Here is a 72,089-nt window from a genome sequence, read left to right as displayed (position 1 = left end):
TTATATTGAAATGAGTTTTATTTAGGGCACAAAACCCATGTTCTTTGATTTGTTAGTTAGGACTACTTTTGGGTCAGGGTGATACGTACATTTTGGGAACATGGTAGTGCAATTGAGTGGGAGCACTAAACATAGATATGGAATCTATAGCTTCTATCTAGCAAATAGTAAGTGAAATGATGATTTTCTTCGAGCTTGGCTTAACAGAGATAAATGGTTGAGTACTCATTTCAGTTCGCTGAAATATCATTTATATGGGGCTAAGTGTTTTAGTGATAAAATACATTGAAGGGTGTAACGGTAATTTAATCACTATACAATGTAAATCATCTATAGAGGATCATTAATCAAATTGGGATTATAACAATGAACAATTAATAGCGTATCTATACGGTGGAACATATAGAGCGTTCTATATAACTGAGAGTGCAATTCTAAGTTCTATGCGTGGATGCAACAAGGAATTAATAAGTGAGTGAATTTACTTGGTAAGTTCTTGGTCTGCTTATTGGAAGCTCGGATATATAGGCCCATGGTCCCCATACTACTTGTAAGACTTAGTTAATTGATTTTGATTAATCAATTATAATTCTATAATTAGACTATGTCTAGTTTGTGAATTTTCACTAAGCAAGGGCAAAATTGTAAAGAAAGAGTTTCTAGGGTACATTTGTTAATTAAGAGACTTTGGTTGGTCTAATTAATAAATATATTAAATGTCAATATTATTTAATAATCAATTTTTAGTTATTAAATGGTTGAAATTGGCATTTAAATGGTTAAATTGAAAAATTGGCATTTTTGAAAAATGAGATGTAGAAATAATAAAACAACAAAATTGCAAAAGTAGGGCCCAATATCCAAAGCCCAGGCTGGCCACTTATGTAGGTTTTTATCATTTTTTTTTCATTATTTTAAAGCCAAATAATTCTAACCTAACCCTAGCTGTCATCCTATAAATAGGTAGTGATGGCTTCAGGAAAAAGACGATGCATCTTATTCCTTCAGAAAAAAACTGAATGCCTTCTCCCTAACCTAGCCGCCACCATCTCTCCTCTTTCATCACTTTTGAAAACCGAACCCTTGAGTGATATAGTGAGTACACACACACATCAAGTGGTACCTCAATCATAGTGTGGAAGATCGTGAAGAATCCAGATTCAACAGAAGGACATTCGGGCTCAGATCTTGGTGATACTCTGCGACAGAAAGGATACAAGGATTAGAGATCTGAGTGGAAGGAGACATTATATTCCGCTGCAACCACTGTAAGGTTTCTCATACTTTATATGTGTTTATTTAATATCGTTTTAGAAGTTCATATTTAGGATGTTAAACTACATACTTGTCAGTAAATCTAAGATCCTAGTAAAATATTTCCAACAGAGTATACTATAAACTACACTTGATCTGGATATCAAGGTGCTAAGATTATTTGAAATGCACTTTTTGTTTTATATTAGTGCAAGTGGGAGGTTGTTGGGTTTTGTGCCCTAAATAAAACCCATTTCAATATAATCACATTTATTAATTAATAAAGATCAAAAATTATTTTATGTTGCATGGTTCACATGATTTATTTCATGATTATGTTTAATGTATAAATTCTATTAAGTCCAGAACATATGTATTTGTTCATGATTATAGTGTCGTCAACACAGTTGAATATAATCATGATTATATGTTCAAAAGTTTAATTCCCATGATTTGTCAGTTCACTGGATTTATACTGGCATGATAATTTGCGATAGGTATACTTACACCTTGCATAAGGGTTATGTCCTTTCCAGAGCATTGGAAAAGTTTACTAGTATCAGATGTATGGAGTATACATTAGAAGGGACCGATATTGATCTTAGATAAGATATCATAAACTTACCGTTATATCTTTCTAAGTCAATATACATGGTTGATCTTAGGTCTATGGATCTTAATCTAGACATAATTAGGTTCGATCTCAAGAGTATTATTTGTGTTCTTTGATTTGCAAGTTAAGCCTACCTTTTGGTCTGGGTGATACGTACATTTTGGGAACATGATAGTATAATTGAGTGGGAGCGCTAATCAAAGATATGGAATCTATAGCTTCTATCTGGACATAGAAGTGAAATAATGATTTCCTTCGAGCTTGGCAGAATAAAGATAAATGATTGAGATCTCATTTCAGTAATTATATTAGTTAACTGAAATATCATTTATATGTAGCTAAGTGTTTTAAGGATAAAATACATTGAAGGGTAGAACGGTAAATTTGTCCCTATTCAGTGTAGATCATGTATAGAGGATCCTTGACTATTAGGATTGTAACAATAGATAATCATAATGTATCTATATCATTGTACATGTAGAGCGTTCTATATAACTGAGAGTGTATTCAATTCCATGTTATATAGTGGTTAAATGAGAAATTAATGAGTTAGGGAATTTACTTGGTGAATTCTAGATCTACTTATTGAAAGCTCGGTTATAAAGGCCCATGGCCCCTCACTAGTTGAGATACTACTACTTGCAGACTCAGTTAATTGATTTTAGTTAATCAATTATAATTCTAAAATTAGACTATGTCTTATTTATGAATTTTCACTAAGCAACGGCTTAATTGTGAAGAAAAGAGGTTTTCGGGTCAATTTGTTAATTAAGAGACTTTGTATGGTCTAGCTAATAAATTACATAAATGGAAATTTTATTTAGTAATTAATTATAATTATTAAATAAATAGTTTTGGTATTATTGAAAAGAAGAATAAGTGGTTGAAATAAAGTGGCGAAATTGTAACTAGAAAGTGGTCCACTTATGTGTACGGCACTTAAGTTTATTTTGCCCAATATTTTATTCTTTTTTTAATCCATATAATTCAACTGTAAGCCCTAGCTGAAACACTATAAAAGGAACATGATACTCTCACTCATCTAATTAATGTCAACTTGACCATTCAACCAAACCTAGATGAGAGAGTTCCTTCCTTAGTGTTTTCAAACCTCCTTCATTGTTCTTCACCATTCGAACCTTGAGTGATGAGTGCTATGCCCACACATAGCAAGTCAAGTAATCAGTCATAGTGAGTAAGACGGTGGTAACCAAACCTGAAGGAGAGAAAGAGATTCAGGCTCAAATATTTATAATGCTCTGCTACAGATTGGAATCAAGGGCTAGAGATCTTGAACGGAAGGAGTCATTATATTTTGCTGCAATCAATGTAAGGTTTTCTTAAACCCTTATGTGTTTGTTTCATTGTTTTAGAGAATTCATATTTAGGATGTTAATGAAACATACTTGTTAGTAAATCTAAATCTTGGTAAAATATTCCCAACGAAAAGATATCTGGAAAAAAGTGTGAATTGCTAGTTGAAAGAATGACTTCTAGAATTAAAAGCTTGAGTTCCAGGAATCTCTCATTTGTTGGGATTATTACATTAATATTGGAGTCAAATGATGATCTTGCCAAAGAAAGTGTTGAGGTCCATTGAAGCTATCTGCAGGGCCTTTCTTTGGCAAGGACAGGCCTTATTTCATGGGACTAGATCAGTAGCTTGGAGCAATATTTGTCAACCTAAAGCTTCAGGTGGTTTGGGAATAAAAAATCTGGAGCAATGGAACAAAGCAGCCATTTGCAAATATGTCTGGGCTATATCAAATAGGCAAGAGAGTTTATGGCTTAGATGGGTACATACTGTATACATCAAGAAGCAAGAGTGGTGGAGCTACTCTGCTTCAGTACACTCTAGCTGGTACTGGAAGAAGATGGTAGCCCTCAAAGACCAGATTAGAAATTTAACAGATTATGTAGCATTTCAGAGGCAAAAATATTCTGTTGTAGCAGGTTACAAGCTTTTCCTGCCCCTCCAAGTAAATTGAATTGGTGTAATGAAGTTTGGGCTCGACTAAACACACCTAAACACAGTGTAATCATGTGGCTGGCTTGTTGAAAATTATTTTACGAGGATCTTAGATGTACTCACAAGTATGTTGATTAACACCCTAAATATGAACTTTCTAAAACGATGAAACAAACACATATAAAGTTTAGTAAACCTTACATTGGGTGCATCGGAATATAATGACTCCTTCCGTTCAGATATCTAGCCCTTGATTCCTTTCTATAGCAAAGCATTATCAATATCTGAACCTGGATCTCTTTCTCTGATTCTTTAGTGCTGAAACTCCTTCTTGCTGAAAGTCTTTCTTCACGATCTTCCTCACTATGATTGAGGTATTACTTGATGTGTGTGGGCACTACTCTAACACTAATTATTTCGAAATCTCAAGGAGGAAGAGAGAGAGGGAGTGGTCGGCCAAAGATAGGGAGAGAGAGAGGCTCAGTTTTTTCTGAATGAAAAGTCAGAAGAAAAGTGTAATTTTCCTAAAGCCTTCACTATCTATTTATAGCATTCCACTAGGGTTAGGTTTGAATTATTTGGCATTAAAATAATGAAAATATCAGAGGAAAAACCTTACAAAAGTGGCCGGCCCTATACATGTGGATTTGGGCCTCACTTTTGCAATTTTGTAGTTTTATCTTTTCTGCATCTGATTTTCTCAAAAACGCCAATTTTCTAATTCAACCATTTAAATGCCAATTCTAACTATTTAATAAATATAAATAATTATTAAATAATATTGTCATTTATCATATTTATTAATTGAACCATACAAAGTATCATAATTAACAAATATGCCCCTAAAACTCTTTCTTTACAATTTCTCCCTTACTTAGTGAAAAATTCACAAATAGACATAGTCTAAATTGAGAATTATAATTGATTAATCAAAACCAATTACATGAGTCTTACAAGTAATATTATCTCAACTAGTGCGGGGACCATGGGTCTATATAACCGAGCTTCCCATAAGTAGATCAAGAATTTATAACTCAAATTCACTAACTTATTAATTCTTCGTTGAATCCACGCATAGAAGTTAGAATTGCACTCTCAGTATATAGAATGTTCTATATGTTCCACCCTATAGACACATCATTAGTTATCCATTGTTATTATCCTAATTTGATCAATGATCCTCTATATGAATGATCTACACTGTAAAGGGATTAGATTACCGTTACACTCTACAATGTATTTAATCCATAAAACACTTAACCTCGTATAAATGATATTTCAGCTTATGTGAAATGAGATCTCCACCATTTATTTTCGTTTGGTCAAACTCGAAGGAGATCATCCTTTACTTACTATTCGCCAGATAGAAGCTATAGATTCCATGTTTATGTTAGCGCTCCCACTCAATTGCACTACCGTGTTCCCAAAATGTACGTATCACCCTGACCTAAAAGTAGGCTTAACTAACAAATCAAAGAACACGAATAGCCTCCTGAGATTGAGCCTAATCATAACAGGATTAAGATAATTTGATCTAGGATCAACTAGGCGATATTGACTTGAATAGATATTACGGTAAGTTTAATAAATCTAAGTCAAAGTTCAATATCGGTCCCTTCCGATGCATACTCCATGCATCTGACCTGAGCTTTACTTTAACCAATGCGCTGGAAAGAACATAGCATTTCTCCAAATGCAAGTAAACTCTTGTTGTAGATTATCATATCAGTAAAACCCTGTGTCTGATAAATTTAGGAAACTTTATTCACATAGTCATGTTTACTTTCCAATGTGTTGACAACACAATAAACAGGATCAAGTATGTGAAAAGGGTTTAAGATGAATTCATACTTGATATGATCCTGTTTATTGTGCCGTCAATACATTGGAAAGTAAACATGACTATGTGAATAAAGTTTCCTAGATTTATCAGACATAGGGTTTTACTGATATGATAATCTACAACAGAGTTTACTTGCATTTGGAGAAGTGTTATGTGTTGGAAGTTATTTTACCAGGAACTTAGATCTACTCACAAGTATGTTGATTTAACAACCTAAATATGAACTTCTAAAACGATATGAAATTAAACACATAAGAGTATCAGAAATCTTACAGTGATTGTAGCGGAATATATATGTCTCCTCCCACTCAGATCTCTAACCCTTAATTCCAATCTGTAGCAGAGTATAATCAAGATCTGAGCCCGAAAGTCCTTCTTTGTTGTTTTCGAAATCTACACAGCCTTCGTCACTATGATTGAGGTATTACTTGATGTGTGTGGGCACTACTCTAGCACTCATACATTTCGAAACAGTGAAGGTATAGAGAGAGAGAGGGTGGCGGCTCAGAGAGAATTTTCTGAGAGAAAATTCTTTCAGAATAATGCTGTGAAAAGCTTGTACAGTTGTGTTAAACTCTGAAGCCTTTGCCTTCTATTTATAGAAGACCACCAAGGGCTATGATTGACATTTTTAACTGAGAAAATCAAAGGGAAAAGGAAGGTAAAGGGGCCGGCCTAGGAAATGTGGAAACAAGGCTTGCCTCTTTTCCAACTTTCCTTTTCCTACACTTGATAGTTTCCCTTTTTATGAAAAATTGCCAATTCCATTGTTCAACCATATTAATGATAAATCTAATTATTTAATAATTAAAAATAATTATCAAATAATATATTATCATTTATTTTATTAATAATGAAACTAATTAAAGTTTCCTAATTAATAAATATGCCCTTCAAAATCTCTATTAACTGTTTTTCCCTTAATAAGTGCTAAATTCTCAAACTGACAAGTCTATCTTGAGAATTTTTAATTGATTAATTAAAATCAATTAAATGAGTCCTACAAGTAATATCATCTCAACTAGTGAGGGGACCATGGGTCTATATATCCGAGCTTCCAATAAGCAGATCTAGAATTTACCACTTAAATTCACTGACTTATTAATTCTTCGTTGAATCCACACATAGAACTCAGAATCGCACTCTCAGTATATAGAATGCTCTATATGTTCCACCATATAGACACATTATTAGTTATCCATTGTTATAATCCTAATGTGATCAATGATCCTCTATATGGATGATCTACACTGTAAAGGGACTTAAATTACCGCAACACCCTACAGTGTATTTTATCCTTAAAACACTTAACCCTGTATAAATGATATTTCAACTAAGTGAAATGAGTACTCAATCATTTATCTCGTTTGGTTAAGCTCGAAGGAAATCACCCTTTGCTTACTATTCGCCAGATAGAAGCTATAGATTCCATATTTATGTTAGCGCTCCCACTCAATCGCACTACCGTGTTCCCAAAATGTATGTATTGCCCAGACTAAAGTTTTAGGCTTAACTAACAAATCAAAGAACACGAATAACACTCTTGAAATTAAGCCTAACCATATCAGGATTTAGATCATGTGATCTAGGATCAACTTCTGATATTGAATTGAATAGATGTTTACGGTAAGTTTCAAAATCTAATTCAAAGTTCAATATCGGTCCATTCCAATGCATACTCCATGCATCCAACCTGAGCTTTACTTTAACCTATGTTCTGGAAAGAACATAACATTTCTCCAAATGTAAGTAAACTCTGTTGTACATTGTCATATCAGTGAAACCCGGTTGTTCGATAAATCTAGGAATACTTTATTCACATAGTCATGTTTATTTTCCACTGTGTTGACAACACAATAAACATGTTCAAGTATGTGAAAGGGGTTTGGATGAATTTATAAATCAAATAGACAAGCAATTGATTAAGTGAACCAAAACATACACAAGTGAATGAAAAATTACTTCTGTTACTTTATTGATATAGAATAATCTGGATTACATTGAAACAGAGTTTTATTTAGGGCATAAAACCCAACACTATGTTCTTTCCAGAGCATTGGTTAAAGTAAAGCTCAGGTTGGATGCATGGAGTATGCATCGGAAGGGACCGATATTGAACTTTGGCTTAGATTTATTAAACTTACCGTAATATCTATTCAAGTCAATATTGCCTAGTTGATCCTAGATCAAATGATCTTAATCCTGATATGATTAGGCTCAATCTCGAGAGGCTATTCGTGTTCTTTGATTTGTTAGTTAAGCCTACTTTTGGGTCAGGGTGATACGTACATTTTGGGAACACGGTAGTGCAATTGAGTGGGAGCGCTATCATAAACATGGAATCTATAGCTTTTATCTGGCGAATAGTAAGCAAAGGATGATCTCCTTCGAGCTTGACCAAACGAACATAAATGGTGGAGTACTCATTTCACATAAGCTGAAATATCATTTATACAGGGTCAAGTGTTTTAAGGAATAAATACATTGTAGGGTGTAACGGTAATTTAATCCCTTTACAGTGTAGATCATTCATATAGAGGATCATTGATCACATTAGGATTATAACAATGGATAACTAATGATGTGTCTATATGGTGGAACATATAGAGCATTCTATATAACTGAGAGTGCAATTCTAAGTTCTATGCGTGGATTCAACGAAGAATTAATAAGTTAGTGAATTTTAGTAATAAATTCTTGATCTACTTACTGGAAGCTCGGTTATATAGACCCATGGTCCCCGCACTAGTTGAGATAATATTGCTTGTAAGACTCATGTAATTGGTTTTGATTAATCAATTATAATTCTCAAATTAGACTATGTCTATTTGTGAATTTTTCACTAAGTAAGGGCGAAATTGTAAAGAAAGAGTTTTAGGGGCATATTTGTTAATTATGATACTTTGTATGGTTCAATTAATAAATATCATAAATGATAATATTATTTAATAATTATTTATAGTTTTTAAATAGTTAGAATTGGCATTTAAATGGTTGAATTTGAAAATTGGCGTTTTTGCAAAAATCAGATACAGAATTGAGAAAACTGCAAAATCCAAGTAAGGGCCATTACTGTACATGGCCGGCCACTTGGTTTGAATTTTTAAACTGATATTTTCATTATTTTAATGCCAAATAATTCAAACCTAACCCTAGTGGAATGCTACAAATAGATAGTGAAGGCTTCACGAAAATTACACTTAAATTTTCTACTTTTTCATTCAGAAAAAACTGAGTCTTCTCTCTCCCTATCTTTGATCGAACCCACTCTCTCTATCTTCCTCTTGAATTTCGAAATCCTTAGTGTATGAGTAGTGCCCACACACAGCAAGTGATACCTCAATCATAGCGAGGATGATCGTGAAGAAGGAGTTTCAGCATGAAAGATTCAGAGAAAGAGATCTAGGTTCAGATATTGATAATGCTCTGCTACAAAAAGGAATCAAGGGCTAGATATCTGAACGGAAGGAGTCATTATATTCCGCTGCACCCAATGTAAGGTTTCCTAAACTTTATATGTGTTTATTTCATCGTTTTAGAAAGTTCATATTTAGGGTGTTAATCAACATACTTGTGAGTAGATCTAAGATCCTGGTAAAATAATTTCCAACAACTGGCCTCAGAGCCATGGTAATTGATTTACTTGCAAGAAATTTGGACTTTAAAACGATTGTTTGATGTTTTGGATGGTATCATGTTGTACTGAGTGTTATTTGATGATTGATTGATGTTTGCGAATTTTCGTGAAAAATAATTGAATATCTATTTCTGAAATTATTATTATTGGATAGTATGGAAAAAAATTAAGCAATTTATGTTTTTACAGAAGTCAATTTCGATTTAATTTGAATTAGTTATGATTTTTTGAAGTTTCGAAAAATATCGGGATGGTGTCACTGTCCCACGCGCGCGAAAACTGTCCGTACAACTCGCATTTTTTTCGTTTTTCTTCGATTTTTCATGCTTTTTCATGGATTTAACTTCCGATTTTTTGTGTACTTCTGTATTTATACTATTACTATTCTTAATTCAATGCTAATTATCATTATGAATTAATTTAATATTTTTTAAATTTAATTCAAGATATTAGTGTAATTTGAATTTAAAAATAGCTAGTATCTATCTTATTTGCTTAATAATCTATCTTATTTGCTTAATAATCTATCTTATTTTTAAATTTGATTATATCTTATCTTATTTTTAAATTTAAGGTCAGATTTTAAATATTTTAAATTAATTTTTTTTTTAAATAATTTGACCTTATTTAAATTTAAAATAAGATAACTATAATCATGTAATTTTAAATAGATGTAAGATATTTTGCTAACTTTTAAATTTTGTTATTTTATTTATTTAAATTACATTTAAAATTTGAAAAAGATATTCATTTATCTTTTTTAATTTTTTATTTAATTTTTATTTATAAAATAACATTTAAATTTTAAAAGTAGTTAGCAAATTTTGAAATAACATTTAGGTTGGTTGAAACCTAATTTTTCAAAATTGTAGATTTAATTTTAAATTTAATATTTTTTTTTAAATTTTCGAATTTTTCAAATTTTTTTTAAATTTTCAAAAATAAATATTTAATTTTTTTAACTAATTTATTATTTCGAAATTAATTATTTAATTTAAAATTAAATAAATCCTACATCCAACTATCAAGCTAACCTTGTTGCAGGAGTATGTGTTTTAGCTTGTGTGTAAGTTTTCAAAACCTATTATTCCTTGATTGCAAATAGTCATGGTTAACTTGTTGACAGATCCAATGATCTGATTTTAACTCATGGCTCCCTTGGTCAAGTTAATAATTTGTAACAGGTATATTTACAATCTTCTTTCATCTGTGTATGACCTAGCAACATGATAGGACCCATCCAAAGTGTGCCTGTGTGAGCCTATGTGTTTAATTTTATTATAGATGCATATAGGTTGCTGTTGCTAAATAAAATGTCATAGTTCTTGATAGATTTTATTTAGGCCCATTTAGTTTTTGGGCTTAGTCAATTAATAACAGTTGTTCATTTTAAGGTTAAATTCCTCTCTTTTGGGCCTTGTGTGACAGTTGGGAGCCATAGTAGTGGGTACGACATACTGAACCCAGCACCCCCTCACATGAACCACCCCAATTCTGAAGACCCATTGGCCTGATTTGAATAACTGTACTAGGTTAATTAAACTAGTTTAACCTAATAAAATTGATTAGCAACATAATTAATTTCATTTATTTTGAAATTAATTTAAGAAAAATATAGTTTAAAGAATTTTTATTCTAAGCTAAACTATATGTATTTTCTTGTATTTAATTAAATATAGAATTATAACCATCTAGATTCTTTATGAAACTTAATTTAAATTTTTCATTAAATATTCTTATTGAAGTTGATATTTAGTTATCTACAACTAACCAACTTAAATCTGAATATCTTTTGGATTTAAAATTTCAAAATTAAGTTGAGGAATTTTAGGCATTGGTTATTAAGATTCTTTAGATATTTTTTTAAGTTAATATCTTTTCGAATATTAACTTAAAATGGAATATTTTTTAAATTAAGTGGTTACAACTTAATTTTTGATATTTAATTAAATTTAAATTTGAAAATATTTAAGTTCTAGATTTTTTTCTAATACAACTTAAATTAGATATTTTTTCAAATTTTGTGGAAAAGATACTTAGTCAAACAAGATATTTTCTAGATAGTTATTTCTAGACTACTTATTATTTCTAATATTAAATAGGAAAATATTATACATTGTGAAATAAATTATTTAAGTAATTAATTTTGGTACAATTTATTCTAAGTATATTTTTTCCTAGTATTAAACAAGAGACTAATAATTAAGCCTTCTCTACACTTAATTATTTATTTCTTGAATTTAATACATTTAATTAATTCGAAAATTAAATATCTAAGTTAATTTTCATTGTGATACTTAAATATTTCTTTTTCATGACACTTAATTAAATAGAAAATTATTTTTAGTTGAAATTTATTTTTTTTTCAACTAAATTTAAATAATTTTCAAAATATATTTTTTCTTTATTTTAATCATATTTCGAAATTGCATTTCTTAAATGCTGGAATTTCGAATTTTATTTAAAAAATAGATTAAAGTTGTAAATTATTTATTTTAATTTTGGACCAAGTTAAATCAATGATTTTTTCATTTAATGATTAATTACAATAAATGAAGTAAAATATATTTTTCTTTATTTTATTAATCAATTTTTGAAATTGCATTTCATAATGCAAGATGATTTTGAATTTATCTTGAAAAATAGATTAAGTTGTAAATTAATTATTTATTTTAATTAATTCTTGGATCAACTTAAATCAATGATTTTTTCATTTATTGATTAATTTAAAATAAATTGAATTAAAGTGTATTATTGGAAATTGAATTAAATAGTCAAAGGAAAATCTAAATAGATATTATCTATGTTTGCTTGAAGTATTTTTTCTAGTGTATTTAATTAAATAGAAAATTAATATTTAAGTTGATTTTCATCATCATACTTCAATATTTGAAATTTTTCTTATATATATTTAATTAAATAGGAAAATTATATTTTTTGTTGTAAATTAATTTTATTAATTAATTTTGGGCCAACATTAAATTAAGATATTTTTACCAAAATTAATTTTTTATTTTAACATGCATTTTTGAAAATTGTATCCTTGAATACTTTAATTTTTTGAAATGCAATATATATTTATAGAAAATTAAATTTGAGTTGTAAATTAATTTAAATTAATTTTGTAACAACTTAAATTGAATATTTTTCTAAATATTTATTGGAAATTATTACTAAGATTGAAATAATTCATGTTATTTTCTTATCCATCTAAGTAAAATTTATAAATATTAAATTAAAATTCATATTTAGAATTTTTCATTCTAAATTGGAAATTTTAATTAAATAAATATATATTTAAAATAAATAGATTAAATAAAGAGAATCAAAGAAAATACAACTCTCTTTAAATAATGAGCTTTTAATCAAGAGACATTCGATCTCCATTGTGGGTTTTACACCGCGTTTGTTTTAGTGAGTAATCCTCCCTAATGGAGGAACGTTCATTAGCAATTTCGCACCGTTTAATCTTGAATGATAAGTAGTTTGTAAGTGTTTTGTATGGTATGCATCACCCTAATGGTGGCGACTATACTTGACTTGCAAATTGCGAAACAATGGTGGAAGCTCATAAGATAGAATTGCCTTGACTCTCGCCTAAACGGGACAACGCTGAATTCCAATCTTGATCGAATAAAAGGTTGCTAGAATGTTTAACATTTTAGATGAGCTGACAACTCTATTCAATGGATGGTAGCTTTGACTCTCGCCTAAACGGGACACTGATATCAGTTTGTTGAAAACCTTGGAAATTATTTAGGATTGTATGTTTTAGTATTTTCACTTGTCATTCCTACTTGCTATATGTTTAATAATTTCTGAATTGTGTATGAATTTATATTGAACCATGTTATTTTCTGTTATTAAGTTGTAGTTTAATTTCGAATCTTCATTGTTGGTCTAACTTGGCTTGTTTATCTAATGAGATAAATCCCTAGTGGATTTTCACAATTAGACATACATAATAGTGTTAGATCTCGAAAGATAAATATTGTATATGCGACATCTAGTTGTTCATCAATTGATGACACCTTAGACTAGTATTTTTACGATATGAAACAAGAAGATTATATAAATAAGATTACTTTGACTTTCGCTAATCGAAGCATCATTGGATTCTTATTTAAACAACGAAATTATCCTAATTCCTCTTAGCTTATTAATTTCGAATTTGCTCAATAACATATCATTGGATGAATGGTCTATAAATCATTTCATGCCATTCTATATTTTCTCTTAAGAAATTAAATGACGCATATGATTATAATCATGAAATTCTATTCCCAATTGATATAAATCCTCAATCTTAGAAATCTCCTACTTGTATGGGCTAATCAGACTTAGAATTAAATAGTAGTGGAGGTCCAAGATAGAATTACTCATTATATTTGGTATAAATTTTAAGTCTTTGACTTTAATTTTAGATTCCAAATAGAAATTTTCTTATATTTCTATTTTCAGGAAGCAATACAGTTACACTTTCCAAGTGTCCAATATCCATCTTCTATTAATGGATTCAAACTGTATGGAATATGAGTTAGGTATTTTGTGACCAGGATCCACTTGCACTATTCTAAGAATTCTTTTATAAACCTAAGTCATCAAAAGACACTACCATATTTTTTTTAATCTATGGCATTTGTATCTTGTTCATAGTGGATTTGACAAGATCAATCTCTGCAAAGAGTTAATATGCCTATATCCACTGAAAGTAGTTCATCTCATTCGTAGATGGATGTACATTCAGGGGTGGATATGAGTTTTTCGTTGTATTCTTAAAACGATAACTCTAGATTATACCTTTTTGCAAGAAATTTGAAATGGTTAAAAATTTCATTAATTTCTACCAATGGTTAAAACCATTAAGGTAAGTGGTTAAAGATCTTGCGAACTGATAGGGGTGGAGAAATAGTTAGTAGATATGCAGTTCAAAGATCATTAAATTGATTTTTGAATTATATCCAAACTTACTTGCCCAGAAATTTTGAGTTGCATGTTGATGATTAGTTACTAGTCGTTGCCTAATTCCTTCTATCGTAATACAATTTCAGAATGATGTAATTGTTGTATACTTAATGTAAATCATTACTAGATTCATGGATGACCTAATCAAAATCTTAATAAAAGCTAGAAGTGTTAACCATGGTTTGTTAGCTGTTCTAAGTGATTAGGGGTGGACCATCCCATTGTCAATAGATAAGAAAGTGTTTGTTCAAACAAATACTACTTTTCTAAGAAAATGACTAAGTCTGAAAATCAAGTAGCAAATAAAGGAGATATTTAATTCTTGATTCCAAAAGTGTTCTATCATCTTACATATGATGATCCCACTGCCTCTGTTGTCTTGTCACAACCGAAGAGGTTAATACCATTTAGTTTTCTTCGACATACTTCACGGTACCTTATCGTAGTGGGAGAGTTTCTAGGAACTCGCCTTCTTATGACTTGGAAGACACTAGTGTTTAAAATCCATTGTGAGTTTAAACAAGTAATGGATTGTCAAGATAAGAAACTAAGAAGAAAAGCCAATAGAACTATGGTTTAATCCATTAACATGGAATAACCTAAATTTTTCTATTACAAGGACATAAAAGGAAATTTTCGTTTAATAAGTCTATTCAATGGACTTAACAAAACTTCATGTTCCTAGTATTATAGGTTTGAGTTTATCTAAACCTATGGCTTGTGGTATACCTGGTAATTACTTACTCTAATGCAAGCAACATACTTTAGTAAGATGCTAAAGCATCTTCTTTCTAATGGAAATCTATAGAAGCTTCACAACTTCTTAGACATAGATTTTATTTATCTAAGGAAAAGTCTCAACTATTCCAGAAAAGATAAAGCCATGAAAGAATTTCTTATATCAACAGTGAGAGGTCTTAGATATGCTTTTGTATGCCTTAGACCAGACACCTGCTATTGAGTGGGAGTAATGGGTAGGTATCAGATTAATCCAGGAGAAGAACATTGGAAGACAATCAAGTAAATCTTAAGATAAAGAAGAGGAAATATATGTTAGTCTATAAGGGTGTGTTTAAAACTCTTAGACTACATCATATCAGATTTCGAAATTTGCCTTTTTGCTAGTAAATCTTTCTGATAAGATGGTGATTACTCTGGGGGTGGAATAGTGATTTTGGAGAAGTGTAAAAACCTATCTGAAGTCTCTAGGTCTACCAGAAAGGGACTGAATGTTAAGGTTGCAGGAAAGGTACTTATTCAGTCTAAGGAAAGTTCTATACATTTTTGGCATCATTCCAAATTGCCTTAAACTACTAGTGTTAATTTCCTGATTAACCAAAAGTAGTTGCCAAAGATATAGAATCCAGTATCCCAAGAGAGTAGACATATAAAGAGGAATTTCACATTATCAATGATTTTGTGATTAAGGAAGAGTAATAGTTGAGGAAAGGTTGTGGTTAATTCAACCTTTCAGATCCTATTACGAGGAGTTTACTACTACTACACTTGATTTGTATATCAAGGTGTTGAGATTATTTGAAACGCACTTTTTGTTTTATATTAGTGCAAGTGGGAGTTTGTTGGGTTTTATGCCCGAAATAAAACTCATTTCAATATAATCAGATTTACTTATTAATATAGATCAGAAATAACATATAATGTTGCATGGTTCACATGATTTATTTCATGATTATATGTACATAATGTATAAATTCATCTGAAACCCTTTTCACATACTTGATCCTATTTATTGTGCCGTCAACACATTGGAAAGTAAACATGACTATGTGAATAAAGTTTCCTAGATTTATCAGACATAGGGTTTTACTGATATGATAATCTACAACAAAGTTTACTTGCATTTGGAGAAGTGCTATGTTCTTTCCAGAGCATTGGTTAAAGTAAAGCTCTGGTTGGATGCATGGAGTATGCATCAGAAGGGACCGATATTGAACTTTGACTTAGATTTATTAAACTTACCGTAATATCTATTCAAGTCAATATCGTCTAGTTGATCCTAGATCAAATGATCTTAATCTTGATATGATTATGCCCAATCTCGAGAGGCTATTCGTGTTCTTTGATTTGTTAGTTAAGCCTACTTTTAGGTCAGGGTGATACGTACATTTTGGGAACACGGTAGTGCAATTGAGTGGGAGCGCTATCATAAACATGGAATCTATAGCTTCTATCTGGCGAATTGTAAGCAAAGGATGATCTCCTTCGAGCTTGACCAAACGAACATAAATGGTGGAGTACTCATTTCACATAAGCTGAAATATCATTTATACGGGGTCAAGTGTTTTAAGGAATAAATACATTGTAGGGTGTAACGGTAATTTAATCCCTTTACAGTGTAGATCATTCATATAGAGGATCATTGATCACATTAGGATTATAACAATGGATAACTAATGATGTGTCTATATGGTGGAACATATAGAGCATTCTATATAATTGAGAGTGCAATTCTAAGTTCTATAAGTGGATTCAACGAAGAATTAATAAGTTAGTGAATTTTAGTAATAAATTCTTAATCTACTTATTGGAAGCTTGGTCATATAGACCCATGGTCCCTGCACTAGTTGAGATAATATTGCTTGTAAGACTCATTTAATTGGTTTTGATTAATCAATTTTAATTCTCAATTTAGACTATGTCTATTTGTGAATTTTTCACTATCTAAGGGCGAAATTCTAAAGAAAGAGTTTTAGGGGCATATTTGTTAATTATGATACTTTGTATGGTTCAATTAATAAATATGATAAATGACAATATTATTTAATAATTATTTATAGTTATTAAATAGTTAGAATTGGCATTTAAATGGTTGAATTTGAAAATTGGCGTTTTTGAGAAAATCAGATGCAGAATTGAGAAAACTGCAAAATCCAAGTAAGGCCCATTACTGTACATGGCTGGCCACTTGGTTTGAATTTTTAAACTTATATTTTCATTATTTTAATGCCAAATAATTCAAACCTAACCCTAGTGGAATGCTATAAATAGATAGTGAAGGCTTCAGGAAAATTACACTTAAATTTTCTACTTTTTCATTCAGAAAAAACTGAGCCTTCTCTCTCCCTATCTTTGGCCGAACCCACTCTCTCTCTCTCTTCCTCTTGAATTTCAAAATCCTTAGTGTATGAGTAGTGCCCACACACAGCAAGTGATACGTCAATCATAGTGAGGAAGATCGTGAAGAAGGAGTTTCAGCATCAAAGATTCAGAGAAAGAAATCCAGGTTCAGATATTGATAATGCTCTGCTACAGAAAGGAATCAAGGGCTAGATATCTGAACGGAAGGAGTCATTATATTCCGCTGCACCCAATGTAAGGTTTCCTAAACTTTATATGTGTTTATTTCATCGTTTTAGAAAGTTCATGTTTAGGGTGCTAATCAACATACTTGTGAGTAGATCTATGATCCTGGTAAAATAATTTCCAACAGTATGTTCTTCACTGCAGCTGCTTGAAACTTGGGAAAATCTGCTTCCAGAAGAGTTAAAGCTGAAAGTTGGTAATGGCGAGTTAGTGTCGGTCAAAGCTAGAGGAAAAGCCCGCATCAAGTTTCAACAAAGATTTTAATTTTATAAAATGTTTTATTTATTCCAAACTTTAGTAGAAACTTGATTAGTGTCTCATGTTTGCAAACACAATCTTATATATTGAATTTTTCGAGTTCTTATTGTACAATTTCTCGTAATGGATTTCAAATATGTGTTGCTTCCATGGAACAAGGGCTTTATGTTTTAAGACCAAATACACAAATCTCACTAAACAGTGAACTTTTCAATGTAGCTAAACCTAGAAACCTGAAAAGAAAAGAGATTGATAATGATGATCAAACTTATCTATGGCATTTACGTTTAGGTCATATAGGCTTTGATAGACTCAATAGGCTAACCGAAGACGGTCCATTGAAAAATGTCGTCTTAGGTGAATTGCCAGTATGCGAGTCCTGCGTGAAAGGAAAAATGACTAAACGTTCTTTCTCTGCAAAGGGAGAGCGTGCCAAAGAACCCCTAGGGTTAGTGCATTCCGATGTCTGCGGACCTCTGAATGTAAAAGCCCGAGGTGGTTATAAGTATTTTGTCACTTTCATTGACGATTACTCTAGATATAGTTTTCTTTACCTGATGCAAAAGAAATCTGAAACGTTTGAAAAGTTTCAAGAATTTCATGCTTTAGCTCAAAACCAATTAGGTAAAACATTAAAGATCTTGCGAACTGATAGGGGTGGAGAATATATGGATATGCAGTTCAAAGATCATTTAATTGAACTTGGAATTGAATCCCAATACACTGCCCCAGGCACTCCACAACAAAATGGAGTTGCAGAAAGAAGAAATCGCACTCTTTTGGAAATGGTTAGGTCTATGCTGAGTTATTCAACTCTGTCTACGTCCTTCTGGGGATATGCTATACAGATGGATAATGACATTTTAAATGTTGTTCCATCTAAAGCAGTCCCTAAGACACCCGTCGAACTTTGGAATGGTCGTACACCTAGTTTACGCCACTACAGAATTTGGGGGTGCCCTGCTCATGTCTTGAGAAAGAAAGAAGGCAAACTTGAATCACGAACTGAAGTGTGCATGTTTGTCGGAAATTCTAAAGAGACTAGGGGTGGACTATTTTATAGTCAAGAGGATCACAAAGTGTTTGTTTCTACAAATGCTACTTTTCTTGAAGAAAACTATATTAAAGACAACAAACCGAAAAGTAAAGTTTTTTTAGAGGAAATGCTTTCAAATATAACTCCTTCCAATGTTCCATCCTCTTCCACTCAAGAAGAGGACAATCCCACTCCCTCAGTCGAACCTACTGAGAAATCTACTACCAAAGTTCCTGTTCAGAAGATCACCGCTCCTCGTCGTAGTGGGAGGGTTTCAACAAAACCAGCTCGTTATGGCTTGGATGGTGAAATCAATATGGTCGTTGGTGATGGTATTGAAGACGACCCATTAACCTATAAACAGGCAATGGCTAGTCCGCAACGGAAACGATGGTCAGCCGGCATGGATTCAGAAATGGATTCCATGAAAAAAAACAAAGTCTGGGGATATGTAGACGCACCTGATGACTATCGTACAATCGGATGTAAGATAATTGCGCAAGTGTACACAATCACAAACAAGTAATACAATGATAAGTAATCAAAGTTCGTCTCCACAGGGACTTTTTACTAAATAATTTTAAATCAACTAAAAGCAATTCCAAGAATTTCAAATAAAAATAAAATAAAATCACACATCAATTCACAAGGAAAATTTATAGTCTTGATTCTAAACTTGAGAACTAATTTTTTAAACTAAATAAAGTAAAAATAAGAAGCTAAAAGTGTTTAAAGTGGTGGTAATTTCAGATTTGGAAAATAGACTTGGGTGATTAATTTCCACTTGTATGTCCCAGTTGATACAGCAATGACCCAGCAATGACTCAGCAATCCTGGCAGAGTTAACAGATTTCAAAAAAAACCAGCAAGCTTTTTCCAAAACTTGCAATAAACCATTCACAATCTCACAATGCATTCCTACATCAGTTTAGATCACAAATAGCCTAATAAAGCATCAAATCTTTAGTTATGCATGGTAGCAAAATATTCCTATTTCACTACTAATTAATACCTAAAAGAAAAGGTAAAAATCATGCATCAATTAGAGGGGTTCAACTAGGTCTTGCTTTTCCAAGTAAGATCTAGCTTGGTAAATGTTAAAAATGGCCAAAAATTAACATTCAATCAACATTTTGTCACAACTAATTGAACTAAGACAAGATTACTTCATCATTGCAAAATCAAAACACTAGTCCATACAAGGGTTCATAATCACCCAAATCTCAAAGAGTTTAGTTCATAGCTGAAATTGAAAACAACAAACCAGAAAATAAATTGTTCATGGAGTTAAAAAGAAAACTAGAGAGAAGGAAATGATACAAAATGAAGAGGAGAGCAAGGGAAATGAGTTTGAAGCTCAAGTCCTCTCTTTGTAGGTTGCCTTCTTCTCCTTCTTCTCAATCTTCTTCTTCTTTCATTGTACTCTTTTTTTCTCTGTACTTAGATATTTTCTGCTGTAATTTTCGTACCCTACATTCAAAGTGCAGCCACCATCATATTCTATGTCCTTCCTCTTTCTTTTTGCCCCCCAATTAGGGTACCAAAGTTTACCCTAATTGGAAATCCAAGTCATCACCCACTTGTCCTTCATTTTCCACATGTTTGTTGAGTCAATAGCCAAATTCCGCCACCTCAGCTCGTTTTTCTTTTAATTAAAGCCAGTTGCACTATCTGCCAAAATAAACTTACTGGGCTGACAAATTGGTACGCGATGATTGCTATAGCAATGCCAGTCAGCAATAATCATTTTTTTTCTCCTTTTTCTCCTTGTCCCAAATATTTCTAAATACCTATTCTTGTATTTTTTCTGCTTAAAACACATAAAAACAATAACATAAGTCTATCTAACACTTACTAACACACACACTTCCATTTATTACAAAGACACAACAAACTAAACACAATTACACAATATAGACATTAATTGCTCCACAATTCACTTTAAAATTCAAGCTTAAAGATATAAAAATAACTCTAAATCTTAGAGTTATCATAGACGCACCTGATGACTATCGTACAATCGGATGTAAGTGGGTTTACAAGAAGAAAAGAGGCGCTGGAGGCGAAGTCGAAACTTTTAAAGCTAGACTTGTAGCCAAGGGTTATACCCAAAGAGAAGGCATGGACTATGAGGAAACTTTTAGTGCTGTTGCCATGCTCAAATCCATTCGAATTCTTCTCTCCAGAACTGCTGCTTTCGATTATGAAATCTGGCAAATGGATGTCAAGACAGCCTTCCTTAATGGGGTACTTGAAGAAACCATCTATACGGAGCAACCAGAAGGCTATGTTCTTCCAGGGCAGGAAAAGAAAGTTTGCAACTTAAATAGGTCTATCTATGGACTTAACCAAGCTTCTCCCTCGTGGAATAAAAGCTTTGATGAAATCATCCAGACCTACGGCTTTCTTCAGAATAAAGGTGAACCTTGTGTTTACCAACTCAAGGAAGACCAAGTAGTAGTATTCCTGATCCTTTATGTTGACGACATTTTGATTATTGGAAACAATATTAAGAAAATGACTCACATCAAGGAATGGCTTAACACTCAATTCGATATGAAAGATTTGGGTGAAGCAGCCTATGTTCTTCGTATTCAAATTATCAGAAACCGGAAGAACATATCTCTTGCTCTCTCAAACAACCTATATTGACAAAGTTTTAGAGAGATTCTCCATGAACAACACCAATGGGGCAAACATGCCTTCTAGATATGGTATTCGTCTATCTAAGGAACAGTCTCCTACTGATCCTCAAGAGATAGAGGACATGGCGAAAATTCCCTATGCTTCTGCAGTTGGAAGTCTAATGTATGCAATGTTATGCACTAGACCTGACATCTGCTATGCAGTGGGAATCGTGAGCAGGTATCAGTCTAATCCAGGACAGGAACATTGGAATGCAGTTAAGTATATTCTGAAATACTTAAAGAGTACAAGGAATCTTGTGTTAGTCTACAAGGGTGGTGCTTTAAATCCCATAGGCTATACTGATTCAGATTTCCAGGCATGTCTTGAAGACAGGAAATCTACATCTGGGATGGTGTTTACTCTTGGGGGTGGAGCAGTGGTTTGGAGAAGTGCAAAACAAACCGCGATATTGGCGGTGACTGCATTTGAAAAGCACCGTCAGAATTTAGGATTAATTGATTTGTACTAATTAGTTTTATATTAGTGCAAGTGGGAGTTTGTTGGGTTTTATGCCCTAAATAAAACTCCATTTCAATGTAATCCATTTTATTCAACATCAATAAAGAAACAGAAGTATTGTTCATTCATTTGTGTATGTTTTGGTTCATCTTATCAATTGCTTGTCTATTTGATTTATAAATTCATCTGAAACCCTTTTCACATACTTGATCCTGTTTATTGTGTTGTCAACACATTGGAAAGTAAACATGACTGTGTGAATAAAGATTCCTAGATTTATTAAACATAGGGTTTTACTCATATGATAATCTACAACAGAGTTTACTTGCATTTGGAGAAATGCTATGTTCTTTCCAGACCATTGGTTAAAGTAAAGCTCAGGTTGGGTGCATGGAGTATGCATCGGAAGGGACCGATATTGAACTTTGACTTAGATTTATTAAACTTACCGTAATATCTATTCAAGTCAATATCGCCTAGTTGATCCTAGATCAAATGATCTTAATCCTGTTATGATTAGGCTCAATCTCAAGAGTGTTATTCGTGTTCTTTGATTTGTTAGTTAAACCTACTTTTGGGTCAGGGTGATACGTACATTTTGGGAACACGGTAGTGCAATTGAGTGAGAGCGCTAACATAAACATGGAATCTATAGCTTCTATCTGGGGAATAGTAAGTAAAGGATGATCATTTATACGGGGTTAAGTGTTTTAAGGATAAAATACATTGTAGGGTGTAACGGTAATCTAATCCCTTTACAGTGTAGATCATTCATATAGAGGATCATTGATCAAATTAGAATTATCACAATGAATAACAAATGATGTGTCTATATGGTGGAACATATAGAGCATTCTATATACTGAGAGTGCAATTCTAAGTTCTATGTGTGGATTCAACGAAGAATTAATAAATTAGTGAATTTAGGTTATAAATTCTTAATCTGCTTATTAGAAGCTCGGTTATATAGACTCATGGTCCCCCACTCATTGAGATAATATTGCTTGTAAGACTCATTTAATTGGTTTTGATTAATCAATTTTAATTCTCAATTTAGACTATGTCTATTTGTGAATTTTTCACTAAGTAAGGGCGAAATTGTAAAGAAAGAGTTTTTAGGGCATATTTGTTAATTATGATACTTTGTATGGTTCAATTAATAAATATGATAAATGACAATATTATTTAATAATTATTTATAGTTATTAAATAGTTAGAATTGGCATTTAAATGGTTGAATTTGAAAATTGGCGTTTTTGAGAAAATGAGATGCAGAAGTGATAAAACTGCAAAATTACAAAAAGTGAGGCCCAAATCCACATTGCCTAGGCCGGCAACTTTTATAGGTTTTTTCATCGGATATTTTAATTATTTTAATCCCAAATAATTCAAACCTTACCCTAGTGGAATGCTATAAATAGATAGTGAAGGCTTCAGGAAATTTACACTTAACTTTCACACTTTTCCTTTAGAGAAAGACCTGAGCCTTCTCTTCTAAACCCTAGCCGCCACTTATATACTCTCTTCTTCCCTCTTGAATTTCGAACCTCTTAGTGATAGAGTAGTGCCCACACACAACAAGTGATACCTCAATCATAATGAGGAAGATCGTCAAGAAAGACATTCAACAAGAAGGAGTTTCAGCAGTAAAGAAGGAGAGAAAGAGATCCAGGTTTAGATCTTGATAATACTCTGTGACAGAAAGGATACAAGGGTTAGAGATCTGAACGGAAGTAGACATTTTATTCCGCTGCACCCAATGTAAGGTTTCTAATACTTTATATGTGTTTATTTCATAATCGTTTTAGAAGTTCATATATAGGGTGTTAATCAACATACTTGTGAGTAGATCTAAGATCCTGGTAAAATAATTTCCAACAGGCTCGACCTGCTCTAGATCCTGCTCGCAGAGAAATTGCCAAAGCTCTAGGTAGCTTGCCAGTTCAAGATCGCAATTAGCGATTGTTGTGTACAACTGCAGGACTACGAGAACACAAGCTTATACCTAAGAAGGCCAGCCTTCAGCGAGAACCAGTGTACAATAAGCCTTTTGAGAAACAAAAGGAATGAATAGACAATCGTCTATCTAAACAAACATCAAGACCAACATCAGGTAATACATTAAGTATATACATGTTTTTTTATAGAATAAAAGTTATACTTATCTTATGGCTTCCTCGCAGAAATGACGTTCCTGAAGCAGGCTCCTATTCACAACTGAAAGCCTAAGGCTAGAACTGCGACAACATCTCCTGTCATCCCGCAGAAGAGGAGGAGTGAGGTTGTCACGACTCCTTTGGTCGACTCCTCTAAGAAACAGTTTAAACTTTCTCAAGAAAAAGGGAAGACGGTCATGATTGACCCCGCTGTTAGGGCTTACAACATCATAACTCTCTAAGACAACTTCGTGAGTGATGAGTTCGTGTTCAAGGTCGAGGGAGTTCCTGCCGAGAAATTGTTGTTGCGCTCCACAGAGCTCTCCTTGCAGTTTATGACCATGTTCTCGAAGGTTTTCTTCGCAGGTACCAAGGAGGTCGATTTCTTGAGGAAGCAAAACACTCTTCTTTAAGAGAATGTGAAGAAATTGAAGTTGGACATGACTTCAAATGAGAAAGATGTCGAGGACCTCAAGAAGGATAAAGAGCAGGCAGAGGAAAAGGCTAAGTAGGTGGAGGACAACGCCAAGCTCTTGGAATCGTGAGTTGAGTAATTGACTCGTGATCTTGAGGAGAATCAGAAGAAAAAGTACGATCAGTCCTTGGACTGAAAGCAGCTAAAATAGCTAAGGCTTTTCGTGCTATGTCGCCTACCCAAACTAAAGGATGTGGGGGAAACCTTTTCCATGAGGAGCCCGAGAATATAGATGTTGAGGAAGTCGCTGATGGTGCTGCAAGCAAGGTCGTAGATGATTCATCACTCCAGCTCCTTAATTTTTTCTAAGTTCTTTTTATTATTGTCGAACTTTAATTTCTTTTTTTTTGTTAGTGGTACACGGGTACTCGCACTTCGTACTTCAAAAAAATTTTATTTATTTTGTTATCGAACACTATATCCTTTCGAGGATATTTACTCTTGCATATTTATTAAGCGGTACATGGGTACTTGCATAATTAAATTGCTCTTTTGATAGTTGTTTCTATTCGCAATATTTTTTATCATCATTACAACTAGGTGTAATAACTTAGAAAAAGCATGCGAAGAAGATAAAAATCTCTAAAAAATTCTAGAAACTTCAAAAAATTTATTATCCTAATCAATAGTACACTATCAGGTCATACCCCCTAGACTTAGTACGTTTATTGAAATAAATTGACTAAGTATAAATACATGCGAGTACTATTGATAGTAATACTTTAAGCTTTCACCATTCCAAGATCTCTTGATCGCTGTGCCTTCGAGATCTAACAATTAGTAAGTCGCACTACCGATTTTTCCAGTGATTAGGTAAGGTCCTTCCCAGTTATCACCAAAAACTCCATGTGCTCAGTTTCGTGTGTTTGGCATGACCTTTCATAGAACCAAATGTCCTACTCGCAGACTTTATTTTTTGATCTTCGAGTTTAAATAACGAGCTATTTGTTACTCATAGGCTGCATTTTTCAAATGAGCCTGATCGCAATTCCCCTTTTAGAAGATCGAGTGGTAATAACTGATTTCTATATTATTATTGATGTTGAAAACATCTCTCGTTAGAGATCCTGCTCCAAGTTCGACTGGCATCATGACTTCACACCCATAAGAAAGGGAGAAGGGGGTTTCACCAGTCATGGATCGAGGAGTTGTATTATACGACCATAGAACTTGGGGAAGTTTCTCTGGCCATGTACCCTTTTATTCTTCGAGCTTCCCTTTGATGGTATGCTTAATGATCTTGTTAACTGCTTCTGTTTGCCCATTAATTTGAGGATTGTGATCGCTGAAAAAGCGTTTCGAATCCCCACTTCATCGCATAGTTGGTGCATCTCCTTACAATCGAATTGTTTACCATTGTCAGAAATTAATTTATAAGGGATGCCAAACCTACAGATGATGGCGCTGTAGACAAACTCGTGCGATTTGGTGGCTATTAAAGTCGCAAGAGGCTTGGCTTCAGCCCATTTCGTGAAGTAATCGACAATGACTGCGGCATATTTTACCCCTCCTTTTCCTTTTGGCAATTTGCCAATTAAATCTATGCCCCAGACCGCAAATGGCCAGGGACTAGTGATAGAATTTAATTGGCTCGGTTGCCTTTTTACATAAGTAGCTATTTGCTAACTTTTGTCGCATCTTTTTTAGCGAAGCTAGCTGCATCTGCTCACAATGTTGGCTAGTAATATCCTTGCCTCATGATTTTTAGAGCAAGGGAATTCCCAACAGGATGGTTATCGTAGATTCCACCGTGTACTTCTTAGGGTATATAATCTCATTCAATCCCGACGATACACTTAAGTAATGGCTGACTAAATATTCTGCGACAGAGCTTGTCATCATAAATGACATATCGAGCAGCTCGATATTGTAGTTTTTTGGCCTCAGTTTTATCCTCAGAAAGTGTTCCTATTTTCATGTAGTCAATTATCGGGGTCATCCAGGTGACCTTTTTGACCGTATCAATCGCCATCATCTCATCTCGATTGATAGTTGGATGAGTCAATATGTCTACAGGAATTACATCGAGTAATTCTGCTTCTCTTGTCAAGGCTACTCGGGCTAGAGCATCTGCATGAGAATTATAAGCACGAGGTATTCTACAAATGACTAGCTTTTTAAACTGTTGTAATAACTGACAGGTATAAGAAAGATATTTGGCCAAGCGACCTCCTCTAGCCAAGTACTCTCCGTTGACTTGCCAATCCACGATCTGCAAGTCACTAAATGCTTGAAGGTACTCGACTTTCATCTCAAGAGCGAGCTTTAATCCTGTGATTAAAGCCTCATATTCAACTTCTTTGTTAGATGTAAGAAATTAAAATCTAAGGGCGCTGTTTACCTTGAATTTGTTGGGACTTATGAGGATTATTCTGTTGGAATATCTTTTACCCGGATCTAGATTTACTAACAAATATGTTTTTAACATCCTAAGTATGAATATCTAAAACGATGAAAATAAACACATAAAAGGTATGAGAAACCTTACATTAGTTGCAGCAGAATTAAATGACTCCTTCCGCTCAGATCTCTAACCCTTGTATCCTTTTTGTAGCAGAGTATCACCAAGATCTGAGCCCGAAACTCCTTCTGTTGTTTGGATTCTTCACACTCTTACACTATGAGGACTAACTTGCTATGGGTGGGCATGCACTCAATCACTAAAGGCTAAATTTTGTTTTATGAAGAACACTAAGGATTTCGAAAATTAGAGAACAAAAGAAGAAGAAGAGTCTTAAAAGTCACTAGTTGTCTCTCAAGAAGAAAACTAGGTCAAGAGTTAATATTTGCATTAGTAGGATAATGAGACCTTTCTTTTCTTTTTATACTAATTCAATTAGGGCTAGGCTTGATTTATTTGGAATAAAAAAATGATAAAAATGGGGAAAAAATAAGGAATAGTGGGCGACCATTAGTGGGCCCAACACTAGTTAGATTTTTGCCATTTTTCTTAACCATTTATCTATTTTTCACAAATACCACTTTTTGCAATTTCATTCCTATAAATGCCAAAACTATTTATTTAATAATTAAAATAATTATCAAATAAAATTGCCATTTATAATATTTATTAATTAGACTCCACAAAGTCTCTTAATCAATAAATAAACACTAAAATTCTATTTCTTCACAATCAAGCCATAACATAGTGAAAAATCATAAACTAGACATAGTCTCAGTTTAGAATTATAAGTGATTAACTTAAATCAATTAACTGAGTCTTACAACCAGTTTGTGTCAACTAGTATGGGGACCATGGGCCTATATAACCGAGCTTGCAATAAGCAAATCTAGAATTTACCAAGTAAATTCTCTAACTTATTAATTCCTCCTTGCACCACTATAGAATTTGGAATTGCACTCTTAATTATATAGAACGCTCTATATGTTCCACGATATAGATACGTTATTAGTTATCCATTGTTATAATCCTAATAATCAATGATGCTTTATAGATGATTTACATTGAGTAGGGACAAAATTACCTTTACACCCTTCAATGTATTTTATCCTTAAAACACTTAGCAACCTATAAATGATATTTCAGTGAACTAATAAAATCACTAAAATGAGTGCTCTATCATTCATCTCTATTTAGCCAAGCTCGAAGGAAATCATCGTTTCACTTCTTCGTCCGGATAAAAGCTATAGATTCCGTATCTATGATTAGCGCTCCCACTTAATTGAACTATCATGTCCTTAATCTATATGTCACGAGAAGATCCATTGGTCGACTTTAATGAATAGATTGAAGAACACAAATAATACAACTGAACTAGAACCTAACCATCTCAGGATTGAGATCATTTGATCTAAGATCAACTAGGTGATATTGAATTGAATAGATATTATGGTAAGTTTATCATATCTAATCCAAGTTCAATATTGGTCCCTTCAGATGCATACTCCATACATCCAATCCAAGCTTACTTTAACCAATGTCCCGGAAAGAACATATCACTTATCCAAAGTGCAAGTAAATTACGTTGTAGATTATCATATCAATTAAACCCTGTCTACTGATAAATCATAGGAATACATTTAATCACACAATCTTCATTCCTTTCCACTGTGTTGACAACACAAGAAATAAGAATATTTGTGTGATAAGGATTTGGATTAATTTATAAATCAAATAAATAAATAAATGATGACATGATTCAAATAACACATTATACAAGTAATGAAATTAAATCTGTTTCTTTATTGATAATTGAATAGAAAAGATTACATTGAAATAGAGTTTTATTTAGGGCACAAAGCCCAACATATTCCACCTCCACGCCCTCATCCTTCATTATTGGATGCCCCATCAACATCCAAAGTCCACCCTTTGCCCATTGGTACGTCAGGATCAACTTGCTCTTCTGTGATTATGGAAACCTCGTCTTTTGGAAACGAGAGTATGAAATCCATAAGGGTCTGTCCCTTATTTTTCGATCTTGGTTTGTACACGATGTCGAACTAGCTCAGTTCTACTGACCATTTGAGTAATCTTCCTAAGGCTTCTGGTTTGGCCAAAACTTGTCGTAAGGGATAGTTTGTTAAAACCTCAATACTATGTGCTTGAAAATAAGGTCGCAACTTTCTTGAAGCGATCACCAGTGCAAATGCTAGCCGTTCCATTTATGGGTAATGGGTCTCAGCGTCTAAGAGACGCTTGGTCACATAGTATATTGGATGTTGCCTACCTTAGTCTTCGCGGATTAGTACTAAACTAATCACATATTCAGACACTGTGAGGTAGATTGATAAAACTTCTACAAGCATCGACTTAGATAGTATTGGGGGTTGCCCCAAGTGCGCTTTTAGGGCCTGAAAAGCTTCTTCACACTTTTTTGTCCATTGAAACTTTTTATTTCCTTTTAGAATTTGAAAAAACTCTTTACATTTATCAGAGGAACGTGATATAAAGCGATTTAATGCAGCGACTATACCTGTAAGGCTTGGACTTCTTCCATTTGGTAGGAGATCGCATCTCCGCCAAGGATTTTATTTTTGCAGGATTAGCTTTAATTCCTCGTTGATTTACCATAAAGCTGAGGAATTTTCCTGAGCCCACTCCAAAAACACATTTGAGGGGGTTGAGTCACATTATGTATTGTTGTAAGATTTTGAACATGGCCTCAAGGTGAGTGACATGGTCCTACGCATGTTGAGAATTTACAAGCATATCATCAACATACATCTCTATCGCCTCGCCAATTAAATCTGCAAACATCATGTTCACAAGCCTCTGATACGTCGCTCCTGCGTTTATCAAACCAAAGGGCATTACCTTATAACAATACAAACCTCGATCTGTAATGAAAGAGGTATGCTCCTAGTCTGGCTCATACATCAGAATCTGGTTGTATCCCAAATATACATCCATGAAGCTACGAAGCTCATGACTTGCAGTAGCATCAACAAGTTTGTCAATGCTAGGTAAAAGAAAATTGTCCTTAGGACATGCTTTGTTTAAATCAATGAAATTGATGCATGTGCGCCATGAGCCATTTGGCTTGGGCACTAGTACGAGATTTGCTAACCAGTTTGGGTAGAATGACTCCCTTATGAAGCAACATGTCAAAAGGTGATCCACTTCCTCTTTAAGCGCTTGGTACCTCACGAGGTCCATTTTGCGGTGCTTTTGTAAGAAACCTTGCACTTTGGGGTCAATGTTCAATCAATGACACATGACCTGCGGTGATATTCCGATCATGTCTGAGTGTTTCCATGCAAATACATCTAAATTTGGTTTGAGAAAAGTGACAAGCTTTTCTTGTTGTTGAAAGGTTAGTTTAGAACCAATTTTCAAAACTTCATTATGATCAGAAGGATCGATTGGTACCTCAATTGTATCCTCTGCGGCTTGTGCGATATTGGTAAAGGAAATAAGAACTAATTTCTGACATTTTTATAATTATTTATAAGTTTAATTATTTGTGGGCCCCATTGTTTGAAATGGGCACTAGAGTTATAATTTCTCAATTCTGAAGATTTTATTAAACTTTATGGGTATTTTATGAATTATATATGAAATATGCTATTTTTGTAATTTTTGCTCGGTGACAAGAGAAAATGCGTTGGATGACTAGTTTGATCACATGGGTAAGTTTGAACCTGATTTCTTAGTGGGAAAAATTTTAGAGAAAATAAAATATCGTGTTTGAGCGGGGTTATGGAATTCGACAATTTTACCCCTAGTTTTGGTGAAATGCCTAAGTTATAACTTGGAGGGCATTTTAGTCTTTTGGTTTAAAGAAGAGTAGGTGGCTGCCTAATTAGATGACACCTAGCAATTCTATGGCAGCAAGGGATTATTTAGAATTCCCTTCCAAATGAAGGAAATCAAAAGAAATAAAGAAAAATCAAAATTGAGGAAAACCATCTTTCTTTCTCTCTCTCCCTTGTTCAGCCATAGCAAAAACTAGAGGAGATCACCTTTATTCAGTTGGTTTTCTGGATTTTTAGCTAGGGATTCAAGTGAGACTCAAGTTGAGGTAAACCCTAGACAATTGGTTCTTTGTTTTAAAGCTTTGATTTGGTTTTAGTTTGTGATTTTGAGATATAGGGGCTGTTAGGGTTAGAAATGTTTGAGCTTTGATATTTGAATTAGGTTTTGTGCAAGTTTGAGCTTTGAGTTCAATGCTTTGATCAATAATGGCATATTTGTTTACACTGAGTTTTTCTGTGAAATACTGGTTAGAAAATGTTGTCTATGCATTGTTTAGGTTCTCTGGAAGGTTTGGTTGCATTTGGTGGAGGATTGAGCAAGAAATGGAAAGTTTGGGGTGAACCGGTGCAAACTAACTAGCTAGTTTTAACAGTACCTGCAAAACCTAGCCAGTTTTGGCAGGATCCCCAAGTGCTTAATTTTCTCGATTCGTGTCCATTTTAGTGTTGTAGTTGGGCGTTTCCCCATTTCTAAAGTTAGAGTAACCCCTAGAGAGTATAACAGAACCTAGGGTTGTGGGTTTGGGTTTCCCAGATTAGGGTTTTGATCATGTGATTTACTCGGTTTTATTATGTGATTAGGACATCCATCTAGCGCGAGACTTTCCATTCAGGTCGGCCAACACACCTGAATCTTGAAAGAAGGTAAGAACTGTATATAATGTGTGATATCAATATCTGAGTGTATGTATATGCTATGTGTATATGCATGCTTAAATGTCAGTTGCACTACCAACACTTGTACAGTTAAGGTATAAAGTGCATTGGTATAGTGAATATTATTTATGAGTAATGTATAATGATACCAACACAAGTACGGGAAAGTACTGAGTGTGTGTGGTATATCACTCAGTGGTACTCAGGGTACGAAAAAAAACCCTACCAACACTCGTACAGTGAGGTACGTAGTGTATGTGGTATAGTGACTGTACCCTAGTATGGAACGTTCTTACTCATCTGTTAAGCCTTGTAGATAGGTGTATGGGCGCCTAGATACAAGTCGGTATTATGTGATATGTTATATGTTTTTCTTACTGAGTCTCTCGACTCACAATTTTGCTTCCATGTGTAGGTAAAGGAAAGGTGAAAGCTGAACAGGAGTGAGCTTGAGCTGGGATGAGAATGTACATGTCGAGGCAGCGCGACCTGGAGTGTTCAGTCTTGGGACATCTGGGGTTATATTTTGTAGTCGCTGTGCGACCTGGATATTATTTATTTTGGAATATTATGTTTAAAAGTTTTAAAACGGGATCCCAGAACTTGTAAATAGTTTGTAAATTATAAAGTTTAATATTTATTATAAAAGTTATACTTTGACACGTTTTTTGAGAAAAATCTTTGATTAGCAAAGATAGCACTGTAATTAAAAAAGCACTGTAATGTGCCATACGATTAGGGCGTTACAATTTTGGTATTAGATCCGCCAGGTTGTCTACCGAAGCTTGCCAAGACATGTACAATCTTCATCAGAGAAAGCTCAGTTCACGATTCCGTAAGCCCGTACTTGTTTAGTATTATAAGTGATTATTAAAGTATGATACGAAGCATATTAGATTATAATTATTTATTTTAAGTGTGTTGCCTTTAAGTCCATAAGAGTAGTATTACATTTTATGATCGCTGTCTAGCCTGCTTGGCTTATGGGTTCACAGGCTAAGTCCTATAAAATGGACGGCCAGTAGAATACAAGAAGTCAGGGTAATATGGTTGAGACCGAAGGCGGTCAGGGAAATCAAATTCCCAAGAATCCCCGTGGTCGCAGCCCTGGCCGTGGCAGAGCTCAGGGTGGTCGTCCTGTAAATCCACCACCAGCTCCTCCAGATTGGGAGTAGAGGTTTGCAGAAATGCAAGACCGAATCAGCTAGCAAGATCAAGAAATTCAGAGATTAAGGCAGCAGGGTTTTCCTGCTGTGCCTCCACAGCAAGCTGGTCAGGTCGTTGCAGTTCCAGCAGTGCCAGCAGAACAGCCTGTTACTAGCAACTGTATGGAGCCGTTAAATGAAACGTTTCGTAAGAAAGCACCTCTAGTGTTTCTGGGAGGTCCTAACGTAATGAAGGTTGAGCAGTGGCTCACAGTAATTGAGCGAATTTTGAATTTTATGGGGGTGGTTGGTAATGATCGGGTGACCTGCGCCTCATTTCAGTTCCAAGAGCATGCTCTTGTGTGGTGGGAGTTGATAACCTTCACTCAGGACGTCACAATTATGACCTGGGAAGAATTCCGGAAGTTGTTCAATTCCAAATATTACAATGAAGTTGTCTGCAATGCTAAGCTGAAAGAGTTCACTGAGTTAGTACAAACCGAGGGGATGTCAGTTACTAAGTATACTACAAAGTTTGAATGCCTGGCCAAGGTCGTCGTGGGTATTGTGCCAACGGATTTTAGTAAGGATGAAAAGTACTTGGCGGGTTTGAATGTGAAGATTAGACATGATTTGGTGATCACTACCAACAAAGCAACATCTTATGCAGAAATGGTTGAGAAAGCCCTGCGAGTCGAGGGTGCTGTAAAATTCCTTCAAGAGCCCCGAGTGACTCCGAGTGTTCGTGGGACCCCCACCTTTCCTACTCCTTTATTTGGTAGGGATGTTGGTGATTGCACCAGTTATCAGAACAGGAAAGTTACCCTGGCATCTGGTTGCTCGGGACAGAGTAAGCGGTTTCGTGGGAACCAAGGCAGAGGTAGACGCCAGGGTCATTCCTATCCTGAGTGTCCACATTGTAAGAAAGATCATCCGGGGGAGTGCAACTAGAAGACATGCTTTCTGTGTGGCATGGTGGGGAATTTCAAGAAATATTGCCCTTAGGCAAAGAAAGAAGAGCCGAAACCAAAGGCAAAACTTGTACCTGCTCGGGTGTTTGGCATTACCCAAGCTGATGCTGCAGCCAGTCCTTCTGTGGTGACAGGTCAACTTCTTGTCAACAACTCCTTGTATATTGTATTATTTGATTCGGAAGCTACATGCTCATATGTGGCTACACAAATAATTGATCTTTTGGGTAGGCCTTGTGATATTCTTAAAAGAGGGTTTGGAACCCTAATGCCTAGTGGGGAGTTCGTTATCTCTAATAGGCGCATTAGATCTATGACGGTTAGGATCGAGGATAGGGAGTTGTGTGCTAACCTTATAGAATTGGAATTAACAGAGTTTGACATCATACTTGGGATGGATTTTCTATCCAAGTACTTGGCCAGTATAGACTGTAAGAGAAAAATGATGACTTTTTAGCAAGAAGGTGTACATCCATTTATTAATGTTGGGTCAGTTCAGGGGTCTCGGATTCCGGTTATTTCTGTACTAAGGGCTAGGGATCTACTACACAGTAGATGTGTAGGATTTTTAGCAGTGGTAATTGACTCCAGCAGACTCGAAACATTTGGGCCTGAGGTAGCCAGAGTGGTTAAGGATTTTCTCGACGTATTTCCTGAGGAGTTGTTAGGATTGCCGCCGCAACGAGAAATAGATTTTGTGATTGATCTGGCACCTAGGGCCGAACCTGTTTCTAAAGCTCCACATAGGATGGCTTCGGCAGAACTCAAGCAGCTTAAGTTACAACTGTAGGGGATGCTTGATATTGGGTTTACCCGACCTAGTGTATCGCCCTGGGGAGCTCCAATTGTGTTTGTAAAAAAGAAAGATGGTTCCCTCAGAATGTGTATTGATTATCGGGAACTAAACAAGTTGACGATCAAGAATAAATGCCCATTACCCAGAATTGATGTTTTGTTCAATCAACTTCATGGAAAGACAGTGTTTTAGAAGATTGACCTACAATCTGGTTATCATCAACTTAGAATCCGGGAAGAAGACATACCAAAGACTGCGTTCCGAACCAGATATGGGCGCTATGAGTTTCTGGTAATGTCATTCGGATTGACTAATGCTCGTGCGGCTTTTATGGATCTCATGAATAGGGTATTACAGGATTTCCTCGATAACTGCGTCATAGTGTTTATCGATGACATCCTTGTATACTCTCAATGAGAAGAGGATCACGAGCATCATCTTCAAATGGTATTGCAGCGACTTAGGGATCACAAGTTGTATGAAAAGTTTAAAAAGTGTGAATTCTGGTTGTCAGAGGTGTCATTTCTGGGGCATATTTTTGGGAAGAATGGGATTATGGTTGATCCAAGTAAGATTGAGTCAGTGAAGAATTGGCCGAGGCCAAAATCAGTGACAAAAATTCAAAGTTTTCTCGATTTAGCAGGGTATTATCGACGTTTTGTTGGGGGATTTTCTAAAATCTCCATGCCACTGACCGAGTTAACTAAGAAAAATCAGCGATTCGTGTGGTCAGATAAATGCGAAGCAAGTTTTCAGGAGTTGAAACAACGTTTGATAATAGCTCCGGTGCTAGCATTTCCATCAGATCAAGAGAAATTTTTTGTTTATTGCGATGCATCCAGACAGGGTCTGAGATGTACTGTTCTGATGCAAGCTAACAGAGTCATAGCTTATGCCTCTCGTCAACTGAAAGATTATGAGCAACGCTACACAACTCATGACCTAGAGCTTGCTGCTGTGGTTTTTCTCTAAAGATATGGCGGCATTATCTTTATGATGAAAAATTTGAGATTTATACTTACCATAAGAGTGTCAAATATTTTTTCACCCAGAAAGATTTGAACATGAGGTAGAGGAGGTGGCTGGAACTGGTTAAAGACTATGACTGTGAAATTCTGTATCACCCCGGGAAAGCAAATGTTGTGGCTGATGCTTTGAGTAGAAGAGGTCTCGGGCAGGTTTGCACCACAGTTTTGATAGCCCCTCAACTAGCTTCTGAGATAATTAGTGCAGGGATTGAGTTTGTAGTTGGAAAGTTGCACAACTTAACACTTCATTCTAATTTGTTAGAAAGAATCAGAAAAGCTCAACTAGAAGATCCCGAGCTAGTCAAGATTCGAGATGAGGTAATGGCTGGTCGGCCTAAAGACTTTTCAATCTCAATTAATGGAATGTTATTATATAAAGCTTGAGTTTGTGTTCCTGATGTGGATTAGCTTAAGAAAGAGATTCTTGATGAAGCTCACACCACACCTTATTCACTGCATCCGGGAACCACCAAGATGTATCAGGATTTAAAACCCTACTTTTGGTGGTATGGGATGAAAAAAGTGTTGGAAATATTTTACCAGGATCTAGATTTATTACCATGTATGTTTCATTAACATCCTAATATGAATTCTAAAACAATGAAATAAACACATATAAAGTTTAGTAAGCCTTACATTGGGTGCAGCGGAATATAATGACTCCTTCCGTTCAGATCTCTAGCCCTTGATTCCTTTCTGTAGCAGAACATAATCAAGATCTGAACATGAATCTCTTTCTCTCCTTCCTTTGATGCTGATTCTCCTTCTTGTTGTTTGGAATCTCCTATAGTCTTACACACTATGATTGAGATACAACTTGATGTGTGTGGGCACTACTATATCACTAAAGGATTTCGAAATTGAAGAAGAAAAGAAGAGGGAAAGTGGTTCGGCTACAGAGAAAAGCATAGGAGGCTCAAATTTCATTTGACAAAGTTAAGTGTGAATGAGAGCCATCACTATCTATTTATAGGTAACCACCTATGTTTAAGTTAGAATTATTTGGCATTAAAATAATGAAAAAATAAATGATAAAATCCATTAAGTGTGGCCGGCCATGGGCTTTGGATAATGGGCCTCACTTATACAATTTTGCTGTTTTATCATTTCTGCATCTCATTTTCTCAAAAACGCCAATTTTCAAATTCAACCATTTAAATGTCAATTCTAATTATTTAATAACTAAAAGTTAATTATTAAATAATATTGTCATTTAATATATTTATTAATTAGACATATAAAGTCTCTTAATTAATAAATAAACCTAGAATCTCTTTTCTTTACAATTTCGCCCTTGCTTAGTGAAAATTCATAAACTAGACATAGTCTAACTTTAGAATTATAATTGATTAATCAAAATCAATTAACTGAGTCTTACAAGCAGTATGGTCTCAACTAGTATGGGGACCATGAGCCTATATTTCCAAGCTTCCAATAAGTGGAACCGAATTTACCAAGTAAATTCCCTAACTTATTAATTCCTTATTGAATCCACACTTAGAACTTGGAATTGCACTCTCAGTCATATAGAACGCTCTATATGTTCCACGATATAGATACGTCATTAGTTATCCATTGTGATAATACTAATTTGATCAATGACCCTCTAATAGATGATCTACATTGAATAGGCACTAAGTTACCATTACACCTTCAATGTATTTTATCCTTAAAACACTTAGCTCCGTATAAATGATATTTCAGCGAAGTGAAATGAGATCTTCACCATTTATCTCTGTTTAGCCAAGCTCGAAGGATATCATCGTTTCACTTCTAAATTCGTATAGAAGTTATAGACTCCATATTTATGTTAGCGCTCCCACTCAATTATACTATCATGTTCCCAAAATGTACGTATCACCCCGACTGTTCAAAAGTAGGCTTAACTAACAAATCAAAAAACATGTATAATACTCTTGAGATCGAACCTAACCATATCAGGATTAAGATCATTTGATCTAGGAATTGCTGTAATTTCTTCAAAGCAAATTAGGCCTCTCTCTCATGCCTGTTGCTCTTGCTTTTATCACCTTGGGCTTTGTCTTTCCTCCAAGCTTGTTGCAAGGTGACGGAACACATTGTTATAATAAACCCGATCACTTTGTGGCATCTATGTTCAAAATAAAATTGTGTTAAAAATTTACTAACAAATGAATCAAATACTTTACAAAAATCTATGTTTTATATAATTTTGTTCTTTTAAACAATCTTTTCTTTAAAAAAAAATAATAAATAAAGAAAATAATAATAACCTAATTCACCACTGCTTTAAAGTTTTCTAATACTGCTTCTGCATTATTGATTGACAGATCCATCTCAGGAGCCTTAAAAAAACAAAATTTATTCATCAATAATCTTTTAAATTCAGAATTATTTGCTTCAAGTAGAGCTTATAATAACAAATGCAAAAGAATAAAATTTTGACTTTAATTATATATATATGTATATCTACTAAACAATTTTTTAATTTCGTGATTGGATCGATTATATAATTTAATTTCTTAGAGAATCTATTGGGATTAAATGTAATAACTATAAATAGGTGGAACTCTATTCTAAAACGAAGTTCTAATCTCCAATTTTTAAAGCACATACTTGAGATTCATAGTTAAGTTTAGATTGAGAGTCCAAGATCATAATGAGTGTGTGTAAAGGAATATAATAGGAGTATCACTCTAAAAGTAACTTCACTACAGAAGCAGAAGAAGATGGGACTAACGTTTCTTGCAAAGCCACACATACTTAAAATATAAGTTTTTATTTTTGCACATCTTTCTACTCTTTACATTTTTATAAAAATAAATAAAGAAAAAAGAATTACGGTAAAATACACGTAAACATATATCTTCATCTTCCTCTTCATCTTCTTCTACCTTCAGATCTGATTCAGAAAGTTCTCCTTTATCATCGATAAGTTTTCGTCGTTACGAACTTGCTACTAATGTCACGAAGCCTTCTCCGTCAGAACCAAGGGACTGGTGCGGGGTTTCAAGGAGAAGATATTGCAATGGCGGTAGCTAGCTACGCTTCATGGAGAAGATGAAGATGATCAGAAATCGGGAGAGAGAGAGAGAGAGAGAGAGAGAGAGAGAGAGAGAGAGAGAGAGAGAGAGAGAGAGAGAGAGAGTGTGTCAAGAATATATGTTTTTTTAATTAGTTCAGATGAAAAAGAAAAAATAAAGAAAAAAATAAAAGAAAAGAAAAAAATAAATAAGATATATATTTTTTTATTTTGATAATTTTTAAATTATTTTTTATATTGTAAAATAATTTTAATATTAAGTGGACTATTAAAAACTTGACACATGTAAATGAGAGCATACCGGGGTGGTCCATTATAGCACTTGAATGTGTGTTTGATAAGTTTTACTGTTAAAAAATTAGTTTACGTGTTTAATTGTTAAAAAATATAAAATTTAAGTAATTTTACCATAAAAAAAAACAAATGATCATTATTTTGTAAATTACTTCCAAGCATATACCTCAGATAATAATTTTAATTCATATAAGATAAAAAGAAGATAACATAATAAATTTTAAAATAACTTTTTAAAAAAAAAACATGTATAGATACAAATTCTAATGTAATTAGGAAGTGATAATAATGTCTATATATATATATATATATAAGAACGTAATTACTAGTATACTCGAACTTTTTGTTTTCTTTCTTTACTTTACGATAGATAATTAAATACATACAAATTTAGTTTGTGTTTAATTATTGGAACATATTATTATTGCTTGATACATTTAGTTATTATGATGAAGATGAATGATTCTTATGATGATAATAATAATAAGGGAAAGAATGTTAAAGATATAGAAAATTAAGATTTATTAAACTTTAAATACCCAACATCAAATATTGAAGAAGATGATATATCAAAGTGTTTTCTTGAAAATAATGATGTTGGTCGTATTATGGAAGACATCTTTAAAGAATCTCCTCTTCCTCCTCATAATTCTCAACATGGCCTCTCAAATTCCATTCAAAATCTCAACAAGTAAGTTTCTTAATTAATTAGTTATCTCATAATTATGATATATAATTCAATTTTTTTTTTTAATTATAGTACTAATTTTTTGGTTTCATACTAGTAATGATCATGGGACTGAAATTCCAACAATTAATAAAGATGATCCCCCTGTTTTAATGTCCTTTCCACCAATACAACATCAGGTGAGATGTATTTTTGGAATTAAAAACCCTAATTATTTGGTTGTCATGTCTTCTTTATATCTCTATTATATGAAATATGCAAGTTTTTAGCGGCTAAACCCTTCTAATTATCATTTTACTTACACTTTACCCTTCAATCTCAAGTTTGCAGTTAACTGTGAAACATAGATGACACTTTAAATTTATTAACCGTTAAATAATTTAGAGGGTTTTACTACTAAAATTTGAATTTAGAGAATTAAGTGTAAGTGGAATGATAGTTGAGAGGGTTCAGCCCCAAAACTCTTAAATGTGCTTATGTAATTGCTCTTAATTTAAACATTGTGATTCAAATTTAAATTTACTATACATGTCTAAAAATATTTAATCTTGTGATTCAAATTTAAACGCATATATCTAAAAATGTATTATTATTATTATTATTATTATTATTATTATTATTATTTAAACTTATCTCTATTATATTATATTTGCCTTATATTAAATGTGAATATTTAATGAAAATTGTTAGTTTAACGATTTTTTAATTTTTCGTTAATCGGTTAAAACTAATACAGTTAAATCCATCAATTAATTATTTATTTTTTAAAAAATTAAGACTAAATTTAATTTATTTATTAAAATATAATTTAGATAATTATTTAAAAGTATCAACAAAATTAGATAATAATTTTTTTATAAATAAATCTTAATTTAAATTTAAATTAGATGTTAATTCAAATAATTAATCATACTTTATATCAAATTTTTTGTAGTTATTTACTTAATTTATTATTTAATAAAATTAATTAGTCAGATACAATTTTTTATAAATAAATTTAAAACCATATTTTTATATATTTAAAAAAAATATAAGAATTGTATTAAATTTATTTTTTATTATTATTATTTAAATTAATAATTAAGGTTAACAACTCTCATACAATTTTAAGCAAACATGCAGTACATGTTACTAATGCCTAATACTACATAATATAACAAAAGTTGAAATTGCATTCTCTTGCATTTATTATTAAGCTTTACTTGAAACACTTAATTTAAAAGGTGAAATTTTATTGATGAATAATTTTTATTATTTTAAGGCTCCTGAGATGGAAATATCAATCGATTCTGCAGAAGCAGTATTATAAAACTTTTAATTAGTGCGTAATCAGGTAATTTTTTTATTTTTTAATTTTCTTTTAAAAGAACAAAATTATATAATAGAAATTCAATAAAATACTAGATTTATTTCTTAGTAAATATTTCACACAATTCTAAAATAGGTCCCAAAACAAATGTATTGTATCGCCGTGCAACAATATTGCAGAGACAAAACCAATATGGAGAAACAATAAGGTAATATTACATATAGTTTTTTATAATTCTAACAAAAAAAGTGTACCTTTTTATTGCTTCTATAAAAATTATAATTTTATTTTTTTTAATTTACACTTCTAATGATTTCAGGACAGACACAGTGAAAGAGATATTCACTAATTATATTGACACAAGACTTATATCACTGTTGTTCATGACGACAAGCTTTAACCACTCATGTCTTTTATTCAGTCTTTTAGAAGAGAATGATGAGTTTTTTTTTTCTTTTTTATCTAATGAAATATTTTTCCATTCAAAAAATATATATATTATTTTCTAATTGTGAATGTTATATTCTAGTAAATAACTGATGAGTTTTATTTTCTTTTTCATACACTTTTTTATTTTCTAGTTATTAATTTATTATTTATTATTCACAATTAGTTTTTTATAAAATTAATGATGAGTTCTTGATTTTTTCTTCTTAAATATATATTTATATATAACTAATGTATAAAACTAAGAGGGATCATTTTAGTTGTAGAGGTCTCGAGATCACCTCTGATTCCTTCATCATTTTCACTCGCAGGAGTTGAGATCTATAACGGTGAGAGAAAACAAAATTAAAAGACATTAACGAGAGAACACAGCAAATGCAGAAAGACTTATTAGAGAAAGCAAGGGAAGAACAAGATGGGGGTCAATTAAACCTGATTTTCTTCCCCTTGCTGTGCGGAACCTTTTGGTTCTTCGTTTTTTGGACGTTTAGCCCTGTCATTTGGTTTAGACTGGTATTTGGAACGAAAATCGGGTGGTAAAAGTTCTACATGCACTACTCCCTCAACGCCATGGTCAGTAAACTGCAATGAAATCCAGATGGGGTCTTTTTTTTTTTTCACAGGCTTGTGGGATATTAATTGAACAATGATGATGTGTCGGTGATCAATTGTTAAACTAGTCGTACCTTAGAAAATTCCTCCAAGTCCTGTCTAGTTGAAAACCGTAGACCTTTCCAGCAATACACCTGCATACCGGTACTGACCATTATTAGATGGCACAAACTCAGTTTTAAAGTAAACAAGTAAATATGAAATGTTACTCAATCAACTTTAGAACTAATGCAGTGTTGAATAAACTATGTCCTAAATAATATAGAATAAAAATAATTAACACTGAAACAAACTAACTAATGACCACAAAAGTTAATTACGCACCCTGTTGTTTTTATGGTGATATTCAGCTTCTATCCCAGCAGCAGGATCCATCTGTAATTTGAAGAATTTATTTTATTTAGGAATGCCAGAAGATTTAACCAGATACGGATTATGATATATGAAAACCAATAACCAACATATGCTTATGAGAGAACATAAACGAGTTTAAAGTTTGTCAAATGGCTCATCAACAAGTAAATAAAATTTTTAAGGTGCTCACATCTTCTGCCAATGGTTTCCAGTATTCTGCTATGGAAGGAGTCTGAACACGTTGAGGATCCGTTGAAGCATTCTGAAAATGCCAATGATCAAAACGTTCAGCAAATAACATGGACATACAATTGGTTTCTAAAAATAAAATAAAAAATCATTGACTTCAGTTTATATAAATTTTCGTACTAAGTTAAATACAAGGGCTTAGGAGTAAAATCTGTTTGTAAACTTAATATCTAACAGGTTTTGTTACTTTCAAAACTCTAAAACGAATTGTAGTCAAAATTATCCTACTATAGTTAGTGGAAGAAAATTGGAGACAAAAACATAGAGGAAAAAAACAAGCATATTTAAGTTATCATTACCGAATTATTATTTTCTCATGATTTGTATTAATATTCTCTTTTAGAAATACAAGGGAATTTCTTTTCATTCCCCTAAAAGATTAAAGGAATGAAAACTGAGAATTATGTTACTGTTATTATATATATTGCTAGGATTCTCATTTCTAAATTAACAAAAGAAAAGATTTAACTTTACACATCAAAGATAGTTATGACATTATGAAATAATTCCACTTCTAGTGTTACTTGAAAGTTAATTAAGTTCACATCCTGGCAAATGTTAGTGTTAATAAAATCATTTTAGAAAGGCAAGATAACACACCGGATTCTGATCTGACCATTTCCATAATTGAGAGAGTTCTTTATTTCCAAGTCTCCACCTTGGCCTACTGAAGAATATATAAACAAACATATTTCAAACACATAAGAAAGAAAGAAAAATAATCAAGAACCATGTTGCTGCTTTATCAATTTTAGATGGATATAAAAATAAATAAACCAATTTATATGACTTATAAGGAGACAAAACAAATTATACAGAAGTACAGAGAAGTAAAACACAACGCTAGGGACTAGGAATATATTCATTTTTAATTTTAGCTTATTCCCCAGTTCTGTCACCTACAAATCAAAAGAGCCTAGGCGAAATCCAAATCCAACATATAAAACATACCCATCTCAAATCAAATGATCACTACTTGTAAATAAATTGCTAAAGAGTCTCTCCAACACAGAATGCCTTAATAGGATAGGATATATACTATGTACTGTATATACATTATATTATAAAATAAAAATAAAAAACTCCTTAGCTAGTAACAAATAGACAAGTGCTTTATAGGATAAGGACTGAAATTTGTGGACTGGCATACCGTTTCTTAGCTCCATCTTGGACAACTTTCTTCTCTATAGGTTGTTTTTCAAATGGGGGACAGCCATCACGCTTCCACCACACCTAATAAGCACAAAAAGATAACTCGTAAATAAATTAAGCTTCATAACAACAATCAATTTTCTTTCTAAAAGTCTAAGCAAGAGAAAATGAGGCATGTGAGACATTCTCACCCAATTCTTTTCACGTTCGACTATATGCTCGATCAACTTTATGAAGAAAATCTTTACCCTTTGGTGGAGTCATCTCAAGCAGCTTTTTAACATGCTCCTCGTATGATTTTAATTATTTCCTCTTTCTGGAAGCAACGTCAAGTTGTTAAAATTAATCTTTACAGTTGTGTCTTCACATAAATCTGTATTTCATAGGCATAAAACTCCAAATAAAAATGACCTTTCAATAGGCATAAACTTTCCTATAAAGGAAAAGAAACTAATCGAACCTTCATGCTCAAATAAAATAAGTGATAAATATCATCGTTTAGCCTAGCGCGCACTAAGATAGCTTCATAAAAAGAATAGAAGCTACTAAAGTTATATCATTTTATATCAAGAATTGTATTTTTGCAATATTTGTGCAATGAGCGGGGTGGAGTGGAGATACATAACTTGTACAGTAAAAAAATATTAAGATGACTACTATTAATGACACAAAACTCTCAATTTAACTCATTTTCTTTCTTCGATGCAGCATGAACAAAATGAACTGAACAAAAAATAAATGCTTGTACAACTTGCTAAAACAAATGCATTATAGTACTTACCATACTCTCTGAGGGCAAATCTTTTTCACTTTTACCTGGGGCTTAGTGACAAATGAGAGTTAGTGTCTACTACTAAGTGCATATAAGAACTGAAATAGATCATTGCAAAAATTGCTATTACCTTAAAATAGTTGAATAGTACAAGGCACTGGACAAAAATATGTCGCCGAAAACTATATTAACACAAGACTTAAATCACTAATTATAATTATAATTTTGTTTCAGACAGTATAAACACAGTGGAAGAGATATTCACTAATTATATTGACACAACTTATATCACTGTTATTCATCGACAACAAGCTTTTACCACTCATGTCTTTTAGAAGAGAATGATGAGTTTTATTTTCTTTTTTATCTAATGAAATACTTTTCCATTCAAAAAAATATATATTATTCCTTTTCATATTGGGAATTACAAAAGTCACCCTTTATACTTGAGATTCTCTTTTAAAATTTGTAACCTTGACGATGTGGTATGAGAATTTTCTATATGTATTATTACTAGTGACAATGTACATCAACACTCATAACATAATGTCATCAACTCAATTTTTTATTGGCCACTAAATACTAATCATAAGCTAAAATTTATTGTGAACATAAATTGAAAAAATAGAGAAATTTGCGGCTAAATCCCTATATATTTTTAAAGGTGATTCTACAATGCACCCCCTTAAAAGGGATGTATTGATGCACCCTAAATTTATTTCGACATTCAGAAAAATTATTTAATCTAATTTTTTTTCATATTCATGTATATTATAGCTATTTAAGATATGCTATACAATTTTGAGAAATTCAGAATAATTTACAATATAGAGAACAATGTTCAAACAGTTGATTTTACACGCATATAAAATAAAATAGTCACGCGTGCAATACACTGTTTGAACATAGTTTTGCGGCGTGTTAAACTTTTTCAAATTTCTTAAAATTTTGCAAGATGTCTTAAATAACTATAACGTACATGACCATGAGAAAAACTTTGAATAAAAAATTATTTCGGATGCTAAAACAGATAGGGGTGCATCAATATATCTATTTTAAAGAGGTACATGGTAGAATTTCCCTATTTTTAATTGTTACACACTTAACTTTTTTTTTTTTGTAAGACCCTCTTATTTTTAATTCTGCATCGTTAAATTTGGCCATTAAATACCAATTGAGTTTACCGATATGTACACGTGTTTTCATTGGCCTTAACAATTTCAATAATTTAAAGGAAAATTTGCGGCAAAAGTCTTCAAGATGTCACTTTGTTACAGATTAGTTCTTGAGCTCGAGAAATATCAGCAATAGTCCTCAAGGTCGCACCCTTCGTAAGTCCGTTAGTCCTAAATTTAACTGCTTCGTTAATTTATTCAAGAGTGCCACTTGTTGAAGCCTTATTGGTCCAAATAATAATTTTAATTAAAAATAATTAAAATAAAATAAAAACTAAAAAATAGTTTAAAATTATAAATTTCTTTTATTTTATTTATTTTTTCTTAGTCATCTTCTTCCTTTCTTCTTTTCAATACCCTGAAATTACCCCGACCCTTTCTCTTCTCTTTTCCCTTCGTCTTCTTCCTTCTACGCACCTCCACAACCACCATGGCCCGAATCGATTGAATCCCATACCTAAAAAACTCATAACATTCCAGCCGTCACCCACCTATTTTGGGGTTTCTTTCTACCAACAACAAACCTGTAACACCAACTTGTACCAGACCAAAATTTCATAATCCCCAGGTCCCAAAATCCAATTTTCCCTTCTGACCGATCTCGTTAGCCCACCCTCTCTCTCTCTCTCTCTCTCTCTCTCTCTCTCTCTCTCTCTCTCTCTCTCTCTCTCTCTCTCTCTCTCTCTCTCTCTCTCTCTCTCTCTCTCTCTCTCTCTCTCTCTCTCTCTCTCTCTCTCGTCGAACAACCACACCCAAACCTGATGTCGGCCATTCTCGGTCCTTCAAGCTTGAAATGAACGCAGAAAAATCTCCTCAGTTGAATATCTCATCAGTTCAAAAAAAAATTCCAAATCACATAAAGTAAAACTTAAACCCTAAAAACGAACAAAACTAAACAAAATGGAATCTTCCCAATTCAGACATCCAAATAATGAATTGATAGTAAAAAAAGAGAAAGCCCAAACCTGAGGAATGAATCAATGGTCGTGTTCCTTGGTGTGCTGCTGGTGCTCGAGATGGCGATGCTCTACGGGCAGAGCGGCGAGGTAGGAGAAGATCATTCCACCATGGTAGAACGGATCAATGGAACCGGTCTGAAGATAGGTTGGGGGTTGGTGGGTTTCTCCACGCCAAGAGAAAGGGTTGGGGGTTGGTAGGTTTTCTGGCAGAGTGAGAAGAAGAAGAAGACGGAGAAGAAGAAAAGAAAGAAAAAGAACAAAAAAAGAAAAAGAAAAAAGATTTTTTTTTTAAATAATTTATTTATTTATTTATTTTTATTTTTAAAATTAAAATAATAATTTGGACCAATAATATTTTGACACATGTCAATTTTTAAAAAATAAACGGCTCAGTTAAAATTGGGACTAACGGACAAATAAAAATCATGAGCTTGAGGATTATCACCGCTATTTTTCGAGCTTGGGACTAATCTATAACAAAGTGAACATTTTGAGGACTTTTATCGCAAATTTTCCTAATTTAAACAATATAAAAATTTATTTTTAAATAAATAAATAAAAAAGAAACAAAAAAAAATATCCTAAAAGCCAAATCCATGGATGAACCCCTTCTCTCTCACCAATCTGATTTCACTCTTTCTCTATGCGATAAACCAAAGCACGACACTACAATACTAATCGTCCCCTACCATCTGCAATCTTCGAGGAAGAGATCTAATCGCAAGGTGGGGGCTTTGCCGGTGCTAGAGGAAGGTAGATGAGGGATTGGAGTTTTATTTATTTGATTTGGGTTTTTTAGGTTAGATATGAAAATGGAATTGTTTTCTAATTTTTTTTTGTGTTGATTTGGATTAAAGTAATAGATTGTGGATGCTGGTCATCATGGATAGTAATGGTGGATGAACCAGAGATCCAAGAAAAAGAGAAATAACTTATTTTATTTTATTTATTTTTAATTTTAAAACAATTTTTTGTAATATTTAAATTATTAAAATTATTTGGACCAATCAAAATATGATACATGTACATGTGCATATATAGTGGCAAATCCAATTAACAGTCAAAAATAATAATCTTTTTTTTTTGTCAAAAAAAAAAAAGATAACATAATTTTTTTAAAAAACTAATTAGAAATAATAAGCCTACGTATATAAATAGACAAATCATGTATATTAGGAATTTGCTAATTACTCTATGTTATAAATAAAATCAATAATAAGCATGCGTATATAAATAGATAAATCTGTATATTAACAGTATGATGAATATGGAAGAATTTCAAAAATAATTATTAAACTTCAAATTTCCATCATGGGATAATAAGGAAAATAATGAAGTAATTATTGATGAGGATGTTGGTGGTTTAATTGAAGAATTATATCATGAAGATAATGATTTAATAAGTCATAATAATTGGATGCAATTGAACTTTCAATTATTGCCAATATCATAAGATTATGATTTAATAAGTACCATTATTCTTAAAGGAACTATTTTTTATGATAAGGAACCTGTTGGGGATACTATGAAACACATATTTAAAGACTCTAATACTTATCCTAATAATAACAATCCTCATCAACTTGGCATCTCAAATTTCATGAAACAACTCAATATGTATGTTTATTTTATTAGTTAATTTCTCTCATTATATAATTTTATGATACATATATATTGTTGGGTTTTATGCCCTAAATAAAACTCTTTACAATCTGATTAGTTATCAATATAAGAAATTTGAAGTGATTGATGTTTGCATGAATTTTACATGCTAATGGTTTAATATGTTTATTACATTCATACACACAAAATCAGTTAAATCCAGATCATATGTTTATTCACAATTACAGTATCGTCAACACAGTGGAATGTGATTGTGATCATATGAATCAAAAGTTTTGGTCCCTGTTTCATCAGTGTTATTGGATTTACACTAATGTGATAATCAGCGATGATGTGTACTTACACTTGGAGTAAGTGTTATGTTCTTTCCAGGACATTAGTAAAGTATACTAGTTTCGAATGTATGGAGTATACATTGGACTGGACCGATATTGCAACTAAGTTAAGATATTACAAACTTACCGTTATACATATCTTTCCAAGTCAATATCAGTAGTTGATCTTAAGATTAAAAGAATCTAAATCCTGATATGCTTGGGCTCAACTCAGGAGTGCTATTCATGTTCTTTGATTTATTAGTTAAGCCTACTTTTGGGTCAGGGTGATACGTATATTTTGGGAACATGATAGTATGATTGAGTGAAAGTGCTGAATATATATATGGAATCTATAGCTTCTACTGGTGTATAGAAGTTAAGTGATGATTCCCTTCGAGCTTAGCAAATAGAAGTAAATGGATGAGCTCTTGTTTAACTGACTAATTATTAGATCACTAAACACCATTTACAGGTAGCTAAGTGTTTTAAGGGGCAAAATACATTGAGGGGTGAGAACGGTAAAGAAATCCCATCTCGATGTAGATCATCTATATAGAGGATCTTTAAATCACAATAAGATTATAACAATGGTTAAATGAGATAGTATATTGGTATCGTGAAACATACAATATGCTCTATATAAGTCTGAGAGTGCAATTCTAAGTTCTAAGAGTGGATTCAACGAAGAATTAATAAGTAGGGATTTACTTGGTAAATTTGGTTCACTTATGGGAAGCTCAGCATATAGATCCATGGTCCCCATTCTAGTTGAGAACATTCTACTTGTAAGACTCATTAATTGATTCGTGATTGATCAATTATAATTCTAAAGTTAGACTATGTCTAATTTTATGAATTTTCACTATTTAGGGGTAAAATTGTAAAGAAAAGAGTTTCTAGGTTTATTTATTTATTAATGGACTTTTCATGTCTAATTAATAATTAAATTAAATGACGATATTATTTAATAATCTATTTTAGTTATTAAATAATTAGTTTTGGCATTTAAAAGGTTAGAATTGGAAAATTGGCATTTTTGAGAAAATAGAGATAAAATTTGATAAAATTGCAAAATTAAGTGAGGCCCAATAACACCATATGGCCGGCCACTTAAATAGATTTTTCAAATTAATATTTTCATTAGTTTAATGCCAAATAAATCCTAACCTAAACCTAGTAGTTGCCTATAAATAGAAAGTGATGGCTCAGTCACAAAACATGCTTTCATTAGCTTTCTGACAGAAATTTCTCTCTTCAGAAAAACTGAGCCTTCCCCACTTTCTATCCTTGGCCGAAATACCTCTCTCTCTTTTCCCTTCATCTTTTTCGTGACCCTAGTGAAAGAGTAAGTGCCCACACACAGCAAGCAGTAACTCAATCATAGATTGGAAGACTGTGAAGGATCAAAACTTGAAGAAGAAGGACATTCGGGCTCAGATCTTGATTATACTCTGCTACAGAAAGGAATCAAGGGTTAGAGATCTGAGTGGAAGGAGACATTTATTCCGCTGCATCAATGTAAGGTCTTCTTTACTTTATATGTGTTTATTTTATCGTTTTAGAAAGTTCATATTTAGGATGTTAATAAACATACTTGTGAGTAGATCTAAGATCCTGGTAAAATAATTTCCAACAACTGGCCTCAGAGCCATGGTAATTGATTTACTTACATGAAATTTGGACTTTAATACGATTGTTTGTATGTTTTTTGGATGGTATCATGTTGTATTGAGTGTTATTTGATGATTGATTGATGTTTGTGAAATTTTCGTGAACAATAATTGTGATTTCGTTTCTGGAATTATTTTTATTGGATATTATGGAAAAAATTAAGCAAGTTAGCCTTTTACAGAACTCAATTTGGATTTTATTTGAATTAGTTATGATTTTTTGAAGATTTGACAAAATCGAAATTTGTCTTGATATTTTCCTGCGATCGTAGAACTGTCCGTACAGTTTCGAATTTTTTCTTTTTTCTTCAATTTTTCATACTTTTTCATGGAATTAACTTCCAATTTTTTGTATGGTTTTGTATATATACTATTACTATACCTAATTCAATTCTAATTATCTTTTTGAATTAATTTAATTTTTTTTTATTTAATTCAAGATATTAGTGCAATTTGAATTTGAATAGAATTAGTATTTATCTTCTTGCTTAAAAATCTATCTTATTTTAAATTTGATTATATTTTTTTTTAAATTTAAGGTCAGATTTTATAAGATATTTATAATATCTTTTAAGATATTTTAAAATATCTTATCTTTTAAGATATTTTTTTAATAATATCTTATCTCTTAAGATTTTTTTTAAAATCAAATCTTTTTAGATATTTTGACCTTATTTAAATTTAAATAAGATATTTATAATCATGTAATTTTAAATAGATATAAGATATTTTGCTAACTTTTAAATTTTGTTATTTTATTTATTTAAATTAAATTTAAAATCTGAAAAGATATTTTATTTATCTTTTCTAATTTTTTATTTAATTTTAATTTTTAAAATAACATTTAATTTTTAAAAGTAGTTAGCAAATTTTTGAAATGATATTTAGGTTGGTTGAAACCTAATTTTTCAAAAAGTAGGTTTAATTTTAAATATTTTTTTTTAATTTCGAAATTTAAACTATTATTTTCGAAATTAAAACATTTTTTTTATTTTATTTTATTTTTCGAAAATTAAAATATTTTTTAATTATTTTTCGAAATTATTTATTTAAAATTAAATAAATCCTACTTCCAACTATCCAGCTAACCTTGTTGCAGGAGTATGTGGTTTTAGCTTGTGTGTAAGTTTTCAAAACCTATTATTACTTGATTGCAAATAGCCATGGTTACTTTTTGCCAGATCTAATGATCTGATGGCTCCCTTGGTCAAGTTAATAATTTGTAACAGGTAAATTTTACAATCTTCTTTCATCTGTGTATGACCTAGCAACATGATAGGATCCATCCAAAGTGTGCCTGTGTGAGCCTATATGTTTATTTTATTATATAGATGCATATAGGTTGTTGCTAAATAAAATGTCACACCATGATAGATTTTATTTAGGTCCATTTAGTTATTGGACCTATTCAATTAATAACAGTTATTCATTTTAAGGTTAAATTCCTCTCTTTTGGGCCTTGTGTGAGAGTTGGGAGCCATAGAAGTGGGTACGACATACTGAACCCAGCACCCCCTCACATGAACTACCCCAATTGTGAAGGCCCATTTGCCTGATTTGAACAACTGTACTAGGTTAATTATATTAGTTTGACCTAATAAAATTGAATTAGCAACATAATTAACTTTTAAAATATATGAAATTTATTTTCATTTTAATATTTTAAAGTTAATTTTAAGAAAAACACTTTTAGTTTAGATATTATTTCTAGATAAACTATTTGTATTTTTCTTGTATTTAATTAAATATAGAATTTTAACTAACTAAGATTCTTTCTGGAGCTTATTTAATTAAATATTCCTATTTAAGTTATAAATTAGTTGTATCAACTGATTTTTCTTATCTAACTTAAATTTGAATATTTGATTTAAATTTTAAATCAAGTTGAGGAATCTTAGGCATTAGTTATTAAAGATTCTTAAGATATTTTTTAAGTTAATATCATTTCAAATATTAACTTAAAATAGAATATTTTAGGTATTTTTTGGTTAATATCTTTTCAAATATTAACTTTAAAAAGATATCTTCAAATTAAGTGGTTACAACTTAATTTTTGATATTTAATTAAATCTAAATTTGAAATTATTTAAGTTTTAGATTTTTTCTATCTAACTTAAATTAGATATTTTTCAAATTTTTGAAAAGATACTTAGTCAAATAAGATATTTTCTAGATAGTAATTTCTAGACTACTTATTATTTCTAATATTTAAATAGGAAAATCATACTTTGTGAAATTAATTATTTAAATAATTAATTTTGGTACAATTTTATTAAGTATATTTTTCCTAGTATTAAATAGAAATTAATAATTAAGTCTTCTCTACACTTAATTATTATTTCTTGAATTTAATACATTTAATTAAGTTAAAAAATCTAAATATCTAAGTTGATTTTCATCATGATACTTAAATATTTATTGATTTTTCATGACACTTAATTAAATAGAAAATTATTTTTAGGTTGAAATTTAATTTTTCAACTTAAATTTAAATAATTTTCAATATATATATTTTTCTTTATTTTATTAATCAATTTCGAAATTTGCATTTTAATTATACAATATTTTCGAATTTTTTTTAATTTTGAAAAATAGATTGAGTTGTAAATTAATTATTTATTTTAATTAATTCTTGGGCCAACTACAATCAATGATTTTTTTTCATTTAATTGATTAATTTAAAATAAATGAATTTAAAATATATATATATATATATATTATTAGAAATTGAATTAACTAGTCAAAAGAATATCTAGATAGGTGATATTTTTGCTTGAAGTATTTCTTTTCTATTTTTTTATTATTTTTTCGAAAATTGTATATTTTTATATACTTTAAATTTTCGAACCCAATAAATATATTCTCAAAGGAAATTTTTAAGTTGCTAATTATTTATTTAATTCAACTTAAATTAATTTCCTTAATATTTATATTTAAGATTATTACTAAGATGGAAATAATTTATTTTATTTCAATCACCATCTAAGTATAATTTTATAAATATTATATTAAATTCTTATTTTTGAATTTTAATTCTTAATTTAGAATTTAATGAGATTTATTTATTAGAATAATAAAGAAAATACATTTTAAACAATGAGCTTTATTATTATTAAGATATTCGATCTCCATTGTGGGTTTTACACCGCGTTTGTTTTAGTGAGTAATCCTCCCTAATGGAGGAACGTTCATTAGCAATTTCGCACCGTTTAATCTCGCGTGATAAGTGGTTTGTAAGTGTTTTATATGGTATAGATCACCCTAATGGTGGCGACCATATTTGACTTGCAAATTGCGAAACAATGGTAGAAGCTCATGAGATAGAATAGCCTTGACTCTCGCCTAAACGGGACAAGCTGGATTCTGATCTTGATCGAATAAAAGGTTGCTAGAATGTTTAACATTTTAGATGAGCTGACAACTCTATTCAATGGATGGTAGCTTTGACTCTCGCCTAAACGGGACACTGATATCAGTTTGTTGAAACCCTTGGAAATTATTTAGGATTGATTTTTTTTTTGGTATTTTCTCATATCATCCCTACTTGCTATGTGCTTATAATTTCTGAATTGATTTTGTGTGTTAAACCATTATTAATTTCTATTTGTTGATTTCTATTATTTTGTAGTATCCTGTTTTGTCAAAATGAATCACATGTTATCACTGTTGACTGAAAATAAGCTGAATGGATCTAACTTTAATAAATGGAATGAGAACATTAATATTGCTCTCATAGGAGAAAGTGCCTTGTTTGTTTTAACTGAGCCGTCACCTGAAGTGCCTGGGGACAATGCATCCAAAGCTGTGAAAGAAAAGTATGAGCGTTGGCAGAGAGCAAATGACAAAGCTCTATACTTTATGCTTTCTAGCATGGTTGACACCCTCAAAACTCGGTTTTCTAAAACTGAGAAGGCTGCTGAAGTTATGACGAAGTTAAATGAGCTATTCGGTAAGGCATCACTTCAGTCACGCTTTGACGCGACTAAGAAGTACATCAATGCACGGATGGAACCTCATCAAAACGTGCGTGATCATGCTCTCCTCATGTCCAGTTATTTCCAAGAAGCCCAGGATCATGGTGCTGAAATGGACAGTGCTACTCAAGTTAGTCTTATCTTGAATAGCCTGACTCCAGCATTTCTACCATACACATCAAATTATGTCATGAATAAGAAGGAAATTGACTTTCATGAATTAGTCAATGACCTTCAAACTTATGAAAATTTGATTGGAGGACCCAAGAAGAAAGGGAGTAAACCTCATAATCCTGGTAATGGTAATGGGACGATAAAACCTGAAGCAAATGTTGCCTCTGCTTCAAAGCCCAAATCGAAGAAGAAGTGGAAGAACACCATGAAGCGAACAAAAGCCCTGAAAAAGGCTGCTCCTTATGGTGATGCTACACTTAAAGGAAAGTGTTTCCACTGCAATGAAAAAGGTCATTGGAAACCCCAGTGTCCTAAACTTCTTGCAAAGAAACAAGGTATTTCCATTTATAAACTTTAAGAGTTTTAGTGAATTATTATCTAATTGGATTTATGATTCTGGACTAACTTTGTTTGTTTGTTTTCTTCTTCTTATAAGCCAAGCTACTTGAACTCAATTGAGTTGAATCAGAAAGCTGGACCAAGGGTGAAATCGTCCAGATGAAGATGAAGCTCTTCAATTTTTGAATTAATTGTTTTATTTTAAGACAATTTGGATTTCAAATTTTAGTTAGGGATATTTATCCCTGTTTCTCTCATATTGTTGCAATACATTTTTTTTTATTAATAAAGTTTTATTTTTTTTTCGAAATTCACTATTGCAAATTATGAGATTGAGCTTCATTTATTTTGTCTTCATCAATTATTACCACATTATATTTGTATGTTTGTATGTGTAAGTGTTTTTATTATTGATGCAAATTCTATAATATTTACAACTCTTCATAGAGTTATATTATATAAACACTAGAAATTATTTCTATGTTTATCAATAATTGTTAATTCTCATACAATTATTAAGAATTTGTTTAATAAAAGGATCTTATGATCTGATAGGGGTGGAGAAAAGTTAAGAAAACTATGCAGTTCAACAATCTTTTATATCTAATGAACTCTGGATAGTATTCAACTCCACATAAACTCTATCACACTAAGAGAATCATGATCTTTACAACCTTTAGGGGTGGATCATAATCTCTATATACTTAGGGGTGGAGGTTATCCACAAGTACCCTATATGTATATTCTTAGGGGTGGAGTCTATTCCACAATTCCCTATGAAACACATATCTTGTTTAAACATAGAAGTAATATAATGAGTCAGCTATTGTCAATATAAATTCTTGATCTTGATTGTATGTTCCATTTCGATTTTACTGTTGTAAGTAAAAGTTTGATACCTTTGAAAGTTCTTTGTCAAAGTTTCACACTACCTTAATTGAGTGGGAGAATTTTAAAATTCTATACCCATCTTCATTAGGTTGACACTTGTGATAGGTACTTAAGAACACTACTGAAAAGCAAATCTAACCATTCACATGGATAGGTATAGCTTATCAGAATTATGAGAATAAGATAAAGAACTCTAGTTCAGTCCATTCGAATGACTTGAACTTAGAATTCTTAATCCTCATAAAATTTGATGGTATCTTAATTTTGATTACTTTATCTCTGGCATGTATTTTTCACTTCAAATACTAGTCTGCTATGTTGATGACTTAGTCTTGACTTAAAGTTTCAGACTAATACAAAAGTCACAACTAGGTAACTCTCTAAACAATCAGAGGTTAAAAGTATTATTTAACCAGACATCTGCTATTGAGTGGGAGCTATCTGAGATGTAATCAAATAGGGAACATTAGAAGATATTCAAGAGGGATTTATGAAAGTGATCTATATGTCAGATATTAAGGAACTGTGTATCAGTTGTCTTTGTATCTCACCATCTAATTTCAAAATCTATAAGATGGTGCTTACTTTGGGGGTGGAGGAATTATTGTATAATAATTCAAGCTCTACCAGAAAAGAACTATAACTTCGTCTATTCGAAAATACCAGAAAGTTATATCACTGAAGAAAAGTCTACACTGTATTATCTCAATTACATATTTTAAAATATGAGAGATATGTCTTCTGTTAATTCAGAAGTACTTTTAAAACAGTAAAGATTTCAGTATCCCTTGATGAGTAAAGCATATAGTAAAGGATGTTTCATAAGAGTATTTATGAACTAGTTTCCAGAAGTTTGGGTGGATTCAAATATACTACACTTGATCTAAAGATCAAGACATCAGATTGACCTATTTGCACAGTTTGTTTTATATTAGTGCAAGTGGGAGTTTGTTGGGTTTTATGCCATAAATAAAACTCTTTACAATCTGATTAGTTATCAATATAAGAAATTTGAAGTGATTGATGTTTGCATGAATTTTACATGCTAATGGTTTAATATGTTTATTACATTCATACACACAAAATCAGTTAAATCCAGATCATATGTTTATTCACAATTACAGTATCGTCAACACAGTGAAATGTGATTGTGATCATATGAATCAAAAGTTTTGGTCCCTGTTTCATCAGTGTTATTGGATTTACACTAATGTGATAATCAGCGATGATGTGTACTTACACTTGGAGTAAGTGTTATGTTCTTTCCAGAACATTAGTAAAGTATACTAGTTTCGAATGTATGGAGTATACATTGGACTGGACCGATATTGCAACTAAGTTAAGATATTACAAACTTACCGTTATACATATCTTTCCAAGTCAATATCAGTAGTTGATCTTAAGATTAAAAGAATCTAAATCCTGATATGCTTGGGCTCAACTCAGGAGTGCTATTCATGTTCTTTGATTTATTAGTTAAGCCTACTTTTGGGTCAGGGTGATACGTATATTTTGGGAACATGATAGTATGATTGAGTGGGAGTGCTGAACATATATATGGAATCTATAGCTTCTACTGGTGTATAGAAGTTAAGTGATGATTCCCTTCGAGCTTAGCAAATAGAAGTAAATGGATGAGCTCTTGTTTAACTGACTAATTATTAGATCACTAAACACCATTTACAGGTAGCTAAGTGTTTTAAGGGGCAAAATACATTGAGGGGTGAGAACGGTAAAGAAATCCCATCTCGATGTAGATCATCTATATAGAGGATCTTTAAATTACAATAAGATTATAACAATGGTTAAATGAGATAGTATATTGGTATCGTGAAACATACAATATGCTCTATATAAGTCTGAGAGTGCAATTCTAAGTTCTAAGAGTGGATTCAACGAAGAATTAATAAGTAGGAATTTACTTGGTAAATTTGGTTCACTTATTGGAAGCTCAGCATATAGATCCATGGTCCCCATTCTAGTTGAGAACATTCTGCTTGTAAGAATCATGAATTGATTCGTGATTGATCAATTATAATTCTAAAGTTAGACTATGTCTAATTTTATGAATTTTCACTATTTAGGGGTGAAATTGTAAAGAAAAGAGTTTCTAGGTTTATTTATTTATTAATGGACTTTTTATGTCTAATTAATAATTAAATTAAATGACAATATTATTTAATAATCTATTTTAGTTATTAAATAATTAGTTTTGGCATTTAAAAGGTTAGAATTGGAAAATTGGCGTTTTTGAGAAAATAGAGATAAAATTTGATAAAATTGCAAAATTAAGTGAGGCCCAATAACACCATATGGCCGGCCACTTAAATAGATTTTTCAAATTAATATTTTCATTATTTTAATGCCAAATAAATCCTAACCTAAACCTAGTAGTTGCCTATAAATAGAAAGTGATGGCTCAGTCACAAAACATGCTTTCATTAGCTTTCTGACAGAAATTTCTCTCTTCAGAAAAACTGAGCCTTCCCCACTTTCTATCCTTGGCCGAAATACCTCTCTGTCTTTTCCCTTCATCTTTTTCGTGACCCTAGTGAAAGAGTAAGTGCCCACACACAGCAAGCAGTAACTCAATCATAGATTGGAAGACTGTGAAGGATCAAAACTTGAAGAAGAAGGACATTCGGGCTCAGATCTTGATTATACTCTGCTACAGAAAGGAATCAAGGGTTAGAGATCTGAGTGGAAGGAGACATTGATTCCGCTGCATCAATGTAAGGTCTTCTTAACTTTATATGTGTTTATTTTATCGTTTTAGAAAGTTCATATTTAGGATGTTAATAAACATACTTGTGAGTAGATCTAAGATCCTGGTAAAATAATTTCCAACATATATTTATTGATTTTGTGGTTTGACATATGATACTAGTGATGATCATGTGACTAATGGAAATCAAGTACCATTCTTGATGAATAATGAAGACCCCTTTGCTTCAAATTCAATGCCCTTCCGGCCACTAATACAAAATCAGGTAAAATTTTGTTATAATCCTATCATCAATATATATAAATATATATTTGAAAAGATCTTTAAAATAATTAGAATTACATAAGAAAAGAGTGAAATCTCTTTCTTTATGATCCATGTCTTCTTCTGCTTGTTTTGAGTTTTGATAATAAAATTTTGTAAGAAAATTTAGACATAATTTGAGTTTTATTGAGTTGGTTTGATTTGTCTATTTTGAATAGTTTGTTTGCTGAGTTGATAGTCAAATTTATTTAATCATGCTCTCGAAACATAATCCTTAACTAAAAAGAAATAAAGTACCTTAAAGATTTTGTGGTGAATGATCACCTTCAAAACCGATTGTTACAACAGTAACAATATTCAAGAATGCATAAACAAAACTAAAACCAATCACAAAATTAAAATTAGAACTTAATTAAAATTAGACAAGAAAAACTTAGCTCGAGAATGAATGAATTATGGATCTTTTATTGATTAGGAATAGTCAATAGTACATAATTGAATAAGCCTAAGATTACAACTCAACACAGTGAATAATTACAAAGAAATAAAAAATCACTTCTAGAGTGATACTCCTATTACATTCATTTACACACACTCATTATGATCTTGGACTCTCTCTCTAAACTTGATTCTGAATCTCAAGTATGAGCTTCAAAGATTGGAGATCAGAACTCCCTTTTAGAATAGAAAAACACATATATATAGTTGTTAAATTTAATCCCAAATAGATTCTCTAAGAAATTAAATCATATAATCGATTCGATCACGAAATTAAAAAGTTGTTTAGTAGATATACATATATGTATAATTAAAGTCAAAATTTTATTCTTTTGCATTTGTTATTATAAGCTCTACTTGAAGTTAAAAATTCTGAATTTAAAAGATTATTGATGAATAAATTTTGTTTTTTTAAGGCTCCTCAGATGGATCTGTCAATCAATAATGCAGAAGCAGTATTAGAAAGTTTTAAAGCAGTGGTGAATCAGGTTATTATTATTTTCTTTATTATTTTTAAAGAAAAGATTGTTTAAAAGAACAAAATTATATAAAACATAGATTTTTGTAAAGTATTTGATTCATTTGTTAGTATATTTTTGAGACAATTTTATTTTTAACATAGATGCCACAAAGTGATCGGGTTTATTATAACAATGTGTTCCGTCACCTTGCAACAAGCTTGGAGGAAAGACAAAGCCAAGGTGGTAGAGAAGAAGAACCAATTAGGTGAAAGAGAACTCGTTTTTAAAAGTTCTACCTTGCTACTAATTAACTCTCAAAATTTATGTTTTGGCGACAAATTCGAGTTCTAGCAGTTTGATATTTTTATCCATTTTTTGCTGTTAACTGCCATGATGCCATGGTGGACTGTTCATGTATTTATGGTATACACACGACACAATTTAATTAGCATACATAAATAAATATTTATAAATAAATTAAATTTTAAAATAAGAAAAAAAAAAACATAAAAATTTATTTTTTTTCTTTCTTTTATACTATTATTTTTTTAGAGATTTTTTTTTCTCCTACTATTACCTGTATATATCAAATATTATTACCTGGCAAGAATAAGTAATAAATGTAAGAATTTTTCACCATTAATTATATAATAAATGAATATTATATACCCTATGTATAATAAAAATATTTAAAAAGAATAGATAAAATATAAAAAAGAAAATAGCAAAGGCTACAACAATACAAAAAAAAAACGATAATGAAGGCAATTGAGATACGTTGAGGCTAAATCCAAAATTGAAACCATAATCATTTAGGCTAAATAATGTAGTGTCTCTCATTTTATTTATGCATAGTACTTTTAAATTTTTCTTCTCATTCAACTCAAGTTAGCTAGTTAGGAGTTATTAATAATAAATTATTAAGTTCTTGCTTAGTTGGGATTATTGGTTTCTCTGTTTTTAAAGTGTTCTGATTGTGTTTTTTCACGTACCTTTTAACTTTAATACAAGTATTTGTTGTTTTACAAAATCTATCTTATGTTGGGATTTCTTATAATTTCATGTTCCATGGTGGCCATGGGTAAAATAATCCAATATTTACTGTAGTGATGGATGATTATTTTGATCACTTGCTTTATTCTGAAGATGACAACAACAACAATTCACATACAACTTTATTAATTGCTTCAAATGGCAGTACTCAAGATACCTCTTCATATGTTGTTGATTCAGACTCAGATTATGGTCGTCTGATTCAAGCTCTTCTACTCTTCTTAATTAATTACTTTGAGGTTGGAGATATGCAATCCAATACTAAAACCATTTTTCTAATTCCTCATCCATCTTTTGAGGGTGTCTCTTCATTAATGTTTCCTGATATGGGGCAACATGGAATTGGAGGCCTTGGTATGCAATGCAAGGGGAACAATATGCTATTCATAACCATTTATTTGCTATGGAATGGAAAGCCATTCTAAGTAACTTATCAACATTAAAGGTATATATATTATTAGTATGTACAGTATTGTGCTATATACATTCTATGTAGTTACTTATAATGCCATTTACATTGCTCTTAACATGTTGATTAGGCATGTTATATACATTCTTAGCATCACAGATGGTCAGGGTGAGGTATGGTCTTGTTAAATAACCCCATTAATACTTACTTATTAATTGCTTCATAACAAATGATATATATACTTTTCTTTTTCTTTTGTTTTGATTGATCTGAATAACATTAGGTGAGGTTGTTTTCCCATGTGATGAAATCGTGTTGTTCGAATGAGAGCTAGCTAGTGAAGGTGATGGAGTCCAGTATAGTATACTGTGACCAAAGCCATGCTGCAATTTCTTCAAAGAAAATTAGGCCTCTGTCTCATGCCTGTTGCTCTTGCTTCTGCCATCTCCACTCACCAAAAAAAGACAAATGATCTCTTCTGTGTCTCAGGATTACACCAACGAAAATGACTTAAAATATAAGTTTTTATTTTTGCACATCTTTCTACTTTTTACATTTTTATAAAAATAAATAAATAAATAAAGAAAAAAGAATTAATTACGGAAAAATACACGTAAACATATATATATATTTATATATCTTCATCTTCATCTTCTACCTTCAGATCTGATTCAGAAAGTTCTCCCCATATCATCCATAAACTTTCGTCGTTACGAACTTGCTGCCAATGTCACGAAGCCTTCTCCGTCAGAACCAAGGGACTGGTGCGGGGTTTCAAGGAGAAGATATTGTAATGGCGGCAGCTAGCTAGGCTTCGTGGAGACGATGAAGATGATCAAAAATCGAGAGAGAGAGAGTGTGTGTGAAGAATATATGTTTTTTTTTAATTAGTTCAGATGAAAAAGAAAGAAAGGAAAAGACAAAAGAAAAGAAAAGGAAAATATAAATAAGATATATGTTTTTTATTTTGATAATTTTTAAATTGTAAAATAATTTTAATATTAATTGGACTATTAAAAACTTGACATGTGTAAATGAGAGTATACGTGGGTGGTCATCACGTGAGTTTGATAAGTTTTACCGTTAAAAAATTAGTTTATGTAATTAATTAATTGGTAAAAAATATATAATTTAAATAATTTTACTCTAAAAAAATAAATGATCATTATTTTGTAAATTGCTTCCACGCATATACCTCAGATAATAATTTTAATTAACTTAAAATAACATAAAAAAAAAAAGATAACATAATAATTTTTAAACTAAGAACATGTATATATACAAATTCTAATGTAATTAGGAAATGATAATAATGTCTATATATAAGAAAGGTAATTACTAGTATAACTAAACTTTTTGTATTCTTTCTTTACATTACGATAGATAATTAAATACATACAAACTTAGTTTGTGTTTAATTATTCGAAACACATTATTATTGCTTGATACATTTAGTTATTATGATGAAGATGAATGATTGTTCTCATAATGATGATAATAATAATAATAAGGGAAAAAATGTTAAAGATATAGAAAATGAAGATTTATTAAACTTCAAATACCCAACATCAAATATTGAAGAAGATGATATATCAAAGTATTTTTTTGAAAATATAGATGTTGGTCGTATTATGGAAGACATCTTTAAAGAATCTCCTCTTCCTCCACATTATTCCCAACATGGCCTCTCAAATTCCATTCAAAATCTTAACAAGTAAGTTTCTTAATTAATTAGTTATCTCATAATTATGATATATAATTCAATTTTTTGTTAATTATAGTACTAATTTTTTGGTTTCGTACTAGTAATGATCATGGGACTGAAATTCTAACAATTAATAAAGATGATCCCTCTGCTTTAATGTCGTTCCCACCAATACAACATCAGGTGAGATGTATTTTTGGAATTAAAAACCCTAATTATTTGGTTGTCATGTTTTCTTTATATCTCTATTATATTAAATGTGAAGTTTTTAGCGGCTAAACCCTTCTAATTATCATTTTACTTACACTTAACCCTTCAATCTCAAGTTTGTAGTTAACTGTGAAAAATAGATGACACTTTAAATTTATTGACAGTTCAATAGTAAATTTGAATTTAGGGAATTAAGTGTAAGTGGAATGATAGTTGAGAGGGTTTAGCTAAAAAAAAACTCTTAAATGTGTTTATGTAATTGCTCTTTTTTTATGCATTGTGATTCAAATTTAAATTTACTGTACATATATAAAAATATTTAATATTGTGATTCAAATTTAAACGCACTACATATATCTAAAAATATATTATTAGTATTATTATTATATTTAAACTTATCTCTATTATATTATATTTGTCTTATATTAAATGTGAATATTTAACCAAAATTGTTAGTTTAACGATTTTTTTATTTTTCGTTAATCAATTAAAATTAACACAGTTAAATGAATCAATTAATTATTTATTTTTTAAAAAAATTAAGACTAAATTTAATTTATTCATTAAAATATAATTTAGATAAAGTATTAACAAAATTAGATAATTATTTTTTTTACATATAAAATTTAATTTAAATTTAAATTAGACGTTAATTCAAATAATTAATCATATTTTATATAAAATTTTTTTAGTTATTTACTTAATTTATTATTTAATAAAATTAATTAGTTAGATACAATTTTTTATAAATAAATTTAAAACTGTATTTTATATATTTAAAAAAAATATAAGAATTGTATTAAATTTACCTTTTATTATTATTATTAAATACAACTCAACACAGTGAATAATTACAAAGAAATAGAAAATCACTTCTAAAGTGATACTCCAATTACATTCCTTTACGCACACTCATTATGATCTTGGACTCTCTCTCTAAACTTGACTCTAAATCTCAAGTATGAGCTTTAAAGATTGGAGATAAGAACTCCCTTTTAGAATAGAGAAACACCTATTTATAGTTGTTACATTAAATCCCAATAAATTCTCTAAGAAATTAAATCATATAATCGATTAAATCACGAAATTAAAAAGTTGTTTAGTAGATATACACATATATATATATAATTAAAGTCGAAATTTTATTCTTTTGCATTTGTTATTATAAGCTCTACTTGAAGCAAATAATTCTAAATTTAAAAGATTATTGATGAATAAATTTTGTTTTTTTAAGGCTCCTCAGATGGATCCGTCAATCAATAATGCAGAAGTTGTATTAGAAAACTTTAAAGCAGTGGTGAATCAGGTTATTATTATTGTCTTTATTTATTATTTTTTTTTAAGAAAAGATTATTTAAAAGAACAAAATTATATAAAATATATATTTTTATAAAGTATTTCATTCATTTGTCAGTAAATTTTTGACACAATTTTATTTTTAACATAGATGTCACAAAGTGATCGGGTTTATTATAACAATGTGTTCCGTCACCTTGCAACAAGCTTGGAGGAAAGACAAAGCCAATGTGGAAGAGAAGAAGAACCAAATAGGTGAAAGAGACCTCATTTTTAAAAGTTCTACCTTGCTAGTAATTAACTCTCAAAATTTATTTTTTGGCGACAAAATTCGGGTTCTGTTAGCATTTTGATATTTTTATTCATTTTTTGCTGTTAGATGTCATGATGGACTGTTCATGTATTTATGGTGTACACATGACACAATTTAATTGACAAACGTAAATAAATAAAATTTAAAATAACAAAAAAAAAATAAAAATATATATTTTTTTTCTTTTGTACTATTTCTTCTTTAGAGATTTTTTTTTTCTTCTACTATTACCTATATATAATATACGGTATATATAAATGTCTAAGAATTTTTCACCATTAATTAAGTAATAAATACATATAATATATGGTATATATAATAAAAATAATTAAAAGAATACATAATATAAAAAGGAAGATAGCAAAGGACCAAAACAATATAGTCGTTTGTTAACACTTTTTTAATCAGTTTTCTATTTTTAAAATTAAAAAAGTGAAAATATTTTTCAAAAATATGTTCTATAAAACTGTTTTTACTTTTCAATTTTTTAATTGAGAATCAAAATTTTAAAAACAAAAACAAATCACTTTCAATATTTTTTAAACAATTTTTTTTTTCTTAATCAATATCTTGTACTTCGATGAGACTCGGACCTATATCCACCCACGGCTCTGGCATTGAACCTAGCCTCTGACTTGTACTTAACTTTTTTTTTTTTTTGTAAAACCCTCTTGTCTTTAATTCTGCATCGTTAAATTTGGCCATTAAATACCAATTGAGTTTACCGATATGTACACGTGTTTTCATTGGCCTTAACAATTTTAATAATTTAAAGGTAAATTTGCGGTAAAAGTCCTCAAAATTTTCACTTTGTTACAAATTAGTTCTCAAGCTTGAGAAATATCAGCAATAGTCCTCAAGGTCGCACCCTTTGTAAGTTCGTTAGTCCTAAATTTAACTGCTTCGTTAATTTATTCAAGAGTGCCACGTGTTGAAGCCTTATTGGTCCAAATAATAATTTTAATTAAAAATAATTAAAATAAAATAAAAACTAAAAAATATTTTAAAATTATAAATTTATTTTATTTTATTTATTTTTTCTTAGTCATCTTCTTCCTTTCTTCTTTTCAATACCCAGAAATTACCCCGACGCTTTCTCTTCTCTTTTCCCTTCGTCTTCTTCCTTCTACGCATCTCCACAACCACCATGGCTAGAATCGATTGAATCCCATACCTAAAAACCTCATAACTTTCCATCCGTCACCCACCTATTTTGGGGTTTCTTTCTACCAAAAACAAAACCTGTAACACCAACTTGTACTAGACAAAAAATTTCATAATCCCCAGGTCCCAAAATCCAATTTTCCCTCCTGACCGATCTCGTGAGCCCACCCTCTCTCTCTCTCTCTCTCTCTCTCTCTCTCTCTCTCTCTCTCTCTCTCTCTCTCTCTCTCTCTCTCTCTCTCTCTCTCTCTCTCTCTCTCTCTCTCTCTCTCTCTCTCTCTTGCTCGTCGAACAGCCACACCCAAACCTGACGTCGGCCATTCTCGGTCCTTCAAGCTTGAAATGAACCCAGAAAAATCTCCTCAGTTGAATATCTCCTCAGTTCAAAATAAATTCCAAATCACATAAAGTAAAACTGAAACCCTAAAAACGAACAAAACTAAACAAAATGGAATCTTCCCAATTCAGACATCCAAATAATGAATTGATAATAAAAAAAGAGAAAGCCCAAACCTGAGGAATGAATCAATGGTCGTGTTCCTTGGTGTGCTGCTGGTGCTCGAGATGGCGATGCTCTACGGGCAGAGCGACGAGGTAGGAGAAGATCATTCCACTGAAGCAGACAGGGTAGAAAGGATCGATGGAACCGGTCTGAATGTGGGTTGGGGTTTGGTGGGTTTCTCCATGCCAAGAGAAAGGGCTGGGGGTTGGTAAGTTTTCTGGCAGAGTGAGAAGAAGAAGAAGACGAAGAAGAAGAAAAGAAAGAAAAAGAAAAAAAAAAAGAAATTATTTTTTAAATTATTTATTTATTTATTTATTTTTATTTTTTAAAATTAAAATAATAATTTGGACCAATAATATTTTGACACATGTCAATTTTTAAAAAATAAACGGCTCAGTTAAAATTGGGACTAACAGACAAATAAAATTCATGAGCTTGAGGACTATCACCGCTATTTTTCGAGCTTGGGACTAATCTATAACAAAGTGAACATTTTGAGGACTGCTGTCGAAATTTTTTCTAATTTAAACAATATAAAAATTTATTTTTAAATAAATAAATAAAAAAGAAACAAAAAAAAAATCCTAAAATCCAAATCCATGGATGAACCCCTTTTCTCTCACCAATCTGATTTCACTCTTTCTCTGTGCGATAAACCAAAGCACCACACTACAATACTAATCATCCCCTACCATCTGTAATCGTCGAGGAAGAGATCTAATCGGAAGGTGGGGGCTTTGCCGGTGCTACGGAAAGGTAGATGAGGGATTGGAATTTTATTTATTTGATTTGGATTTTTTAGGTTAGATACTAAAATGGAATTGTTTTCTAATTTTTTTTTTTTTTTTTGTGTTGATTTGGATTAAAGGAATAGATTGTGGCTGCTGGTCGATCATGGATAGTAATGGTGGATGAACCAGAGATCCAAGAAGAAGAGAAAGAGCTTATTTTTTTTAGTTATTTCTAATTTTAAAACAATTTTTGTAATATTTAAATTATTAAAATTATTTGGACCAATCAAAATATGATACGTGTACATATGTGCATATATAGTGGCAAACCCAATTAACGCTCAAACTTAACGAATTTAAATCTCTATCTATTTAAATAAAAATTAAATCCCATTTTTATTTATTTACATTTAATTAGTTCAAAAATAATAATCTTTTTTTGTCAAAAAAGATAACATAATTTTTTTAAAAACTAATTATAAATAATAAGCCTACGTATATAAATAGACAAATCATATATATTAGGAATTTGCTAATTACTCTATGTTATAAATAAAATCAATAATAAGCCTACGTATATAAATAGACAAATCTGTATATTAACAGTATGATGAATATGGAAGAATTTCAAAAACAATAATTAAACTTCTATTTTCCATCAACATGGGATAATAAGGAAAAGGATGTCGCTGGTTTAATTGAAGATTTATATTACGAATATGATTTAATAAGTAATAATAATTCGATGCAATTAAACTTCCAATTATTGCCAATACCAGAAGATGATTTAATATGTACCATTATTCTTAAAGGAACTATTTTTTATGATGAGGAGCCTCTTGGTGATACTATGCAACACACATTTAAAGACTCTAGTACTTCTCCTAATAATAACAATCCTCATCAACTTGGCATCTCAAATTTCATGCAACAACTCAATATGTAAGTTTATTTTATTAATTAATTTCTCTCATTATATAATTTTATGATATATATATTAATTTTGTGATTTGATATATGATACTAGTGATGATCATGTGACTTGTCCCTAGAAAAAACACTCACAATCTCTTGGCCGAAACTCACTATACCAAATCCGAAAAATACCAAGAACACCAAACACACACAAATACAAATATAAACAATATAGAGATTAAGGTGAGAAATACAAACAGAAATGGTAAATATGGAGACACCAAATTTGATCTCGGAGTTCGCCCAAAACAACCAGCTAATTCTCCGTCAACCCCTCAGCTTGATTCCACTAATCATCAAACAAAGGTTACACTTTTGATTTACAACTGTTTGTATTTCTCTCTGTTTTTTTCTCTGTTTGGATACTAACAAAACTCTCTTTTCTTTTACATGAACATCTCTTGGAGGAGCTCACAAGGAGATGACAACCCTAAGCCAAAAGGCTCTCTTTTTCTTCTGTTGTTATTTCTGTTGTTGTTTTCTCTGGCTGCGAATCTCTCTTTTACTCCTTGTTGTATCTCTTATTTTGTATCTGAGAAAAATACCTCCTTTTATACTGATATGTGATTCTGATCTAGGGCAGAGCCCTAGCGTAATATTTGTAACTGATTTTGTAACTGTCTTTGTAACTGTTTCTGTGTTCTTTAGTCTTGATCTTTGTTGTATCTGATGTAAGGGTATATTTGTCAAACCCTGTGAGTGGTGTTATTCAACGTAAGGGTAAATATGTGAATCTGTAACAACAAATTGCACCCAGATTCTCTTATTTACCCAAGGATAGTTGCTATGAGGGCTTGAATGACCCCAATTGTCAGTACCATTTGTTTATCCCTAGCAAGTTAAGTTTGAACTTAGCTAGGATAAACACCTTGGTCTTCAAGTTTGTGACACTTCCTTGTGTCACCTTGTTTTTCTCTCTTGCATAGATCAAGTCACAAAACCCTTCCATTTGGTTTTGTGACTTTCTAAACGAAAGTATAATGCATGTTGTCTTCTTTAAGTACCTTAAAATCCATTTTATAATCAACCAATGTATCTTCCCAGTCAATACCATATACTTGCTAGCAGCAACTATAGTATATGTTGTATCTGGTATGGTACTCAACATGAAATACATCTTTGAACCAATCCCGTTAGAGTTGACGATCTTACTCATATCCTCCAACTCTTTATTTGTCTTACTACATTTTTCTTTATGTCTAAAGGGCCAACTGGTAGTCCTCCAAGTCCTCTGCCTGACTTTCTCTCAGGTTTCCTTGTTCCACATGAACGATGTTCCTCCCTGTTCCACCTGAACAGTGTTTTCTCCCTATTCCACTTGAACAATGTCTTCTCCCTGTTCCACATAAACAGTGTTCTCTTCCTGTTCCACCTGAACAGTTTTCTCTCCTTGTTCATCACTTGGATTAGTATGTCTTAGATCAAAGTTGATTGAGTTACCTGCATGGTTAGTACTAGGGCAAGAACCTAAAATATTTGCGTTAGTAGCAATGCATGGAAAAATATTTTCATCAAATATTACATCTCTACTATTAATAGTTTTAAAACCTTTTTCTCTTACCAAAGTCTGTACCCTTTTGTTCCTTTTGAATATCCCAAAAGTACACACTTTAGAACTCTAGCCTCTGACTTTGCAACTCCTTGGTGTGCATATGCTGCACACCCAAAAACTTTTAAGTGGGATAAATCTGGTGGTTTGCTACACCATCTCTCTTCAGGGGTCTTTAACTCCACACCACTTGATGGACTTCGGTTTATCAAATAAGCTGCTGTGAGTACTGCCTCCGCCCAAAATCCAGTAGCTAACCCTGCTTGGAATAACTGGTTTGTTGTAGGTTAAATCTTACAGTCCTATGCCTTTGAATGCCATTGTTCCTGCAATACATGTTAAACAAATCGTTGCAGAACTCTAGACCGTTATCGCTCCTAAGAGTCTTAACTCTTTTGTTAGTCAAATTTTCTATTGAAATTTTCCATTCTTCAAATTTATCAAAGGCATCATTTTTTATTTTTCAACAGAAAAACCCATACATTCCTAGAGTAGTCATCCAAAATGGATAGAAAATAACTACTCCCCCATGTGTAGCTGTATTTTCTGAACCCCATAAATCAGCATGTATATATTCTAATTTTTTTTTTTAGAATTATGTGTCCCAATATTAAATTTAAGCCTATGATGCTTACCCAATGTGCAATGCTCACAAAAATCAACTTTACTTACTTTATCCTTGCATAAAAGATTTTGTTCACTCATAATTTGCAAACCTTTCTCACTCATGTGCCCAATCCTTCTATGCCATAAGATTGCCTTAGAATCTTCAAGAGTTTCTGTTGTGTTGTGACAATGTGAAACTGGTTCTCCCTTTAGGTAGTATAGACCTCCTTCCTTGTAGCCTTTCATTATGGTCATTGACCCTTTGCTTAGTTTCATTTTACCTGTTTCAATCTTACTCACAACACCAATGTCATCTAGCATACTTATAGAAATTAAATTTCTTGCTATGTTAGGCACAAATCTTACCCCTGTAAGAGTTCTTACAATACCATCATACATTTTAAAGCTCACATTACCCGAGCCTTCAATATGGCATGTTTGGTTGTTGCCTAAGATGACCTTCCCCCCTTTAGATTCCCTGAAATCAGTAAGTAAAGATCTATTATTTGTCATGTGAAAAGTTCATCCTGAATCTAAAATCCATTCATCTTTGAATTTAGTTACAGTAATGTAAACTTCTCCACTTTCATAGCCATCACATAGATTGGCTTCATGCTTCTTTCCCTTTTCCTTTGAGAAATGATTTTCTCCCTGATTTGAGTCACCATTGCTACCATCTGTTCGCCCTCCGTTACTTCTCTTCTAAAAATAACAGTCTCTTCTGATATGCCCCGGTTTACCACAGTGATAGCAGCCTTTAGGATCTTTCTGTCCTCTTCATGGAGACTTCCCATTTCCATATCTTCCACCCTTGGAAGAATCTTTGCTATTACTCCTTCCCCTATTGTTCCAAGGCTTCTTCTCATGAGGCCTTCCTCTACTCAAGTTCAGCTCACCATTAGAGCTCCCCAACTTGTCATTCTTCATCTCCAAGTCCATAGACTTTAGTGCAGAGATGACTTCATCTAGGGTAATCGAAGTTCTTCCACACTTTATTGCTATCTTTACATCCTTATAGGATTCCGGTAATGAGTTGAGAATGATGATTGCTTGGTTTTCATCACTCAAAGCTTCTCCTTATCCCGAGTTAGCCAACTCTATATGCATCTTCAGAAATTCATCTAAGTTGTCTTCAAGACTTTTAGATCTATTCATCTGTTGGGTTTTGTGCCCTAAATAAAACCCACTTCAATATAATCAGATTTACTTATTAATAAAGATCAGAAATAACATTTTATGTTGGATGGTTCACATGATTTATTTCATGATTATATATATAATGTATGAATTCCATTTAAGTCTAGAACATATGAATTTGTTAATGATCACAGTGTTGTCAGCACAGTGGAATATAATCTTAATTATATGTTCGAAAGTTTATTCCCTGATTTGTCAGAACACTGGATTTAGACTGACATGGTATAATCAACGATAGGTATTCTTACACCTTGGAAAAGTGTTATGTCCTGTCCAGCACATTGGCAAAGTTTACCAGTATCGGATGTATGGAGTATACATCGGAAGGGACCGATATTGAAATTTGATTACATATATTAGAATTTACCGTAATATCTATTCAATTCAATATCACCTGTTGATCCTAAATCAAATGTTCTTAATCCTGATATGATTAGGTTCAATCTCAAGAGTGTTATTCGTGTTCTTTGATTTGTTAGTTAAGCCTACTTTTGGGTCAGGGTGATACGTACATTTTGGGAATACGGTGGTGCAATTGAGTGGGAGCGCTAACATAAATATGGAATCTATAGCTTCTATCTGGCGAATATAAAGTAAAGGATGATTTCCTTCGAGCTTAACCAAACGAAAATAAATGGTAGAGTACTCATTTCACTTAGTTGATATATCATTTATACAAGATTAAGTGTTTTAAGGAT

The 72,089-nt window shown here is 31.8% G+C and overlaps 1 protein-coding gene across 4 annotated transcripts; it reads right to left on the bottom strand.

The window, feature by feature from the left end:
• Positions 1-38,149: 38,149 nt before the first annotated feature.
• LOC115724741 (THO complex subunit 1-like) lies at positions 38,150-44,927 on the bottom strand. 4 transcript variants are annotated; one of them, XM_030654080.2, is made up of 9 exons: positions 44,031-44,927; positions 43,838-43,920; positions 43,288-43,354; positions 42,629-42,700; positions 42,409-42,459; positions 42,159-42,218; positions 41,905-42,054; positions 41,754-41,793; positions 38,150-38,733 (listed from the first exon to the last, which is right to left on the bottom strand). In XM_030654080.2, exons 5-9 carry the CDS (start codon positions 42,457-42,459, stop codon positions 38,657-38,659), a joined length of 378 nt encoding a protein of 125 aa, XP_030509940.1. In that variant the 5' UTR covers positions 42,629-42,700; positions 43,288-43,354; positions 43,838-43,920; positions 44,031-44,927; the 3' UTR covers positions 38,150-38,656. The 4 variants fall into 4 exon arrangements, 2 of the variants coding, with proteins under 2 accessions (XP_030509940.1, XP_030509935.2); XM_030654075.2 differs by lacking the exons at positions 43,838-43,920; positions 44,031-44,927 and adding an exon at positions 43,639-43,814; XR_009688409.1 differs by lacking the exon at positions 38,150-38,733 and having other exon boundaries at positions 41,727-41,793; positions 41,905-42,231; positions 44,031-44,921.
• Between the last annotated feature and the right edge of the window lie 27,162 nt (positions 44,928-72,089).

Source organism: Cannabis sativa, chromosome 6 (genome assembly GCF_029168945.1).
Source record: "Cannabis sativa cultivar Pink pepper isolate KNU-18-1 chromosome 6, ASM2916894v1, whole genome shotgun sequence".
NCBI lineage: Eukaryota > Viridiplantae > Streptophyta > Magnoliopsida > Rosales > Cannabaceae > Cannabis > Cannabis sativa.
This window is presented reverse-complemented; position numbering and strand designations above follow the sequence as displayed.

What these genes read in the sequence shown, in the direction of transcription:
- LOC115724741 (XM_030654080.2), bottom strand. Translation starts at nt 42,459, where the DNA reads ATGGATCCTGCTGCTGGGATAGAAGCTGAATATCACCATAAAAACAAC. An exon ending in AGCAAGGGGAAGAAAATCAG is followed by an intron (nt 41,794 to 41,904) that starts GTTTAATTGACC and finishes TCACCGTTATAG; the next exon opens with ATCTCAACTCCTGCGAGTGA. An exon ending in AAATGATGAAGGAATCAGAG is followed by an intron (nt 38,734 to 41,753) that starts GTGATCTCGAGA and finishes CATGAAGCGTAG; the next exon opens with CTAGCTACCGCCATTGCAAT.